The sequence below is a fragment of the Camelus bactrianus genome, chromosome 1, assembly GCF_048773025.1.
Source record: "Camelus bactrianus isolate YW-2024 breed Bactrian camel chromosome 1, ASM4877302v1, whole genome shotgun sequence".
NCBI lineage: Eukaryota > Metazoa > Chordata > Mammalia > Artiodactyla > Camelidae > Camelus > Camelus bactrianus.
In genome coordinates, this window is record NC_133539.1 from 100593423 (window position 1) to 100665511 (window position 72089).

At 36.8% G+C, this 72089-nt stretch overlaps 1 long non-coding RNA gene across 1 annotated transcript; it reads left to right on the forward strand.

The window, feature by feature from the left end:
- Nucleotides 1-527: 527 nt before the first annotated feature.
- On the forward strand, nt 528-31020 carry LOC123616086 (uncharacterized). The gene is made up of 3 exons (XR_012509149.1): nt 528-5557; nt 9204-9324; nt 29943-31020. It is a non-coding gene; the product is annotated as an uncharacterized LOC123616086 (long non-coding RNA).
- The last annotated feature ends 41069 nt before the right edge of the window (nt 31021-72089 follow it).

Genomic DNA, 72089 nt, shown 5'->3' on the forward strand with positions numbered 1-72089 from the left:
TTTCCTTTCCCTCGGTAATTTGTCAGATCTTTCTGATTCTTTTACATGTTGAATAATTTGGAGTAGGATGCTGGACATTGTGAATATGGTTATGAGGTTTGCGGTCTTGATTAGACCCTATGGAGAATGCTTTGTTGTTGTTTTGTTTTGTTTTAGTAAGCAATTGACTCAGTTAGGTGCTGGCTGCAATTTCTGACATGCCTTATGTGGACTGTGGTTCAATTGTCAGTATACTTTTCAAAGTCTTTGCAATGTTATTCAGCTCTCTCATGCATGTGTGCCACTTGGGGGCCAGTCTGTGGCCTGACTGTAGTCTACCTCATATTTCAGTTTTCAGAGTTACTGGTATACTGTTCAGGGGCACATCTACTGCTCAGCTCACGGCTGAGTCAAAGGGTTCATATAAAATATTTTGAGGTCCTTTTCTTGAGCTCTTCTCTATACTGTCTCCCCTAGACTGTCTGGCTGCCACGGTCCCTCCTTCCTGTTCCTCTGCTAGTCTTTTTACCCTGTCTGCATGTCCTGAGTTTGCCTCTGCTTAGATACAAGTGGCAGAAGGATAGAAAGAAAAAAATGGAGATTTTCTTTCATGGCCTTTGGATCATATGGTCTCTCTGGTTGGAGAGCAGGGTTCTCCTGCCTTCAGGTACCCACCTAGATGCCACTGCCGCCACTACCACAGGGTTGTAGCTTCTTGAGTGGGGCTTGCTGGAAGCAAAGCTGAGAGAGAAAGAAGAGGTTAGAGAACTTCCCTCCACTCTCTCTCTGTCTTCTAGAGGCCACACTTCCAATCCTAAGAACAAAAAAAGAGCAATTTCTCTTGGAGCTCTTTTTGTCCATGCCTAGTACACTATTCTGGGATTTGTGCTAACTCAAAGCTAAGGAGCTTTGTATGGAAAAAGAATAAAACAAGGAAACTTCCCACTGATTGCTCGTACTTTGAGCACTGGTTTTCTTCTCAAGCCACCTGCTACCATTTTACTTAGAGTTCTTTATGGCCACTCCATGCCTTCTGCCAATGGCTTTTGGTTCCAGAGTGGAGTTGCTTTACTTCATCTTCACTGGAACATGAGCCCTCACTTAAGTTTTGTAAACTTCAGTTACTTCATCTTCAAAGTGAGTGTGACTAATACCTACCCTTTCTAATTCCTAAGATATTTATAGGAATAAAATGAAATGGCATCTAAAGAAGTGTTTTGTAAATGTAAACTATGTTACGACTGTGAACATGGTGATATATTGCTCTTTGAATACTTATATATAACTGGAAGACAACTGTTTCCACTTCAACTTTATTATTTTTGGCAATTCCCCAAATATACACTGTCACATTAATAAAAAGTTGGGCCCCCATGTTAAACAAAGCCAAACAGATTTCCACACTGTAGGACTTCTTGAAAGCTCTGATAGGTTAATGTACATTTTGAACTTCCAAGAGATAAATGAATAGATTTAGGTACTTGTCCATGAGCTATTTTCTTTGCTATGGGTCTTTTAAACATAAATAAATGCAGAACTATATATTATAAGCACATTCTAGAAAACTCTTCCCTATGGCATCTTTAACATGAATAAGAGTGTTATAAGCTTTGGCAAAACCTTTGTTCCCCCTTTTAATCATCTGTCAAGCTGAGAGCCTTGCTCGCAGACATATGGCTGTAGAAGGAAAAATATCTTGGGGGAATATGAGGCTTTAAAGAAACACACAGATGCAAAACAAAATAATGTACATTTGGATATCTTTTCGAAGTTTCACTCCAGTAAAAGTGTTTTGTGGCCTCATTTTCAAACCACAGTCTATCAGTGTGAGAGTAGTTGGAAGATACTCTTTGAATCTGGTATTACCATGAAAATCTGGGCTGTGTATTTGTACTATTTCTTATACTAGTCTTCAGAAAAGTGTTATTGAATCCTGACGTATTTATACCTCCTGGTTCTTTCAGTTAAAATTTTTAGAATTTAGGAACATAACATAATAATAAGTCTTATGTATGTAACCTCATTGTCCTTGTGGACTCCTATTTTCTTCCTATCTGTAATGCTCGAAGTCGGACATAATTCAAAATTATTTTTACATCTTTGTGTAAATAAGTTTATATAAACAAAAAGTGCCAGCAGAATCTATATTCATTAAAAGAGAAAATGAAGACAATATAACTTTCAACAATGAGGAGTTTGACATCTTGAAGGTAATGTATGGATGTTAACTTATAAATCAGTTTAGAACTCAAATTCACTACTAAGAAAAATAATTCTAGGAAAGGGTCACTGAATTCTCAATCTATTTTTCTGTATGTATACTTTAAAAGGTCAAAAGTAGAGTGATTTACATTCACAAATGTCCTGAACTTTGATCAAGAATCAACTTCTTAAAAGATAATCATAATCTGCCTTTTATCACCTTATAATCCAATTCTAATTATGGCCCTAGTTCACCACTACTTCTCCCTGGGGAAATTTATGAGCCCCATATGCTTGTCTTCTGTGCCACGCGGACAGTCTTGGGGTCTTGCATCCATGCAGTTTGAGAGCACAGACTACTATTACTTACAAGCTTACAAGCCTAGGTTAAATAAAGTATAGAGAGCAGTAATTCGAGCTTACCCACAGAAACAGCAAAGTCACATTTGGGGTCAAGTCTGGATATATCTAACATCCGACCAACATCTGGCTTATGTTATTGAGAGATCAACTGTACTCACTAAAAAATAACATTTTATGGACACTATCTTACAGCAGTCTCCAAACACTCCTCTGGTTTATTTTTATTTAAACAATTTACATAGTTCATCTGGTTTTTTTTAGCAGGGGCTAAAACTTGTGTGAAAAGCTGCAGTACAAAAGGCCAATATACTCCATGTCCATGCAGAAGAATTTCATTTCTAGATAGTAAGTTTGGATGTCTTATTTGTTTCACCATCAGGTCATCTGGAATGTCAGTTCATGGGCAGATGTGAACTTTGGCTGCCTACAAGCCATTCAAACTTCTCATCTCCTTCCACTGTCTTGGTTGGAAAGTGGAAATATTCAATTTTTCAACCTTCCCTGGGTGGAACACCATATCATCCCTAGACTATGGGCCCCTGGATTAAAAAATAAAATCTATGTTTTGGAAAAATGGAATTTTAAAAGTTTGTGGAGGTGCCTTGGATTCCTGGTAAATTGTACCTCCATGCATTGTGGAACAAAATACATGGAGTTTTAGACTCTCAGGATTAAAGTCAGCAAGAAAAGTTTGTATCTTCTTTGGATAGTCAATATAGCATTTTTTTTTTTTTACAGAATCTCTGTATATCTGTTCTTAACAATATCATTTAGTTTTAATTTGGAACTGTTTTTCAAAAGCTAACCATGTATGATAAAAGACACAAGCGGTTTTAGAAAGCACCTGCATCGGAGAGCGAGCTGAATCTGCTGGCATCCTGATCTTGGACTTCCAGTCTCCAGAACTGTGAGAAATACATTTTCATTGTTTATAAGCCACCTGGTGAACAGTATTTTGTTATAGCAGCCCTTTGTGAGTTTTTTTTTTGTTTTTTTGTTTTTTTGTTTTTTTTTTTGCATAGAGTATCTCTGAGTGATTCTATCTTCTGTCAACTTCTGAAGGAAGGAAGGGAAGGGTAGGGGATGAGGAACAGACATACAAAGGGAAGTGGAACTTTGGATGTTTAGCACTAGCATGTGTATCACTTGCTCCTAGAGGCCTCTGTTGCTGAAGAAGGAACTGTGCTGGGTTCTTCTGAAGCCATGTGTAGCTGCAGTCAGAGTACAGCAAAGATGTATATATACAGCATAAGCTCATTAAAACAACAAAATAGTTTAATCAAAATTCACTAAGGTTTATTAGTTGAAATAAATTGGTAACTGAGGCAGTGATAATAAATGAAAAAAGCAACTAAATTGTTTTCTTTAAAATTTGCTAACTAGGTGTTCATGTTTAATTCGGTGCTTGGTAGTGATGACTTCAGTTAGTTAATTTAATAGCATTTTTGGCAACAAAGAAGAAAAACATTTAGTGAGGTATAATTAATATACAGTGAAATGCGTAGCTTTTAAATGTAAAATTTGTAGAGTCTGGATATTTGCATACACCTATATAATCTGCACCCGATCAAGATATAAAGTGTTTTCATCACCCTAAAAACTCTTCCTAGTTGACTGCTGAATACTGCAAGTAACTGAATCCTATTGCAGTGTATATACACCACAACTTGTTTATCTAGTCACGGCTGATGGACATTTAATTCTGTTCAGTTTCTGGCTACTATGAATAAAGCTGCTATAAATATTCTTGAAAATACACTGTTTTGTGGACATATATATTTCATTTTTCTTGGGTAAATATCTGGGGATGTAATTTCTGGATCATAAAACAGGTATATGTTCAATTTATGAGAAACTGACCAATTTTCAAGTTAATTTTACCAATTTATACTCCAGCAGTGTATGAGAGTGCCAGGTGTTCCACATCCTTGTCAGCATTTGGTGATGTCAGTCTTTTTGATTTTAGCCATTTTAGTGGGTGTGTAATATAACTCGTTGTGACTTTAATCTGCATTTCCCCAGTGACTAAAGTTGTTGAACCATTTCATGTGTTCACTGGCCATCTGTATTTCTTCCTTTTGTAGTGCCTGCACAATTCTTTTGCCTATTTTATAATTACGTTATTTTTCTTTATTGAACCGCTAGAGTTGATTGTATATATAATAAATATGTTCTCAGTCCATGACTTTCCTATTCAATTTCTCAGTAGTTTCTTTTAATGAGCAGAAATTTAAAATGTTAATGAAGTCCACTATATCAATTTTACTACTTTAATAGTTGACAGATAAAAGTGGTTCATTTCTAATAGCTTAGAATAGTTTATTCTAGATCCTGCTAGGGAATCTTTACCTAGCCCAAGTTTCTGAAGATATTCTCTTATGCTTTCTTCTAGAAACTCTATAACCATAGTTTTTATGTTTAGGTCTATTATTCATCTCAAGCTGATTTTCTGTATGATATGAGGTATGAATTGAGGCTCTTTTTTCTTCCCCCTGGACAATACTGATTCTCTTTTTAACAACCAATTTTTTTAAAAAGAGAATTTCTGGGTTGTCTATGACCTTTGCCTACTGTAATGCTAATGGGATTACTCACTGAAGGTGGGTCACGGGGGAGTGCACAGCCATCCTGGAGGCTCCGCGGCCACTCAGCACCAGCCAGTTAATGCACTGCCCAAAGGCTGGCCCAGTATTGTTCAATATTATCATCTCTTTTGTTATTTTTAAAGAAGCAGAAATCCAAATATAAGTACAATTTTTTTATTATTAATTTGTTGGCAATTAATTTTCTCACTCTATAGGCCAACATTGAATGAACTTAGATGTAGATTGTGAAGGCAGTTGCCATACTCCTGCCTAGACCTTGCAATGACTGTTGACTGGAGGAGATTGTCTCGACTTCACGATGGTTGCAAAGAAGAAATGACTCAGCAATCATAAGGTGGACTTTGCAAACAAAACTCATTTAGTATCTCTTGGATACAAGGCCACAGACACACAGGCCCTGACTAGAGGTAATCTGTCAAGTAAACAGTCCTCCAACTGATTTGTCTAGTGCAAGAGAATTGTTTGTCTTGTTGGTTTTGTTTCAGAGGGCACTTTGCCAGAGTGAATAGTTTCTCATTCCCTATTTACATTGTTTCTTCTTAAATAAATGAAATCATAGAATCATTGGTGGTGGCTCAGAAATCACCAAAAATACCTGAAGCCCTCTTTAAATCATGAAACTAGAAATTAATTTATATATTTAGTAATCAAATATCAATTACTAATTGAATACCTCATCTGTACCAGGTACGTGCTAAGCCTAGGAATTTAGCAGCTAAAAACCAAAACCAAACAATAAAACAGGACCCTATGTTCACAGAGTTTAAATTCAGGTGTCATTAAGCCAGGAGAACTATAGCTACTTTGATTAAGATAACCAAGTGGTACTCCACATCTCCACTTAGATCTCCTGTGGGCATCTCAAACCTATCACATCCAAAACTGAGTTCTTGATTTCCTGCTAAATCGGGCCCTGCTCTAGTCTTCCGCATCTCAATATAATGATAATTTTACTCTGCTGTTTCCTCAGACAAAATCTATTGTGTGATCCTTGACTTCTCTCTCTCTCACATCCTGTTGTCCAACACATCTGCAAATACTTTTGACTTTACCTTCAAAATATGTTCCCAAAACATTCACTTACTACAATACAACATAGGTAGTCTAAGCTGCTGTCATCTCTTGCCGAGATTACTGACTGTAGTAGTCTTCCAAATGGTCTCTCATGTGACCATCGTTGTCTCTTACAGTCTTTTCACCAAATAGCAGTTAGAGTGCTCCTTCTAAGTCAGGTCATATCACTCCTCTGTTCAAAAGTCTTCATGGCTTCCATTGCAGATACAATAAAACCGGAAGTCTGCAAGAGGCCATCAATGCCCTACATGACTATGACATTGCTCCTCACTCCCACTACTCTGCTCACATCCTACTGCTCTCCACCTTGCTTTGTGAGATCTGTCTGCTGGTCCTTTCCTTGTCCTGGGTTATGCCCAGCTCACTCTATTCTGACTGTCTTCCAGTGTACTGTTCTGCTGCCTGGAATTCGCTTCCTCAGAAATTTACATGGCTTGTTCCTTCATTTTCAAGTCCTTGCTACCCTGTTGGTTTGTCAGATAAGCCTTCCCTGATTACCATGAACTAGTAATCACTCTCTGACATGGATTTACTTGTTAATTTCCTAGCCTTCATTGAAATACAACCCATGAAAGTATGAACTTGTTTGTTTTGTTTACTGATAGACTTAGAGCATTTAGAATAGCCCTTGGCATATAATGGACACTCCATAAATTTCTATTGAATAAAAAAAATAGATGATCATATTACAGTACTTCAGATAGGGGAAGCTCGGTACACTGGTGAACACATAGGAAATGTCAAGAGAAGCTTTCAAGAGAAGTGGTGTCTAAGCTGAGCTCTGAAGAATGATGAATTAAACAATTAAGGTCAGCAGGAAGGGGGTAAATGAAGCGGAATGAAGAAAAATAGTTCAAGGGAAGCTTAAGGCTTGATAAGGGCAGTCACTTTGACCATATAAGCCATGTAGGTTTTGGCCTTTACCTTAAGAGAATGGGAAACGACTGAAGTATTTTAGTAAATGACAATGGTCAGCATTACAATTTTTAAAGATCAACAGGCCTACAGAAATGAATTAGTTGAAGGGGGTTTTAAAAAATGGAGAAGCACAGCCCAGTAAGAAGACATGACAGTGATCTAGGAAACATATCATGGTATCCTTCATTGTGAGTATGAAAAGAAATTCAGCAGATTACAGACACATGAGCAAGCTGAATAAAACATAAATGCATAATTGATTGGACACAGGGAGAAGAATGAGAGAGGAGCCAACACCTGCAACCAGATTTCTGTCCTGGGCAATTCAGTGAATAGTAGTTCTAGCTACTACTGTCAAGAGATAAAAGCAAGTTTGTGTTCAGAGGAAGATGATGAGCTCATTTGGATATGTTGAACTTGTAGTTTTAGGGCAGTTAGATGTATAAACCTAAGTTCAGGAGAGGGGCTTTGCCTAGAAAGTGGTGAGTGTGGGAATCTTCAGTATAAAGATGGTATTTACCACCACTGGGGTTAGGTGAGACCTCCCCTGCCACCCTGCTTCCCACCCCCAGGAAGACTGTTAGAGCATAAGATAAAGCAGTCATCATGGGTTCAGAGCTAATAACAGACGCCAAGGAATTGTGGGATGGGGGTCAAGTTTGTCAATGACGGACCAGCTCAGGGGAGGGCCCCATGTTTGTAGTTATTTTAGGAGGTTCTGCCCTTCCCATGCAGGTTGGCCTTGGAACCTCAGCTGGAAAGTAAGAGAGAAGGAAGAGTTTGCTAGAGGTGTGATAAAAGGTATCCTGAATTTTGAAATATATTTGTGTATTAGTTCTTTTATAGTAATGACATTTTTGGAAATTAATTTGATTATTGGAAAGTTGTGTTTTTACTTAAACTGAAAGAGGAAAATGATTCAAACTCAAAATGCTTTTATTTTCCTCTTCCTCAATTTTAATAGTAAATGCTACACATATGTCTTCCTCCATCCATGATGTTTATCTTGTTGACTAAAGCTGTCAATAACAGCAGACAGCTCTGAAGATTGGTTAAAAAAAACACAGAACACATGAACCATGTTTAATTAAATTCTGTTGGTTGAAAGGACATGAATTTTTCATTTATGCATAGCTCTGAATTGCTTTTATCAAAATCACCAGTTTTTTAAAATCAAAATCACTGCCGATGACAATAACCACATCCACTCCCAAGAGGAAAACAGTGCTCTGGGCTTCCAGGGATCACCGTGTCTTTTCTACTGTTATAAAACAGAGCCCTTCCAAGCTCTCTCATGCTTTTAAATAGTAAACATCTTTGGTATAAAAGCAGACATAATATAAATATTTATAATTCACAATAGTCATGATTCTTAAAAATAATCATGATTGTGTGAGAATCTAGAAACTTACTAAACTGCATGCTGTGTAGGAGCCAACTTTAGAGTAAAAAACAGACACACGGTGCTGGGTGATTATGACACTGAAGGGGCCACAAATTGTGGACATTTTCCCACTTGTTTTACAAGATTACTTTTCAAATACTGCCTTAAAACTTCTTTCTCCTGTCTATGACTGAAGTATATTAAGTGATCTCTTCCCTAAAAATACCTTTTGAGCCATGTTTATAGCTTAATACAATAATATCACGCCTTAATTGTGTTAAATTCCTATTTATTCTGGGCATATGACTTTTCCGTCTCATCTTGTATCACCTTTCTGTCCCCTTGACCTTCTATAATCTTCATTTTATGCAGCATCTTTATGCTTCTGACTGCTTAGAACTTTGCTTCTTTCAAGGGAAGCTTTGACTCCAAGTTTCCAGCACAAGTTAAGTCAGAGTACTTTTAAAAAAACCTAAGATCTTTGTTAAATGTTATTCCTGGAGCAGCTTTTACATTCAGTTCAGCACCAGCACTTTGGAAATAGTGCTGAAAGAAAAGACAGAGATTCCAAAATATTAGGCCCGGCACGGAGGGAGGATATCAGTTGTATTGACTCCGACTCTTAGAACCTCCATAAAACATCAGAGTTTAACCTTCTCTTCCAACTCCCCTCCCAGATTGAGAGAAGATCTACTTGATGGACCAGAGTAACATTTGCTGTGGAGCTGGAGTTTGTTTGGAGACTTTTCAACCAAGCTGCTAAGGAGAGGAAAGCATACAAGCAAGGCCACTGCCACGGTAAGAATTTCAGGGTGACTTTGTGAAAATATCTGACTGCACAAACCAGAGCACTGAGGTGGGATAAAGGAAACCTGTATCCTAACATGATCTCTGCTCAACCAATAACTAACTGCATGATCTCTGCCAAGCCCTTCCCTTCTCCTGGCCAAGCTTCTTATCTCTGACATGCTGAATGGAATTAGAACTCTGGTAGCCTACAGATGTTGTTTATTTGATTCGCATGGCCCCACCCTCCTTCTTTCCTTCTTTCTTTTTCCTCTTCCTCCTTCCCTCCCTCTCTCCCCACTCTCTTCCTTCCTTTTTTCTTTTCTTTCTTGTCTTAATTAAATTAAGGCAGAGGTTTAAGCAATCTAAACATTTTTGGTCTTTTAACCAAAGAGTATTGAGCATTTAAAAACTCCGTAAAACAACAACGAGATACTGCTACACACCTAGGCCAAAATCTGGAATACTGACAACACCAAATACTGGCAAAGAAATAGAGCAACAGGAACTCTCATTCACTTCTGATAGGAATGCAAAATGGTACAGCCACTTCAGAAGACAGTTTGGCTGTTTCTTACAAAGCTAAACACACAATTAATATATGATCCAGCAATTGTGCTGTTTGATTGTTACACAAATGAACTGAAAACTTACATCTATACAAAAAACTGCACGTGGATGTTTATAGTAGCTTTATTCATAACTGCCAAAGCCTGGAAGCAACCAAGATGTCCTTCAGTGGGTGAATTGATAAATAAACTGTGGTACATCCAGACAAAGGAATGTTATTCAGTGTTAAATAAGAAATGAGCTATCAAGCCATGAAAAGACACAGAGGAAGCTTAAATGCTTGTTACTAGTGAAAGAAGTCAATCTGAAGACGGGCTGTGTGATTCTAACCATATGACATTCTGGAAAAGGTAAAACTATGAGAGGTGAGACAGTAAAAAGACTGATGGCTGTCAGGGGTTGTGGGGAGGGAGGGCTGAACAGGTGAAGCACAGAGGACTTTTAGGGCAGTTATAATACTGTGTCTATAATGATATGTCATACACTAGTCCAAACCCATAGACTGCACACCACCAAGGGTGGACCTTAATATAAACCATGGACCCTAGGGGATAATGACGGATTAATGTAGGTTTATCAGTTATAACCGTACCACCCTGGTGGGCACCATGTTGATGGGAGGAGGCTATGCAGGTGTGGGGACAGGAAGTTTACAGAGAATCTCTGTACTTTCTACTCAGTTTCTGCTCAGTTTTGCTGTGAATCTAAAATTACTCTAAAAAAATTGAGTTGATTAATTTTTTAAAAAATTGTTGATGAATATTTGGAATGGAGAAGCCATCTGACACATTGTACATAACAGGGCCTTTGGAATCAGACATTTGCCTCTTTACATGTGTAGGGGCAGGAGGTTTATGGGAACTCTCAGGACCTTTTGTTCAGTTTTTCTGTGAACCTAAAACTGCTCTAAAAATTGTCTATTAAAAATAAATAAAAATAAATAAAACCAAAATAAACTAGATTATTTTATATATAAATCTCTGTCTCTAGCTTCTCATGAGAAGTTAGAAAAGCTGGTAATATAGAGCCTGGGTCCTCACATGGCAAACCAGCTGGAACTTGGTGGTGCTGCCCTTTTCCATGGGGTGCACACGCCCCTGGTGGCCACAGTCCCCACTGGGTCCCTTTATGCACTCATGCCCCTGACCTCAGCAAGTACTTTGGTTTGTGACCTAAGGAATTTTAGGTTTGTGATCTCTGTGACGCTTTCCTTTCATCTCTAGAAGTCTGTAATTCTCACTGGGAACACCAGTAATTACACCTCACTTATATTGCCATTTCAGCAGCCTGGCAAATAAGCTGGAAAACCTTAGTACAAGACCAGACTTAATTAACATAACCAGACATTTTTTCTTCTCCAGGTTTTCCTTGTGGGTGGCAGATCTTCTGTACCATGTATGTTTCACATCTTCCTTTGAAGACACTGACTTTCCCTTTAACTATCAGATCCTCATAACCAGAGGAAAAAAAAAATTGGCCTCCTAGCCTCTTTTAGAATGGATTCTTATTCTGAACTTTTATAGTCTGCAACTTTAAAACTCACAATACCATAGCTTGAAAATTTAACCAACTCCAGCTCTGATAACTTTTAAAATGATCTCCGAATCATTTAGGGAAATAGTAAAGATCAATAGGCTTTTTCTCTATTCTTATTCCTATTTCCTATCTATTTTTGAAGGTGGGGAGTTTTTCTGTGAACATTTTTCAAATACATCTTAAGGACGAAGTCTGCATGGCCATGATGTCAAGTTGGTCTCTTGTGGTAGGATTAGCACTTAGGGCCATGAATCTTGTGTGAATTTCTAGTTCAGTAAATATGTCTGAGGTGCACACCCTCTAAATAGCCTATTTTGGCTTGTTTCTGAGAGGTAATACTTTGAAGCTCTGTAAAAATTGTCCATTTGCCCTTCTTTCAGTGTTTCTCTTTATAAATTGCGTACTTACTTTGTGCTATCTGCCTACAATCAATTCTCTCTCACCTTTACCATTCAGTCCTTTGATGATCTTTGAAATAGATGTGTCTTCTTCAAAGCTAACAGGACCTGAATTTTGCTATTATTTCTAATTTGTTGCCTTGTTTCCATCCCTGCCAATGTATACTCTTCCTGAATAAGATTCTTGATTACTGTTGCTAAATCCTCATTATTGTTCTGACATCAGTAATTGTCTTAGGTAACAAATTTACATTAAAGTTGATTAATTTTATGATAGAGTTTGGAGTTTATTCATAACAGCCATATCTTCCAAGACTTTGTCATTTTCTACTGCTTACTCATTTTGTGGGGAAAAGACTTGATTCTCATTTTATTCTCATTTATGTATGCTATAACTGACTTTAATTTTTTAGTTATGGGAAGTCAGTTCTAAAATGAACTACTCTGACCCCTGACATGCCCCACTCTGCTCAAGTTCTCTAGTATTTCATTAGAAAGACTGTTTAAGGGGCTGTTCCAGAACACCTTCCAGATCAGCTTGACAAGTTTTCCAGCAGCTCATCTAAATGGTTCCATATCCAAAGAAATGAATCAACTAAATTAATGACTTTTACATCAAGCACTTACTAATGGAAAAGAGGCCCACTTACTTGGATGTTATAAACAAAGAGGGAAGTGCCATTAACTATGATCTTCTCATTGTCATAAATTTATTACAGCATAGCTTAATTTTAGGGTGCAGGCATTCTTTCCCTTGGGACAAGTGTTGATTTCTTTAGCTGCTGGTAGTGGCTCCCCCTCAGTGTGGCTCAGGAACACAGGGTTACCTTTTCATGTCTCAAAGAGATAGCAGAGTAGGTTTGGGTCTCTGAGCAACATCTAATCAGGGACAATGTAATACCATCTATAGCAAAGCAGCCCTGGTCCATATTGCTCTCACAAGAAGTCTACCCATCAAAAGAAAATCAACTTTTCACCAGTCTCTCACCCCTAACAGAAAAATACATGTTTTTTCATTGCCTTATTTCTTGATAAGGTACAAATCTAATTATATTGGCTCATAGCTTTACCTTGTAGAGGGAGCCATGTTTAATAAATCTTAACCAAATCTCCTAACCAGTACAAAGATATCTTTGATTTGTGGTGTATTTTAAGAGAAAAATATGCTCAAATAATTTTAATAACTTTGAAAGGCAGTATCATGGAGTGGTAAGAGCTCAGACTCTGGAACTAGACACTTCTGATTTGAATATTGGCTTCATCTTTGGTTTTAAGATGAGTGCAATCACCACATGCGTAATCTTGAGTAAGGAACCTATCCTTTGTGTTCCTCAGCTTCCAAGCTTGTAAAACATGGATAAATAATACATTCATATTTCATAGTTTTGCTGCAATGATTAAATGTGTCAATTCATGTGAAACGATTTAGAAGAGTGCCTTAGAATTAATTTTAAAAAATGAATTCTCTATTTCAAATCACTTCATGGTTTGGCTTACATTCCTTTCTGTTTTCTTGGATTGTGCCCTTTTATATAGTTAATAACACCCAATAATATTTTGAATTTATCTATAGGTGATATTCTCTGTTGCCTCAGAAGACTTGCTTGGCTCCTTTCTTGGACTGGAACATAATTAAATAATTAGAATCTTTACTTTCCCATCTTTGCTTGCAGCTAGTTTTTGACTTACTAAAACCTGCTGGATGTTGAAGAGGACACATATAGCATACATGGTATCTTTAGGGCCAAGAGTGAGTGGAGCTTGTTAAGCCCAAGGAAGGCTATATAGAGTGACTGGCTGGAGCTACATTTCCTGCCACTTCAAGAACCCACAGGAAAAAGATACAATTTCCAGAATAGGCTCTCAAGGACAAACACTTAGACCTAGAAATGAAGGTCTTAGATTCATTTCTCTGCCTTTTCTTGCAAATGGCTCCCACCATGTTTTATTTTGGAAGGCAGATTTTTTTATGGTGAATAGAAGGGACTGAAGTGGGAGGCAGTTGAAATTATGTTCAGTTATGGATGTGGATTTTTATAATAAACCCTCAGTGAAATTTATGCTCCTGTAAGTTGGTCTTCAGAAGATGAATTTGTTGCTTTTTTAAAAATTGAAGTATACTCAGTTACAATGTGTCAATCTCTGGTGTACAGCATAATGTCCCAGTCATACATATACTTATATATATTTGTTTTCATTTTATTTTTCATTAAAGGTTATTACAAGATACTGAATATAGTTCCCTGGGCTATACAGAATAATTTTTAATCTATTTTTATATACAGTAGTTAATATTTGCAAATCTCAACCCCCTAAACTTATCCCTTCCCACCCCTTTTCCCCCTGGTAACCATAAGATTGTTTACTATGTCTGCCAGTCTGTTTCCATTTTGTAGATGAGTTTATTAGTGTCATCTTTTCTTTTTTTAGATTCCACATGAGTGATATCGTATGGTATTTTTCTTTCTCTTTCTGGCTTACTTCACTCAGAATGGTGATCTCTAGGTCCATCCACGTTGGTCATGGCAAATGGCATTATTTTATTCTTTTTTTATGGCTGAATAGTATAAATTCATTGTATAAATATACCACAGCTTCTTTATCTAGTTATCTGTCAATGGGCATTTAGGTTGTTTCCATGAACTGGCTATTGTATACAGTGATGCTATGAACATTGGGGTGCATGTGTCTTTTTGAATTACATTCTTCTCCAGATATATGCCCAGGAGTGGGATTGTTAGATCATATGGTAAGTCTATTTTTAGTTTTTTGAGGAATCTCCATACTGTTTTCCAAAATGGTTGCACCAAACTATATTTCCAACAGTATAGGAGAGTCCCCTTTTCTCCACATCCTCTCCAGCATTTATCATTTGTGGACTTTTCACTGATGGCCATTTTCACTGATGTAAAGTGATACCTCATTGTAATTTTGATTTTTATTTCTCTAATAATTAGTGATAATGAATTTCTTGAGTTTCTTAAAATTTCCCAAGCTAGTCTGGACTCCTTGTTTTCTACTCTGAAGACTCTAGGAAAGTCATACCACTGAGCAGTGATCCTAATAATGGGCTGTATTTTATAAAACTTAAAAATCCATGTGAAAGGGCGTGACAAATTCTAATATCTATGGTGATAATTATGGTTACTGTTTATGAATCAACCACCATTTCTAAAGCTTCCACTCTACCAAAATAGGTGCTAGGTAAGGAACTTTGCCTAGATTATTTCTCATCTATACTCTCAAACTTGCAAAACAGGAATGATAATACTATTTTACAGGTGAGGAAATTGAGGCTGATAGAGACGAAAACAACTTAACCCCAATTTACTTGTAATTATTTTAAAATGATTAAAGAATATTATTTGTATGCACATTGCATGAAGGTGATCACTGTTGGGCCACTTACTCATTCTGATCATCATCTGAACACACACAAAACATTGTCTTAATATTGTCATTTTAAAAAAGATAGTGAAATTCTTCAATGGCTTTTGTTTTTTAAAAAATCATCTTCCCAAGATCCTCCCATTTTCTTTTTACCTAATCCAGCTTGATCCCATCCTATGACTCAGCAGTTATTTCTATCCTGCCCAACTGTTTGACTTACACAAGCTCAGCCCAGAGGTCCACTTGAATTCCTAGCAGAACCAGGGTTATTTCTCTCTGGAAGCTTTGACTATAAAACTCACAAGCGCTTTTTATTCTTCTCTTAATTCATGGAAAGTTTCCGGTATTCTTTAGCTCATCATAATCTCCCAGAGACCTAATGGGTTTTGTAAATTTTTAAAAAAATTTTTACAAAATCATCTTGAAATGTCCCTGTAAGTATTGACCAGGCTCAGTGAAATAACTAACTGACTTGTCATGATGTTGCTCATGTTTCTATAATGGTTGCCTCCCCCACAAGACTGCAGTGTAGTCTAAAGTTGGGAACTCTTTTCAAGGCAGCACTGATTCATGGGAGGAGGCGTTCAAGTATGATGTGGTCATGTTAGGGAGGCTGGGGCAGTTGTGCGTGCTGCTTTTCAGAATTCTAAGAGCTCAGTGTGTATTTTAAAACCTGTGCCATAGGAGTATAATTTTCTGATTTCTTTTATAAACATCCAAGACACTATATTATGGCTTTTAGTCCATAGGAGGGCAATGTTGAGCTGCAGGAAAATCCTTGCAGTTTTTTGCAAAAGAATATATAGAACTGATTAATTTAAAAATTAATGAATTGAAACAAATTAACTAATTTAAACATACTACAAGATGACAGTTATTTAATAATATCCCCACGTTGAATACTGCCTGGTTTCATGTTTGTCATACTGGTATTTAATTTATAAACTGATGTAAATTATTCTTGTCACTCAAAGCCAAACTACTGCTGTCCCTTTGGAAAAGGCTGTCTTCTGCTTTGTGCAGGTTTTCTTTATTTTAGATGATGGAAATGATTACATTCTTTACAAATAGAATGATTTTTTTATTTTTATTTTTATGCATGGTCTGCTGCTGATGGCTCTGCTTAAAAAGATGTAAATTCTTATGGTTCAAATTGCTTTGATACATTTCCCTGGGTCAGAATTTGAGGTTACCTTTAAATGCCACCATACAGCTCTCACAGCAAAGAGTTAACCAAATGTAATGTATAAAGTGAGTTATAAGAAAAGGACAAGATAAAATTAAATTTCAGCCAAATTTTAAGCTATGAAATTTGGTCATATATCAGAGTTATTTTCATGAAAAGAGTCATGGACCAATACAGTACTCTGTCATTTCAACCTATATTGAAAGCAAGTCTATTTTGAATTTTTGAAGCAAGCACTGTAAACAGAATTTAAATATAATTATGTGTTTGTGGAAGAAAGTGACAAATTTTGTGTTGCTGTGAAGCCTTATCAGACTCTCCTAGATTGGAAAAGCAATTTCTGTCTCCTCTGAATGCCTCCGTGTCCCATATGTCAGAGCAGAGTGATACGGGTCTGGTTGTTGCTGACCTAAAGTACCATTTTGGTGCGGAAGGATGGTGCATCTTGTCTGTGGTTTAGCTCCTGAGTCCAAGGAAGCAATTAATAGAAGCAACAAACTACTGGGCAGTAACAATAAAAGCCAACATTTATTAATTGCTTACTATATGCCAAACACTTACCCAAATACTGTTATGAATTTATTTAACCCTCACTACAATGCTATAAGCTCTATTATTGACATCATTTACAGGATAAGGAAACTGAGCTGTAGAGTGACTACACAAAGTACTCAAGGTCACAAGCTTCCCAAGAGACAAGAGTCAAGCACCCTCCAGGGCCCTTGCCCCTTGTTACCACTTTGGGGTTAAAAGTAGAGTGGATCAGAGATTAGAAGAGATGTTTCAGAGTAAAGCGAAAGAGTATATAAGAACACTAGGAAATATTCTAGATATTTCCTCAATATCTTTCACTTAGTACCGTGCCTCTGGTAGATGTGAGTGGATGGGGATAGGCAAGGGTGCCAATGAGGAACATCATTGTGAGAATTACTCCTTCAATCTACCTGCATGTCTTAACATTCATGAAGGCAGACTTTTGTTCTTTTTATATTATAATAATATGATAAATGGATTATAATCTCCTAGAGGGTGGAAATTGCATCTTATTTTCTGTGTCTTTCATTACACCTAATTCAATAGCATGGATATGTGGAAATGATACGTTTGGAAAAATAAATAATTGATAACCAAAAAATAGTTATTTAGGGTTAAAAGGCAGATATCTGTAAAGTCAAATGCAAAAATCACTGCACACACCTTTGGTCCATATTTTAGGTATGAGTAGTATCTTTGGGGGTTGTATTTTGTTTATTTACAACCAGGAAGAATAGTTTGGGTCTGAACTACTGTTTGGACGATTCACTTCAACCTTCTCAGAGAAGGTGGATTTTAGATAATGGTCAGTAGGTGTGATTTTCTTTCTAGTTATTTACTTTATAAAAGATCTCTGATTTTCCATTCTGAACTTTACAATGATATAATTTGAACCCCATGCATTTTACTAAATAGACTTTGTTGGCATATATGTAGAGAGCCCTATTTGACTAAGTGTTTTTAATTTAACAGTTCTTAACTAGAAGTAAGAAGCAATGTATAATTCCTGTGAAATTCTAGTCAAACACTGAATGCTCAGCTTAGATAGGGCATATATCTACTCATCTTATGAGATTTAGACCTCTATATAAACCAGCATTTTTCAAGAAATTACACACAGAGAATAGTTTAGCATAGCAAAGAAACCGTTCAGGGAGGGGAACATTGGTGCACTCCTGGTGTGTGTGTGTGTGTGTTTGTGTGTGTGTGCACATGCACACGATAGTTGAAAGGAAAATAAATGTAGAATAAAATGCAAAGTAAGGAATATAGATTTTATAGAAAGAGGATAAGTGAAGAGAAAAATTCTGAGACTTATCAGTGAAGGCAAAGGGAAGGAGAACAGGATGGATTGAAGCAATTTGCACAGTAATCTCCCCATTTCCTTGCTCATCCTCGGCCCATTAATGCAGAGTTCTAATTGAAAAAGTGCAGCAATAGAGCCTATAGGTCATTTCAATGACTCTGCAGCTGTGTGAACATACAGTGGGGGTAATGCTGTCACAGGGCTGTAGGGTTGTGTTTCTACATCCCATCCCATCCCACCCATCACTGGGCACCCACACTTCCCTAGAAACCTCCCATCTCCAGTTTCCTGCTGGGACATGGAGAAATTTGGGGGAAAAGGACCAACATTCAAGAGAGGGAGAGAGAGAAAGAGAAAGAAGGCAGAGGGAAAAATAAAGGAAAGGTGGTGAGAACATCATTTTAAAGTTACTAGGTTGAAATTTGAATTTGGTTACATGAGAACAACTAGGGATTAAAAAGTATGAATAAAATCTTAACTTCACAATATTAAATAATTTCCACTTCTGGCCTCCACACTGCTTATATGTTTATGCAAATCAGTTAATAATAACTGGAGTCATAATAATAAATGGAGTCATTTCCATCATCTAACTTGTTCCGAGAGGCATGGACTGAAGCTCATTCCTGTAGGTGGAAATCAGTAAATTTCTTGTTCAAATTTTTGTCCTTTTTTTCTTTTTTCTTTTAGGAATCATTTTCAAAATTGAAGTATAGTTAGTTTCAGGTGTACAGCAAAGTGATTCAGTTATATATATATATATGTGTATATACATTTACATACACACATATATTTATTTTCAGATTATTTTCCATTATAGGTTACTACAAGATATTGAATATAGTTTCCTATGCTATATAGCATATTCTTGTTTATCTATTTTATATACAGTAGTGTATCTGTAAATCCCAAACTCCTAACTTATCCCTCTGTCCCCACCTCTCCTTTGGTAACCATAAGTTCGTTTTCTATGTCTGTCTATTTCTGTTTTGTAAATACATTCATTTTCAATCCAAGACCACTCAAAGCTGAAAGGATGGGCTCAACTGAAGGCGTGAGAGTAATAGACATAATTTTATCTATTGTAGTTTTACTAATTTTAGTCTAACTTCTGATAGCTCAGGATTTCAGAGTTTTCAAGGCTATCTGAAACAACTACCAGTGTCATTGTGAACACCAAAAAATATCACCAGAGTGAAGGCTCATACCCTGTCTTCCCGAGGGAAGCCTTCCTTGGTTGACACAGTGGCCCTCTAAGGTAGCAGGTCAGGAAAAATTCCTAGAAGCTAATTCAGGGAGTGAAAGACCAAATCTAGGCTCAGCTATCTCACAATTAAAAGATAGGAATATTTTAAAAGTGGCTATAATCTTTCTTTCCATCTAAATAAAATATTTATTTTAGAATGGTTTTTAAGTTAATGAAAAGTTTCTACATCCCATCCCATCCCATCCCACCCAGCACTGGGCACCCATGCTTCCCTAGAAACCTCTCATCCTCCAGTTCTCACATACACGGTACCCAGTTTTCCCTACTGTTAGTGTATTATTATTGCAGATGAACCAATATGGATATATTATTATAAACTGAACTCCATGGCTTTATTTGGATTTTATTAATTTTCCTCTAATGTTCTTTTTCTGTCCCCAGATCTCATCCAGAAGAGCAGATGACATTTAGTCTTTGTGTCTTGTTAGCTTCCCTGGGGCTGTGGAAGTTTCTCAGACTTTCCTGGCTTTTTTATGACTTACTTTGACAGTTTTGAGGGATACTGGTCAGGCATTCTGTAGAACATTTGGGTTTGTCTGGTGTTTTTCTCAGGTTAGGTGGGTTATGTTTTGGGAGGAAGACAACAGACGTGAAGTACCATTCTCAACATTGTGTATTAGGGTACATTCTATCAGAACGACCTATCCTCCATGATGTTGATCTTGACCACCCAGAAGAGGTAGTATTTGCCAGGCTTCTCCACTGTGAAGTGACTTGTTCCCCCTGCTCTGCTTCCCATACTGCACTATCTGGAAACAAATCACTAGGCATAGCCAGTAATTAAAGGGTGAGATGTTAAGCTTTACTCCTTGAGGGGGGAATACCTACATAATTACGAATTTTTCTGTAGAAATTTGTCTTGTATCCCCCATTTATTTATGTACTCAATCATTTATCTCACTATGGACTCATGAAAATTTATTTTATACTTTGAGTGATGATGAAATATTATGGTTTTTTTTGGTGCTCCAATTGTCCCAACTTTGACCATTTAGAGCTCTTTCAATTGTGTCCTATGTCCTTTGGCCATATTGCCACCATTGTTTTGTCTTTTGTGCACGTTCTTTTTTTTTTTTTTTAAACACCTACTATGGTATAATTCATTTGGTTGTTTCTATGTCTTGGCTATTGTAAATAGTGCTGCTGTAAACACTGGGGTGCATGTGCCTTTTGAGTTATATTTTTCTCTCGATATATGCCCAGGAGTAGGATTGCTGGATTATATGGTAAGTTTATTTTTAGTTTTTTAAGGAACCTCCATACTGTCTTTCATAGTGGCTGCACCAATTTACATTCCCACCAACAGTGTAGGGAGGTTCCTTTTTCTCTACATCCTGTCCAGCATTTACTGTTTATCGACTTTTTAATGATGGCCGTTCTGACTGCTGTAAGGTGATATCTCACTGTAGTTTTGATTTGGATTTCTCTAACAATTAGTGATGTTGAGCATCTTTTCATGTATTTGTTGGCTATTTGGAGGTCTTCTTTGCAGAGATGTCTATTTAGGTCTTTGCCCATTTTTTGATTGGGTTGCTTTTGTTTTGATATTAAGCTGTATGAGCTGTTTATATATTTTGGAAATTAGTCCCTTGTTGGTTGCATCATTTGCAAATATTTTCACTCATTCTGCAGGGTGTCTTTTCATTTTGTTGATGGTATCCTTAGCTGTGCAAACCTTTAAAGTTTAATTAGGTCCCATTTGTTTATCTTTAGTTTTATTCTAGGAGCTGGTTCAAAAAATATTGCTGTGATTTATGTCAAAGAGTGTTCTGCCTATGTTTTCCTCTAAGAGTTTTATACTATCTGGTCTTAACATTTAGGTCTTTAATCCATTTTCAGTTTATTTTTGTATATGGTGTTAGAGAATGTTCTAATTTTAGTCTTTTACAGGAAGCTGTCCAGTTTTCTCAGCTCAATTTATTGAAGAGACTGTTTCTTCTCCATTGTATAGTCTTGCCCCCTTTGTTGTAGATTAATTGGCCATAAGTGTGTGGGTTTATCTCTGGACTTTTTATCCTGTTCCATTGATCTATGTGTCTGTTTTTGTGGCAGTACTGTATTGTTTTGATTACCGTAGCTTTGTAGTATAGTCTGAAGTCAAGAAGCATGATTCCCCCAGCTCCGTTCTCCTTATTCAGGACTGTTTTGGCTATTTGGGTTTTTTTGTGTTTCTGTACACATTTTTACTTTTTTTTGTTCCAGCTCTGTGAAAAATGTCATTGGTAATTTGATAGGGAGTGCACTGAATCTGTATATTGCCTTGGGTGATATGGCCATTTTAACAATATTGATTCTTCCAATCCAAGAGCATGGTATATCTTCCTATGTGTTTATGTCATCTTCAGTTTCTTTCATCAGTGTCTTATAATTTTTGGAGTACAGGTCCCTTGCCTCCTTGGGTAGGTTTATTCCTAGGTATTTTATTCTTTCCTGTGCAATGGTAAATGAGATTTTTCCTTAATTTCTTTTTCTGCTATTTTGTTTTTAGTGTATAGAAATTCAACTGATTTCTGTATATTAATTTTGTATCCTGCACCTTTACCAAATTCATTGATGAGTTCTAGTAGTTGTCTGGTCGCTTCTTTAGGGTTTTCTCTATGTCATGTATCATGTCATCTGCAAACAGTGACATTTCACTTCTTCTTTTCCAATTCAGATTCCTTTTATTTCTTTTTCTTTTCTGGTTGCTGTGTCTAAGACTTCTAAAACTGTTGAATAAAAGTGGTGAGAGTGGGCATCCTTTTCTTGTTCCTGATCTTAGAGAAAATGCCTTTTCACCATTGAGTATGATGTTAGCTGTGGGTTTGTCACATATGGCCTTTATTATGTTGAGGTATGTTCCATCTATGCCCACTTTCTGGAGAGTTTTTATCATTAATGGATGTTGAATTTTATCAGAAGTTTTTTCTGCGTCTATTGAGATGATCATATGGTTTTTATTCTTCAGTTTGTTAATGTGGTGTATCACACTGATTGATTTGTGGATACTGAAAAATCCTTGCATCCCTGTGATAAATCCCACTTGTACGATCCTTTAATGCATTGTTGGAGTCAATCTGCTAGTATTTTGTTGAGGAGTTTCAGTTTCACTATATTCAAAAGTGATATTGGCCTGTAGTTTTCTTTTTTGTGTGTGATATCTTTGGTTTAGGTATCAGGGTGATGGTGGCCTCATAGAATGAGTTCAGAAGTGTTCCTTCCTCTGCAATTTTTTGGAATAGTTTCAGAAGGACAGGTGTTAACTCTTCTCTAAATGGTAGAATTCACCTGTGAAGCCATCTGGTCCTGGACTTTTGTTTGTTGGGAGTTTTTTAATTACTGATTCAATTTCAGTCCTGGTAATTGGTCTGTTCAGATTTTCTATTTCTTCCTGGTTCAGTCTAACAAATTGTACCTTTCTAAGAAATTGTCCATTTCTTCTAGGTTGTCCTTTTTGTTGGTGTATAGTGCTAATAGTAGCCTCTTATGATCCCTTTATTTCTGTGGTGTCAGTTGTAACTTCTCCTTGTTCACTTATGATTTTTATTAATTTGGGCCCTCTTCCTTTCTTTCTTGATGAGTATGACTAAAGGTTTATCAGTTTTTTTTTGTCTTTTCAAAGAACAGCTTTTAGTTTCATTGACATTTTATCTTTTCTTTTCTTTTCTTTTTTTTTTTAGTCTCTATTTCATTTACTTCTGCTCTAACCTGTATGATTTCTTTTCTTCTACTAACTTTGGGTTTTGTTTGTTTTTCTTTCTCTAGTTGCTTTAGCTGTAGGTTAGGTTATTTATTTGAGATTTTTCTTGTTTCCTGAGATAAGCTTGTATCTATAAACTTCCCTCTTGGAACTGCTTTTGCTGCATCCCATAGGTTTTGGATCATTGTGTTTTCATTTGTTTTAAAGTATTTTTTTAATTTCCTCTTTGCTTTCTTCAATGAGCCACTGGTTGTTTAGTAGCATATCGCTTAGCCTCCACATGTTGCGACCCTGGAACATGCCCTGCCAAGTGTGGGTCCTTGGCTTTGCTCAGGAAAGAATTCAAGAGTGAGCTACAGTTGAGTAAAGGTAGATTTATTTAGAGAGCCACATAGTGCATAGAGTGTAGGCTGTTTCAGAAGGCAAGAGAAAGGGCACGAGGTGTGGGGGATGGGTGCTCAGGTTAGAGTAAAAGTAGATACACACTTCACAGACAGGGTGTGGGCCATCTCCAAAGATGAGGGAGCAAAAAGCTTGGCCAGGAGGTGCAATGCTGCCAGTTTTTAATGGGCTCCATAGCTTCATATGCTAACAAGTGGGAGGACCATTTTAACTACCATGGGGAAGGGGCTGGGATTCTCAGGAATTTGGTCATTGCCCACTCTTTGACCTTTTATAGTTAGTTTTGGAATTGTCATGGCACCTGTGGGAGTGTCATTTATCATGCTAATATATTACAATGAGCATATAATGAAGCTCAAGGTCTACTAGAAGTCAAATCTCCCACTATCTTGAGCCTCAAGGCCCACTGGGATTAAATCTTCCACCATTTTGATGTTAATTGCTGTGACATTCCTTGAATGGCTGTGCCCTGCCCTCTTCCCTCCTGTCTCATTACCATCCCGCTGTAGTTCCCTCTTTATGTTTCCAGTTGAAGAAGATCTTTTTTTTTTTTTTTCCCCAATGGTTGTTTAGCAGTCAGTTGTGGTTCTATTGTAGTCATGAGGAGAGGTGAGCTTGTGGTCCTACTACTCCACCATCTTGACTGGAAATCTCCATGTTCTTATTTCTGGCACTTCAAGATGCTGCAGACTTACTTTGCCCTAGTCCTACAATCAGCCATTTCCTCATGAAGAAATTGGAAGACTATTAGAAATAAGATTTGAGCACAGGGTGTGCAATCATTTTTTCAAAAGTCACTTTTTATTTGTACATGGTGGATTATTTTCCATTGGAAATTGGTGGAGAAAATGGCTCCTTATTCTGCCCCTAAATGAAGGACTGTGAGACACCTGCATATTGAATGATTATATATTTTCACATTAGTCAGTTATAAACAGTGGGTATTCTCAAAGATCTTTGTTCCCATTTTCCATCTTGAAGACAGCTAGAAAGTATGCCATTATCCCTTGTGGACATTAAGAATAACTCCTATGGATTTCAGGTTAATTTTTATTAAAAATTACTCTGGCACAAGTTAATTGGTTTTATTATTTAATAAATAAATAAATTCTAGAGTTCGTCAGAGACCATCTAATCAGAATTCTTTTTATAAGCCAAGTTATAAATTGTGTGACATGTTTTATTAGAATACAATTTAACCTCTGTGTTTTCTAATGGGTAGGCAAAGGAAAGCGATAAGTAGAAAATGTCATTGTATTGATTTAGACAGTACCTGAGATAGAAGAGAGTAAGCAAAAGTAAATTGTAATAAAGTAAAACCTGTTTAATCCATGATCTTAATTATTTCTCATGACATAGATGTACGGATACTCATCTCATCAGTTATATTTGGGTAAGCAATAATGTTGGAATCATTATCAACAATTATGTAGGAGTTCTTTAAACTATGACTCAACCCCACGTTTCAAAGCACTCTTTTCTTTCTTCCTTCCCTCCCCTCCCCTCCCCTCCCCTTCCTTTCCCTTCCTTTCCTTTCCTTTCCTTTCCTTTTTTCCTATTCATAGCACCTACCATTCAGGATTGGCTAGGCCAGTGGTTTTCAAAATGTGGACACCAGACTGGTAGCATCAGCATCATCTGGGAACTCACTGGACATGTGGTCTGTGTTTTAACAAAACCTCCAGGTGATTCTGATGTATAGTGAAGACTGGGAAATATGGGACTCCAAGTTACGCTGCAACTCTGAACTTCCATGGCTTAAAACATTAAAAGTTTTTATCTGACTCAAAGTACATGCCTACAACAGGGCAGCCAGGAAGAAGGAAGACTTTTTACAGCATCTGTTTCTGTGGTTGCTACAGCTGGGAAGTGAAATACACACCGACTCTTAAAACCTCTTCTGGGAAGTGACACTTTCTTCTCCTCATAATTCTTCAGTTAAAGGAAGTCTCTTGGCCACTCTTAACTTGAGGTAGTACCATCCTACCAGACACCAAAATGGATGGAAAGAATGATTTATTTAGGAAACATCATGAATATCTACTACAGCAGTAGGTATCACATTTTTTCTAATAAAAATATAATGGGATTTACATATGTAATTTAAAGTTATCTAGTATCCACATTAAAAAGTATGAAGTTAAATTAATATTATTAAAACATTTTATTTAATTCAGTATATCCAAAATATAATCACTTTGACATAGAAAAAGTATAAACTTATTAATGAAATATTTTGCTTCCATTTTTTCCATCCTAAGTCTCAGAGATCTGGTATGTATTTTGCACTCAGAGAATATCTTTGGTTTGAAGTAACCCCATTTTAAGTGCTTAACAAATATATGTGATTAGAAATGCCCATTTGAACAACATTTTGAACACATAAGGATAATATCTACCATGTACTAGGCATTCCACAAATATATGTAAAATGTTGACTGATTATAAATCATAATTATTTTTTAAAATAGTTTTGCTTCTTTATCATATTAATGTGCTTGGGTCTTGGGTTTTCTTCTCAAATTCTTTCCTGTGAATTTCTCTCACTTTTTTAGGCATATCTTAAATTTTAGGGATATCTGGGAAAATTAGATTTCAAAGCTTTCATCGGAAAATCATTACAAGTGTTTAACATTTTCATATCTTTATCTGTTTGCCGTAGGCATATAGTTTTATATCTATATCTACGATTTCTTGCTATCTTTCCTATATAATATTTTTGTGTGTTTAGGGACCACAGGGCTTTTCAGAACTATGCCAAATTTAAGCTGAGCTTATGAAGTTTAAACATATGGCCTCCATGCAAACTGATGTTAAAATGTGAGGATTAAATGCAGAGGTAATTTTCAGGAGAGAAGGAAATGCTAAGTTCTAGCTCTAAGGCCCAGATTTATGCCTATAACTGCTCAATAAAACGGTATAATATAAAATTGTTCTTTATTGACATGATACCCTCTTTTTTATCTTACATTTTCCAAAATGTAAACAGTCTGCCTACTCTTTGTTTATTTGAGAAAGTTTGACACAACATTAAAAAAAAAAAACCACAAACATACTAAATAAAAAATCCAAGTTCTAAAATGCTATGGTCCACATTTAAGAATTATACTTCCCCAAAAAAGTGTTCATTTACTATGTTCAGCATTGTCTCATAATACCAGTCCAGTGCCAGTGATATGATAACTAAAAACTACTCATGCAGTAACAACTCTTCTTCAGAAAGTCCCTAAAAGACATACTCGCAAAAATCTTCTTTATATTAAAAAAGGTTTAACTTATGAGGTGTGAGACAGGAGGGAAGGGGGCAGGGCACAACTATTAAAAGAATGACACAGCAACTAGCACCAAGATGGTGGAAATTCATCTCCCATTAGACTTTAAGCTTCAATATATGCTCATTAAAATACAATAGCTGCTAAATGGTACTCCCATAAGTGCCATGACAGTTCCAAGGCTGACCATAAAAGGTCAAAGAGAGGGTGATGGCCCAATTCTGGGGAATCCTAGCCCCTTCCCCAAAGTAGTTGAAATAATCCTCCCACTTGTTAGCATATGAATTTACCGAGACCATAAAAATTAACAACCCCCACACTAGTCTTCTTTTTCCTAGTCAACCCTATGCTCTGAGGCTGCCACTCTTCCTTCTGAGTAAGATGGCCCACATTCTGCCTATGGGGTGTGCATTTCCTAGGCCATTCTCTTACCTTTTGAGACAGTGCACACTCTGGAAAATATATCTACTCTTGCTTTAACCACCTCCCCCATCCCCACATCTCATGGGCTCTTTGGCCTTCTGAGATGGCTTATTTGGAGTCTGTCTGTGGAGTGTGTGTCTCTCTGAGTAAATCTAATTTTACTCAATTATGGCTGAGTCTTTAATTCTTTCCTATGCAAAGCCAAGGACCCTCACTGGGTGGGGTGCATACCAGGGACTCATCTGAGACCTGGGACATGGCCATCCTCTTGCACTCCATCTTTTTTCCTGTATCAGTGCTGCCTTTATTTCTGAATTAGTGAAGGAAAAATAAAGGCCCAATGATTTGGTAAACAATGTCTTTTCATTGGTATAGATAAGAGTTTGTTTTTGTTGTTGCTCTGATTTGTGTTTTAAATAAAGGGAAAAATGATCTAAGTGTTCTCCACGAAAATGCAGGTCATGCTTCTCAAACTGCAGTGTGATTGCAGAGCTTCTGGGCTCTGAAATCCATCCCTTCCTTTGTGCTCATCCCACACTTCCCACAGGTTCTTTGCACCCACTGACGGAGCATAGCAGGGATGGACACTGAAGTAAAAAGATTTCTGTGAGTCACAGGACTGCTTCATAGTCTGCTTTGGGTGGAGGACCCTTGATGGATTTGCCAAACTCTCCTTAGGCACTTTCACTCAAGCCTTCTCATCTTTTTCTCTCCCCTTGGTGTCAGGCTTGTTTGTACTTTCAAGGTTCTCCCATGCTTGTCTGGCTACCTTCCTATTTTCTCTCATCCAGAAATTTCCTTGAATAAAATCCTTATATATTAATCCAATCTTGGCATCTGCTTCTTGGAGGACTTGGACTAATATAAGTGCTTTGGAATCCCTTAGATTTGGCTTTTGAATAAGGGCATCCTCCTACCAGAGTGGGGTGGCAGAGTATGAGTAGTGAGAGGAGGGTGCCTTGCGGGTGCTGGCAGCCTTGGCCTGGTGAAGGCTGTTAGGAGTCACAGCAGGATGAGAAAAGCATCGGCAGAGGAGGGAAGCAGTGCTTGCAGGGACTCTGCGTGAGGTGTCAGAATCTAAGGGAGGGAGGAGAGACATTGGGACAAAGGGCAGTGGTAACATTGGGACATCTGTTATATACAGGGGGAACTGAAGCAGAAATAAATTAAGGATAATGAGAGCCATGTCAGAGATGGGAGTTGCAAATACAGAAAATGAGAACATTATATAAAACCTGTGGTTTGGGGTTCAAATGGCGTTCAAACTGATGGTTCTAAAGGTATAAGTGAATATGGTTATAAATGTATGTACATAAACAATCCATGTTCCCCAGCTCTATCTGAGTGTAACAACACACCAATAATAATAAGCATATCTATCACTCCCATGCTGGTTTCTACAAAGACTATTCATTAAAGAAACTGGAACTCCTTGAGAAAATAAATGGCTGTTTCTGGGATTGGAGAAGGAAAAGCACAAGGTGAGCCTGGAAGATTATTTTGTTCCAGGAAGTAAGGAAGTCTCAAAGAATGATGGTGTTATGTCAGAAGGACGTAGGAGTCAGCTTCCAGAGGTTCCTGTTGACAAAATTTAGGACAGCTTTCAAACAAGATTGATAATAATGTGTTATAATCAATGGAACAAAATTAAGAATCCATGACTCCATACTAACAATAAATATATAAGTAAGTAAGTAAGAAAGGAAAGGTTTTCTTTCATATAATGTCAAGTAATAAGTGCAGAAGATATAATAGAAATCCCAATTAAAAATAATAGAAAAATCACAATTAAACAGCAATCCTAATAATTATTAATTCAGCTAAGAAATACCAATGGATGCTAAAACTATGGGTGAGTTTGATGAAGCAAAGAATAGTTACATCTCAAGGTATTTCCTCACAAGAACTAATTAATGATAAAAGAGCCACCATACAGCGAACAACACAGAAACAAAAACAACTGGCAGGATCCCCTTAACTAAGTGATCAAAGTTAACAATTCCAATACTAAGAAAATTCAAAACCATGTGATAAAAAGATAGCATCTCTTCTACCAAATTCCTCCCCAAAATGCCAAATCTGGCTCTCATCATGAGGCACATCAGAAAAAAAAAAACAAAACAAAAAACAGAACCCCAAATTGCGGTATGTATGAAAACATATAGAACTGATATAATTTTCTTCAGATCAAACAGCTTGAAAGAACACTGAGTAAAGAAGAAAGTTGTCATGGGCATATGCACAAGGACTTGATTTTCCCATTTGCTCTGGAGAAATGAGAACATGCATTTATTAGGTTAGATTTGATGGGCTGGGGCAACCAAGTTTTGCCGGTAGCAGTGCCTACAGATGCCCAGAGATTCTTTACCTGTTCTTTCCCCAATCAAGTTAATATCCAGAATTCCCACGTATTTACAGAAGACTCAAACTCTATCTGACCAAAAATCTTTTAGACTTAAATTTATAAGCTTAAAAATTATTTAGAATTGACTTATGCAATGAAGTAGATTTTTCTTGATTTTCACATTTGTTGTTATTTTTAATGCTAAAATAAAATACATTAGGTAACAGATCTGAAAACAACTAGAAAAGACAGTTTTAAAAAATCTCATACATAAGGCTTTCTCTCATTTTCTCCCAACTTGTCATGGGCATATATTACAAAAGGTTTGGGAAAAGAAGAAAGAGGAAGAAGCAAGGAAATGAGAAGAGAATGATGAAGGGGAAAAGGAAGAGCCAGAAGAAAGGGGACGAAGAGGAGGAGGAGGAGGAGGAGGAGGAGGAGGAGGGGAACACATCTATGAAGATGCTTTGTGTACAAGAATAAAACTGACATTTATTAAGTTTCTATCATGTGCCAGGCACTATTTTAGATGCTTTTTATGTTGTTTAGCAAGTGAGGAAAAAAACTGAGTAATTAGGTATCTTACTCAACAGCTAGTAGATGGTATGTCTGTCTTCCTCCAAAGCTCAAACTTTATCCTAAGTGATGCTAGTAAATAGTTAAATAGCAGTACAACTGATGAAATAAAGGATGGAAATGCTCCACCAGATGTCAGCACCTAGGTGATTTAATGCTTTGATTTCAATATGGTTTCCTCATTTAAAAAATCTGAACAGACATCCAGAGTAGTCTAAAATGTGTTGAATTTTACTGTCTTGGAATATTTTCAGAGTAATGTTGATGTTTTCACTAATTTTCAGTTTGTTTAAGTGCAATTGTGTCCCAAAGCTTCTTAGTAAAACATTACTTTAAAAATCTGAGTCAAATCAAATGTCTCAAAATGACTAATGAATAGTATTAGATTTGTCAAATAAAGTCTCATTAAAAGTTGTGTGACTGAAACGTCCTCTGAATACTTTTGAATTTTCAAAAAGTCAAGGTATTATAAACAGAGTAGAATGCTCAAATATTAAGTGAATGGTTCAGTTTGCTTTGACAAATATATATACATTCACTCAAGGCATGGAACATTTCCATTAACCAAAAAAAGTTTCTTTGTGCTCTTTCCTGTTTGTTTCTACCGAACTTGAAGCCAGAGGTATGTACTGATTGGATTGGTATCCTAATAAGTTAGTTTTGCCTATTGCAGGACTGTATACACATGGAATCTACAGAGTGTTCTTTGTTTCTGGCTTCTTCCACTCAGCACAATATTTTGATATTCATCCATGATGCTGGATGTATCAGTGGTTTGTTCCTTTTTATTGTGAATAGTATTCATTTTTTGAATCTACAACAGTTTGTTTATCCATTCTTCTGTCGATGGACTTTTAGGCTGATGTTAATTATTATGAATAAATCTGACTGAACATTCTTGTTCAAGGATTTTTGTGGACATATGCTTTCAACTCTCTCAGATTGGAATTGCAGGGTCAAATGGAAGATGTGTATCTAACTTTCAAATCAATTGCCAAACAATTTTCCAAAGTGGCTGTGCCATTTACATACTCATACTCCCATCAGCACAAAGTAGGAGAATTCTGGTTGTTTCAAACCCTTTCCAACATTTGTTGTTGTTGGTCTTTTCCATTTAGGCATACTTGTGGTTGTGTATGGTATGCTTCTGGGTACTTTTGTAGGGAATGAAAACATTTTCCTTTACCCTTTTGGGTTCTTTGGCTGGTCTAATAATTAAATTGACATAAACCAGATTAATAGAAAAAACAAATTTATTATGTCTGTTTGAGAGCCCCAAAGACATGAGACCCAAAGACAAGCTGAGTAATTGAGACTCATATGCCATCTTGACCTAAGGAATGGGATAGAGGCCTGGAGCTTTAAAGGGGAGAAGGGTCATTTCCAGGACAATAAAAAGGTGTTTGGTAATTAGATGTTTGCCCTGCCATACAGTTAGGTCATTCAGATTAAAGTTGTCTCTAGTAATTGCTCTCTCTCTCTCCGAGCCACATTCCCTGTCTAAATTCTTTTAGGTAGTAAAAGTGGAGGTAAAAAGTTCTTCCTGAGTCTTCTGGGCCTTAATTGTTTTCAGCTCAAAATAACCTACATGCCAGATTGGCATATTTTGGGAGGCCCGTTCTGAGCCCCTTCACTTTCAACAAAGCTGAGATACAGGTGGTGAGGGATCTGTACTAGTCAGTAGGGCTGCTACAAATATTTCAGATCTCCTTTCCTTCTAAACACATGATGAGATTATATTTATATCAATATTAGATGTACACAGTAAACAAAAGGCCCTCTGCAGATCTATGTTGAACTTGCAGTAAAAGAAATAATCTTTATTATTTCTAAGCTTTGAGATTTCGGTGTCTTTTGTTACTATAGCATAACCTACCCTAACCTGAAAGGCAGAACGTGGTTCTAAATAGTGCTTATCCTACTGGGGTACATTTTAGCTATCAATGAACACAAGATAATGTGAAAGAGAGGTCAGAATGTATTGGAAGGAAGTAATTACTGTTTTGTGAGCACTGTTCATGTGAAAAACAACCTATTAAGTACTTAAGTTGTTCCTTTGAAGACTCTATCGACTTGAAATACAGTTTTATTCAAATGAAACTGAGAATTAGTGTTGATTAACTTGTTCAGGGTTGTAAGAACGAGTGAGTGTGGGTGGCCTTTCTCTTTTACCTGTACTCTTTTCATTGCTCTGTGCTATCTGAAGTCGTGATATATTGTCAGTGACAGTACTGGATGGTATTGTTATGGCTTGAACCATTGCTTGTGTAGATGTAAAAACAAAAATGTGAAAGTAATGAATGCATTTCTTCTTATTCTAAAAGTAGAACAGTTGCTGACAAAATTGGTAAGACAGAACTTCAAAGAGCCTGAGGACACATTTTGTGAGCCAATGTGTATCAGGAAATATAGCTATAAATAAAACTGAATTTTGAAGTGCAAATTAGGAGTCTGTGTACCAATGTGCTATCAATGTTTCACTCTGGGAAGCTCAGAGACAGTTTGCAGCAGTGATAGATCATATAGGAAGAATTGTCATTCAGTTTCCAAAGGTCAAGTGTGTTTGTTACATTGCTGAATGAGAATAACCTTCATTCATCGTTTCAATAATTCTAATTTGCTCAATTAGAACAAATAGGAACAAAATAGCTTTTAGGGCTTGTTATAGAATGGTACTATACATAGCCATATATACAGAGTGCATGTGCAGTTTTCTGCATGGTTATATTTCTAAGCAATATTTTTTATTTAAATATATACGAAAGAGATGAAGAACAAAAATCAGAAAATTTCTCTTTAAATCAGACTCTTGAAATAATAAGATTTGACCATTAATTTCTAGATATTTTTGAAACTTCTTTATATTTTACATTTATTTTAAGGCTGAACAAATTTACAGGGATTGAATAATATGGAATATATTCTCTGGTAAGATGAAAATAAGCTAGAATTCAAAAACAGAAAAATAAACAGACAATTTGTAAACATTTGGGTTAAGCAACCAACTTCCAGATAACCAATGGGTCAAAAACAAAATTAGAATAAAATTTAGAAAATATTTTTGACTAAATAATGAAAATACAGCATGTGAATGTTGAAGGGATATGGCTAAAGCTGATTTTCTTCAGAGGGGAATTTGAGCTTTAGTGCATATATTAGAATATCAGAAAGGTTGAAAATAAAAGATCTAAATTTCCATTTTAAGAAGCTATAAAACACAGTAAGTTGAACCCAAAGAAATAAGAGAATGCAGGAAATAATGAACGAGAATGCACATATATAACAGAGAAAATTGACAAAGCTAAATATGTGTGCTTTGAAAATATTAAAACAAAAAACTAGTAACACTCTAGCAAGACCAATAATAGACAAGAAAAGGGAAAACATAAATTCCCCATCTGAGAAATAATACATGCAACCTCACTACATTATTAAAAATACAATAAGAACACATTACGATGCTTAGCATTACTAGTCAGTAAAGAAATGCAAATCAAAGTCATAATGAGATACCACTTTACAAACACTAAAATGGCTTAAAAAAAAAAAAAAGGAAAATAACAAGTGCTGGAGAGAATGCGGAGAAATTGGAAACTTTATATATTCAAAGCTGGTGCAGCTGCCTTGGAAAGTAGTTTGATAGTTCCCCAAAATATTGACCTTAGAATGTTACCATTACCTAGTAATTCTAGTCTTTGTTATGTAGAGAGTTGAGAACACATATGTACACAAAAATTTCTATACAAGTATTCACAGCAACGGCATTCATAACCCAAAAGTGGAAACAACTTAAGTGTCCATCAACTGATGAATGAATAAACAAAATGTGGAGTATCAGTACAATGGAATACTAATAAGCCAGAACAAGAAATAAAATACTGATACATGCTATAACATAAACCGACCTTGAAAACATTACACTAAATGAAAGAAGCCAGAACCAAAACGTCACAAAGTATATGATTCCATATATGTGAAATGTCCATAATAGGCAAATCTATAGAAACTGGTTGCCCTGGGCTAGGAGTAGGGAGAATAGAAAGTACTGGTAACAGGTACAGGGTTTCTTTTAGAGCTAGGAAATGTTCTATAATTGACAGTGGTCATGGTTGCACAAACTTGTAAGTGTACCAAAAACCACTGAATTGTACACTTGACAATGGTGAATTTATGGGATGTGAATTGTATCTCGATAACAAAACAGTACATGAATACGTTTATGGTAATATGTTTGAACATTTAAATGAAAGACAAATTCTTGAAAAATACAACCTGCGTAAGGATAAACAGAAAATTTAAATAGTGTATGTTTGTTAAAGAAATTGAACCCACAATAAAGCTTTCCACGTATACAAAAACTTCCCAGACACAGACACAAAGCTTCAAGCCTACACAGTTTCACCAGTGAATTCTTACAAATATTCAGGGATGAAATAATCTGCATAATATTTATCTTTCATAAACAATTACAGAAAATAGAGAAAGAAGGGAAAAATTTTCAAGTTGTGTTATGAGACCAAGATAACCCTGATTTCAAAATCTCAACAACTTTGCAAGAAAAGAAAACCAAGGCCAAATTCTTTCATGAACACAGCTGCCAAAATCCTAAACAAGATAATACAAATGAGGTTTATTCCAGGAATGCAAGATTGGTTAAATGTTGGGACATCAATCAATATACGTCACCACCCTTATCAAATAAAGTAGAAAAATCTTATGATTAACTCCATAAATGCAGGAAAATCCAACATCCATTTATTTAAAAAAGCACTCAGGTAATTAGGAATAGATGGTATCTTCCTTCATCTAATAAAGGATATATAACAGTGTCAACCTACAGCTATCACCCAACATAATGGTAAAACACTGGAGAGTTTCCTCCCGCAATTGGAAAGAATATGAGGATGTCCACTACTAGCTCTTCTATTCAATGTTATATTAAAGCTTTTAGGTAGTGCAATAAGTAAGAAAAAAATTAAAAATATAGTCTTTACAGTAAGGAGAAAGCTCTCATTATTTGTGATATAGTAATCATTTGTGCAAAAATCAAAAAAACTGCTAGAAAAAAATAATGGAATTTAATAAGGTCACTGGTAAATGTATAAAATACATCATATATGTATAAACTAATAACAATTGGGGAATTAAAACATCACTTTTCAATTTACAATAAAACACCATACTCACTGAATGGAAGACTCATTCTTCTTAAGATGTCTTTTCTGCCCACAATCCATGCAATCTTATTCAAAAGTCCAGAATATTTTTTTTGTGGAAATTGGCAAACTGATTCCAAAACATAAAGAAATGCATAAGACCTGAAATATCCAAAGAAATATTTTTAAAATACCAGACCGATCTTTTTAAGCTACAATAATTAAGACAATGCTGTATTGGTGCATGGTATACAAATAGAAGAAAACAGATTGAGAAAAAAATGTACACATGTACAGTAACCTGATTAAAGCAAAATTACAATGGCAGTGTAATAATGAAAGAATCGTCTTTTCTTTATATGCTGCTGAATCAATTGGATATCCACATAGAAAAGCACATCTTAGCCACTATATACACAAAAATTATTTCGAGATTGATTCTAGACCTGAATGTGACAATAAAACAATACGGTTTCTAGAATAAAATATAGGAGAATACGTTTAGGCGTAGACAAATATTTCTTATCAGTGTTGCTAACAAGCACTAACTAGAGAAGATTGATAAGCTGATTAACTGGGCTTAATATTTACTAGAGCTAAACGTATTTACACCTATGCCCCAGCATTGCTACTGCTAAGTAGATACCAAGCAAATGAATGCTTATTTCTACCAAAACATGTTTATAGTAGTGTCATTCAAAACAGTAAAAAGTTGGAAACAGCATAAATGTCTATATACAGTAGAATATCTACATAAATTGGGCATATTCATACAGTGGAATTCTATAATGATGAAAAACTACTGGTATTTGTAATAATGCAAATAATGCAAATAATGCAACAAATGAAAAAACATTGAAAGAATAATAAATAACACATGATTCAATTTATCTGAGGTTCAAAGACAAACTCACTATAATGTTCAAGGACAGAATAAGGGTAAGCTTGGTGGGGATTATCACCAGGGTGGGGCAATATCATATCCATGCACAATTATTTACCCTTGTTACCTCAAATTTGCATTATTAAATGATGCAGAAACCATTTTTATAGTTAATTTGGCTTGGTTTAATTTCCCCCAAGAGCTGAGTTAAATAGCATGAATCTATAAGAAGGAAAAATGCTGACAGTCTAATAACTTTTTATGCAGAATGTTTATGTTTTTAAAAGTGAAACTCAGACTTTTGGTTAAGTCTTAATTGATGTTATTGACATGTTTTGATGTCTGTATCTGGTACCATAAGAACTCAGAAACACTAGCTGGCTATCTCTGCCTCCTTGCATTAATTTATTAAAAGTATATCATTCAAAAATTTTATAAAATAGTGTAAAATAACAAGTTCCAAGTCATTCTGCCCCTCTCTGGTTCCTGCTTAGTTTTTACTGTGATTGTGAGCTGATTTTTCAGGCTACCACAGAGCTAGAGAGTAGAACAGAAAGAGGGCAAGTTAAAATGCCACAGAGCTTTACTGATGTTCAGCCACATATCTTGAATAAATTCCCTTCAGATTGCTACAGACCTTTGGTTAATTTCCAGAGTTCTGACAATGTTTGCCAGTCCCGCATTGCTTTAATGGAGGAGAGAATTTGCAGCATTCTCACACCATCATTCTCACTGATTTCATATCTCTAAAATAAATTTTATGAGAGTATAAATTCTCAGTTTCTAACACTGGAGTCAATATGAAGAAGCTAAAAGAGGATGCTGGGACTTTGCATGCTTAAAGCCATCTGGATACTAGTCCTAGGAAAGAGTATCTTAATGGTGTTTTAAAAAAAAATCTTAGATCTTCTTCCATTCTCCAGTATCAACCCAGAATGTGTTTTGAAGTCTCTTCTTCATTCTCTCTTAGACCAGGATGCTTGCAGCTTGTGTCATTCCTGGACTCAGGTGTGTGTACATGGACCAGGCACCTGCAGTGACCATAAGGGCCCAACAGGGAGACTGGCCTACAAGTGAGTCATGATTTTTAAAAGAAACTTCAGGTGGACTCCTTTCCAAATTTTGGCACCAACAAGCAGGAATTTCTAGGGTAGGAAATGCACTATATTTTACCTTGTGGGTTAAAATGGAGCCCTCTTTTATCTTCCCCTACTCCTGTGTTGTATATCAGCATGTTCAGGTCTGGTAACTTCTTTGAAATATCAAGGTTTTTTTTCCTAAAATTATGAAATCCAAAAACTTCACATGCATATAAAGCTGAAAATTCACTTCATTTCTAGCACTCTAAGATAGGTGTTTATTTTGACAGTGGGAGGCAAAAACTGTATTTACAATTTTATGATTTATCTAAACATGTCATGTACCTGATATGCAAAAATGTTAATAGGGAGTGTTCTTTTTGTATAGTAAGTTCAGGTGTGGCAAAGGTTTAGAATAAATAAAATAATATTCTGAATGATTTGGTTTGAAAAACTGTGTCACAATATTTAATAAATAACATTGCTAATTATATTTTAAGGGCAAAATTTGAACTTCCAAAGACATTCCTTGTTTTTAGCAATAATTTTGATATTTTTCATACAGCCTTAATGAACTGAAGTCATCCAATTTAATCTTGATTAATTGCAACATTCCAAATGCTAAGAATTTGCAACTCTTCTAGAGTCCTTGAAAATGAACTCTGGTATTTCTCATTTGTAATACACTTTAGTTTTGACTACTGCATGGTTAAAGCACCTGTGAACTTCTCTAAGACTAAGGTTGAATTTTTCTAGCAGGTTTTTGTATGTCTGGATTCATTTTCCAGTATTACATCTGGTACATTATTGGAAAGACTGAACACAGGGTAACTTTTACAAATGCTACTAGAATATTTCCCCATTCTGAACCTTATGTATAAGTTCCCCTCCCAAGACTTCTTTAGTCACCTTGAGGCCAACTCAGGATAGGAATCAAGAAAAACAGGCTGCAAGATATTCTTGGCGTAGAAAGTGAAAACCTGAGGATAAACATGAAGTTTCTATCATCACATGCAAGGAAAATACACAGTGCTCACTGAGGCTGCTTTTCCAGACTTTCTCATCTGAACCACAAACTTTTTGGCCTTCTGGTTTATAGTTTAGTACTTTCAGCCAAAGAACAGTACATTTATTTTGAAAGGAGAAAATGTACTTCATTGTGTAGAAAAAAAGAGAGAACTAAAATGGACTCGGTTTTACAACTGTTATAGGTGCTTTTGTGTTTCTTACTCTAAATTGGTCTTGTCTTAGTCCGTTCAGGCTGCTATAAAACATGTAATAGGCTGAGTGGCTTATAAAAAACAGAAATTTATTTGTCACATATCTGGAGGCTGGAAGTCCAAGATGAGGGTACTAGAAGGGTCAGGTTAAGGGCCCTCTTTCTGGTTCACAGTCAGGGCCTTCTCACTGTGCCCTCACATGGTGGAAGGGGCTGGGGATTCTGTGGGGTCTCTTTTATAAGAACACTAATCCTGTTCATGAAGGCTCCAACGTACTGGCCTAAGCACTTCCCAAAGGCCCCACCTTCTAATACTGTTAGAGCAGGCAAATAGCTAGATATGAGCAGAGAAAGGGGGATGCAGGCCAAATGGTAGGAATTGGGCAGAAAGGAGGAGCACAGGCCAAATACAGGAAACCATGTATCATGTAAGCAACAGGGGTGTCTGGACAGAGAAAGAAAAGCAGGAGCCTCTGGGCTGATAAGCAGTCACACATTTTGGGGTGACAAATGGCCTGGAGGCTGACAAAAAAAAAGTGGGAAAAGGCAGGAATCTCCAGTGTCCTAATGTATCCTTTTGCTCATTATGCCCTCATTTCAAAAAAAAAAAAAAAAAAAATCAGCTTTGCAGATTAGAAGTACCCATCATGCTTCGATGCTGTGACACTTCTGATCCAGACTAAATAGGGACAAAAATCCTTCCTCCTTTTGGGAAGGCGGAATTGGGATAAAAATCAGGGAATATGACTCCAAACCCTTCCCTCCCCAATGAATATTCTGCCCATTCATTTTTACACTCTGTGTAACCAACTTGCCAAAGAAACTCAGGGCAGTCACTCACCCAAGCCTGCCTGCTCTCCCCTTGAGAGTGTACTAACTATCCCTTAATAAAACCTCACTTTACTTTCTTAACCCCCACGTCTTGTTTCTGAATTCTTCCTGGGATGGGAAAAGAACCTAGACACCGGCTACATCACCAGAAACAATACCATTATCTTTGGAGGTTAGGATTTCAACATATGAATTTTAGGGGACACAAACCTTCAGACCCTTATAGTTACTTACCTACTGACTAGTAAATTCACCTATTGTATAAAACACTTGGCATCCATGGAAACTATGTTATATTGAGCAAATAAGAATAAACTTTGGTCTCTGGATATCAGCTTAAATAGATGTAATGAATATTTTTCTCACAAATGGGAGCAAATCTTTCAGAGTATAAGCTTCTCTACAATTTTAACATAATTGCAAAGCACTCTTACACAATTTTTATTGACATTTATGCCATTTTGACTGCAAACTTCTATTCTTCAAGTGTGCTAGTAAACTAGCTCTCTGGGAGAAAAAAACAACCAGGAAATCTGATTTGTAGCACTTGTCAGTTTTCAGATTCTAAATGCTCCTACCACTGTTGATTTCAAATACCGATGCAGTTGGGAAGTACACAGATGGCTATCTAGAACCAGTATAAGTGGGCTACAGAACACTATTCTATCAATTCTTACTATCTTTTTCCTGAGCCCAATATTATTACAAACTCTCTCTTCTGTGACTCTCTCAGAAAACTTGGAACTGACCTGAATCTACCACCTTGAAGCTAGACTGGAATGTCTTTTAACCCATACTTCTGTGGAGACCTGGGAACCAGCTAGATCCACTCTGATTTGCAGGATGTAGCTCCTGGCCACACTAACTGGTTTGCAAGAGGAAAGGGGACTATGTGTGTCTATATTCACATCTTGTGGATAAATGTATTTTTATTTCTTTTCATCTAATAAACCCTCCATAATACAAACCGGTGAAATTTTAATCAATGAAGATAAGGTGTACATTTATTCACATAAGAGGTCAACCATCCCTGGATTAGGTGAACTAGAGTTATCAGATAATGGTGGTAAACCCCCAACTGTAGACTACACACTTGGGGGTTTATTCATTAGTAGTTTCTTAAATGTTGTTAGTGTTCTTATCTACATTTTTTGAACCTGTTTCTAAATTGCTCACAGATTGCAAAAGCACTAACTGGTAATGCTCCTTTTTTGGTTCATTGCCTCCTATGTTCTCTGGCAATTGTTGGTATTGGTTAAAACGTGAACGTACTAAAAGTGTGGTTTTTAACAAATGTAAATTAAGTGTGTTTCCTTAATTTGGGAGCCTATTATAAACTGTTACAACATCAGTGACTCCTGGTATTAAACTAGCCTAGATTAAATTTTACAGCAATTACTGAATTTAAATTTTAGCATAGCAAGCAAATGACTAGATGGCCAGGTGAAAACAATGCCTGTTGAATTGTAACTAAAGAAAACATGTTTCAGAATTGACCACTTCCTCTCTGTTATAAATATGCATAGATATGAATAATTGGGTATATACCTAGAATATGAAATATACCTAGGAGTCAAGTGCACTGGATATAGAATCAGAAGTTATATTTCACTTTTGAATGTTTACAAGGATATAAATCAGTTATCTGCATTAAATGGGTGTAGCTCTTTGTGTGCGTATGTGTGTGTGTTCTTGAGCTGGATTAAGAGGAGCAGCGGTAGAATCAAAGTGAATTAAAAATGTCAGAATAGACCTAACGACCTTCATTTTGTAATTCTTCTTTAGTACCTTTAGATGCTTCTACATTATATGTTAGTGATTCGTGTGAGAGTTGTCTCTTCTGAGTTCAAGTTAGATATGTGAAGCCTGGAGAACCTGGGGAGTTCCTGAAACTGGAGAATTATCAATATACTAGGAAATAGGACTGAGAAGACAGTAATATAAATCCTGAAAGGAGAAAGATAAGGGGATTTGAGTAATTTTCCAAAAGCAATCCTTATGGAAAATTAAAAGATCTTCATTTTAAAAGGAAGAAGCACACAAATATTGGAAATTCTATCCAAAAGTTACAGTGCAGAACACTTTAAGGAATGTTTTAAGGGATCATTTATCCTTTTGAGTCTCTGAATTTTTCTTCAAATAATACCATCTGACTAGCTTTTTAACATTTTTTTTTTTTTGGTATGGATACAATGGAAAAGAAATGTATAATTTTATGTAGTTGGCCATTTCTTGTTCTACCCCAAGTACTTTTGTCGCCGACAGATGCAACCGGTGTTCCAGGTTCTTGTCCCATCCCAGAAAGAATTCAGAGACAAGACTTAGAGGATAGATAGTAAACTCTCAGGGGAGAGCAGGCAGGCTCAGGCGAGCAGCTGCCCTGAAGTACCCAGTTTGGGTACTGTTAGTTACATAAGGTGTAACTTTGGCAAGTTAGTTACATAAGGTGTAAAAATGAATGGGCAGAATATTCACTGGGGAGGGAAGGGTTTGGGGTCGTATTCCCTGATTATCATCCCAACTCCACCTTCCCAAAGGGAGGAGGGATTTTTGTCCTTATTTAGTCTGGATCAGAAGTGTCATGGCGTCGGTGCATGATGGGTACTTCTGATCTGCAAGGCTAATTTTATTGAAATGAGGGCATAATGAGTAAAAGGTTACATTCGGACACTGGAAATTCCTGCCTTTTCTGACCTTTCTTTGTTGGTCTCCAGGCCAAAAGGTGTGGCCCTTATCAGCCCAAAGATTCCAGCTTTTCTTTCTCTGCCCAGGGATCCCTGCTGCTCACATGATGTGTGGTTTCCTGCATTTGGCCTGTGCCCCTCCTTTCTGCCCAATTCCTGCCATTTGGTCTGTGTCCCCCTTTCTCTGCTCATATCTAGCTATCTGCCTGCTCTAACACTTTGACTTGAGAAGGTCATGCATACCTGCTCGTAATCCTTCTCCAGTTACAATGAGTGCCAGGCTGATTACTTCATGCATGTGTCCTGTTTCCCTTCTCTCTTGTCTCTTTAGGTTCCATTGATTTTTCATGCCTTATTGTGCTTTGGTTTGAAAAATGCATAAGTAAGTTTATTTGTGGAGCTATTACCCTTTCTTTTCCTTCTTTTCTTTGATATCTTTTTTGTTCTTTCTTTTTTTAAAGCTAGAAATCTACCTATTTAGTTTTGCAACAACTTTACGAATATCAATGTAATAAAATCAAGTTAATAGCCTTATGGAGAGTACTGGATCATAAAATGGGGAAGCACTTAGAGCCATTAATTAGCCTGCTTTTGGCTTAAAAAGCATCTCCTGTAACCATTTTGAGTGATGCAGTACAATCAGCAAAGGGCAAGGCAGAATCTTCTGACTGGAAGATTCTAGCTGGCTTCAATGATGATTCTTAACAGGTAGTGGTCCTCAATCTTGGATGCACAACCTGGAATGCTTTTAAAATTCCAATTGCCAGACTTGTGGTTTCTGCTTTGGAAAGCAGAGAGCTGGGAAGAGTGTCCCACATATCCTCACAACAAAAAGAGATGAAAAAACCGTAAGTTTATAGCTTTTCTTGAACTCAACGTATAAAAAGAGACAAGTGTTTGCAGGGATAGACAGAAGCTGAGCATTGCTTAGTTGGGGCAGATGCAGTAAGAAGGAAGAATAAGTAAGGAGAACTCAGCTACAAGAGATGACAGATTGGTGGAAGGTAAGTGAGGGTTGGCAAGACACTGTGGAGCCAGATAAAGGGGACAATCTCATTGCCTTGCACATTGTTCTCCACAGATCCCAGCAGGTCCAGAAAGATTGGTGAGAATTCTGATAACACATTTCTGATGGCACAAGTCTGAAAGGAGGGAAAGGGCCACTAGCTACTGTATGATGGTACAAAATTGTCCCTAGTTTCTTCTCCACTATATGTCTTATAGAAAAAGAGACTTAATCTTTTTTAAGTTACTAATGAAAACACACTGCAGATAGGGGAGGAGAACAGAAAAAAAAAAAAAGCTATCACTGGGAGAAGAGGTGAGGATAGCTGGGAGGGAAGCAGAAGGATTGGGAAGTCCACACCCCAAAAGCCCAGTGACACAGTGGCTTCCTGAGACTGAATCTAAAGGTCTAAAGTAGAACAAAATAGAACACCACCAGCCCCCATGCCCTCCACCACCAGATCAACAAGGTCAAGGAACAAGTAAGACTGGAATACTGCTAGAAGTGTTGCAAGAACATAAAGACAGACCCAATCTAAGGCATAATATAAAAAGAAGACATAAAGCTGATTGTGGGTAAGATACTGAAAACCCTTCCGGCTGACTAGCTCCTACCCTCAAGCTACTACTAGAGAAATTTAAAGCAATATGGGTCACTAAGGGTAACCATAGCTACAATAAACATTAAACCCAGACTAACCTCTGACTTGATTAAAGTAAACCTAGTGTATGGAAAGAAGTGCTCACGTCCAGGCATAAACCTATACTCAGCCTATACTATCTTTCACAGCCGGCCATTTTTAACAAAACATAATGATGCATAAAAAAGGCAAGAAGAAAAAACACACTGCCAAAAAACAAATAATCAGTGTACTTATTAATTATAACATGGATATCAAAACTATCTGACAGAGAATCTAAAATAAGAATGTGTGCCATTTTAAAAGTTTTAATGAAAAAGTTGAACAGCATGCAAGGTGCTATGTAAACTTTCAGCTGTGAGATGATAAAGAAACAGCAGTGCTAGATATGACACTCAGAGGTGGACAATGTCTTTGGCTCATTAGTAGACTCAACACAGATGAAGACGGAATCAATTAACTTGAAGTTAAGCCAACAGAAATTACGCTAACTGAAACACACAACCAACCAGTGGTGTCAGGGGCTGAAGGTTGGGGGGAGGGATGGCCAGAAAAGAAGAGTAGAAGGAAGAATTGTGGACGATTAAACTGGTCTGGATCAGTGACTCTAGCAGTGGAAATGTGATTCCATGCATATGTGAAGACCCACAGAGGAGTATACCACAAGTAGTGAGGTTTTCTCTTTGTAAATTAAAAGTGAAAAATTAAAAGGAAAAAAATCATTCTGATTTCCAGACAATTAAATGAGTATCTCTGCCAATGGGATCTTGGCATTAATCTGATGATTTCAAGATGGATCTAAAATAGAAAACCTCTGCCTGAGTTGCCATTTATCTTGGTGAACTTATTACTTTATATGCATTAGTTCTGAAACTGTACTATCCATTGGAGTCACTGGGGATCTTTATAAAATATTGCTGTCAACTTCTCATCCCAAGGCAGTCTGATTTAATTTGCAAGATATGGTATGGCTATGAGGAATTTCTACAATTCTCCACACGATCCTAATGTGTAGCAAAGTTTGTGAACCACTGGTCTAGAGCAGTGATTACCAAACTTTCGCCTGCATCAGAATCATCTGAAAGGCTTGTTAAAACACAGATTACTGGGCCCCAGTCCCAGAGATTTTGATTCAGTAGATCTGGGCTAAAGTGTGAGAGTGTGCATTACTAATAAGTTCTCAGATAGCACCACTATTTACAATAGCCACGACATGGAAACAACGTAAACGTCCGTCAACAGATGACTGGATAAAGATGTGGTAGATATAGATATAGATATAGATACATAGATATATATATAGATATAGATTTCTCAGAAGGTAGACTTGCTTACCTAGCTGCATGAGAATTTATTAGTTCACAATTAAAAATACAAGAGTACAAAGGCAGATCAGTATATCAAGGCCAGCAAATTTCTCTGTAGTATGGAAAGTCACAGGAGGCCAACCTATCAGAAGATGGCTTAATGAATGAGAAACATGATGAAAGAGTTCAAGTGATTTTACTAAGTGTCTCTCAGATTCTGATTGGGTGTCTTGTTTCTACTTAGTGCAATGCATCCCTCTTGGGCATAGCTTGTCATGAGTCTGCAGTCAGCCGGCCCTCCCTCATCCAAACAACTGTTATCAAAAAGGTGAGGTCACTTATTACAGAGATTATTGGTGGTTTCCTCCAAAGGCTGGTGTGATTGTGAGCAGCCAAGCATCAAAGGCTCCTCTTCAGTATAAAAAAACCCCAGATGAAAATAAATAATGTTGTTAAAGAGCTTGTGATAAGGTCAAGCATCTAGCAGAATAAAGCCAAGAGTAAATGAAAGAGTGCTTACCCTCAGCGTTTAAAAAATTTAATTTTTAATTCATCATGACATAGGTAAAGAAAAGAAAAAAATGACCTGCATATCTCTCTGTATTTGCATATTCTAATGCATCTTTACTTTCTAAATGAAAAGGACGGAGAGAGGACTCTGTTTGATATATAAGTGAACGTTCTTCAACCAGGTTAGTGCTTCTATAATTAAGTATTTACAAAGTAAACGGAGGTTTTCCTTCTTTTGACGGGAAAATCAGTATGAGCATTTCTATGTTTGGGGTCAGAGTGACATGGCCTGAGGGAAATGTCTAAGCCAAAGGCCCAAATTATTTAGAAGAATTGTGGTACTTTAAGAGCATTAGCAGATATTAAGTTTGCGGCCATAAACAATAACCTTGATGACTGATCTGCAGAATTTATTTATGCACACATATTTAATGTGTTTTAGAATCAAATTACATTTTAATTTTATCGTATTTTTCTATCAAAATCAACACAGCCATGAACTGATGCTTGATTACCATAAAATAAACATGTAAACTTCAAAGTATTACTCTTTAAACAGCCAAACAGGGCTTTTGGAGGGACAAAATAAAAGTGTATTACAGTCTCATTAAATCATACTGTGCAAAGAAACTGATAGCCTTCCCTGGTTACATATTGGCCACAAATACTGGCAAAGATTTTTAGCCTGGCTACACAGTATAACTACCAATCCTCCCCCCTCCTCTGCCCCTCCATTCTCTAATTGATTTGGATAATACCTGAGCATTACTGTTTTTTATCATGAAAATGTTCTTTAATGAGAGGGAAAAAAACCTCAGTTAATATTTAAAAGACAGTTAATTACTTTATTTGCAAATGCAAATTGTATTGTAATATGCAAAGGACACCCCTGACTTCCCAGCCACTGTGATTCAGAAACCATTTAGAACTTGTGTGTCCTCCTGGTTCCAACTGGCATATTTATGAATTGGCAAAGACATATATTTATGAATTTTCAAATGCCCAAGGGCTACTATGGTGCACCACACACAGAGTAACAATGAGGCTTCAACATCTGGACCTGGAAAAGACAGCCTGAGGCAACACAGGAAGGATTAGATAAGGTCAGCTGTGCCCATCTATCACCGTCATCCCATTGTAAGTCTCAAGGTTTCTTTTGTTGCAAAGAATTAGTAATATTTGATAATTATTGAAATATGACTATTAATATAAGGGAAAACTTAAGTCCTTAAAATATTTCTTGATTAGTTCTTTAGATTAAGCTCCGACCCATGGGACTGATTGGTTTGCACACAGTTCTTGGTACATTGAGGATAATGAATTGTCCAGCTTGTGGCTATTTGGAGAAACCATGAAAAGCATTCAGTTCCACAGTCAGGAACTGCTCTGTAAGGACAAGGTGAAGTTTTAGGGCTCAATTCTGTATCATAACATCGCCAATAGGCTAGCATTAAAAAAATGCAGAATTGGAATTGTCACTCAAGGAAGTTCCTTCTCTTCTTTTCCCTATGTTATGACAAAATTCTGTGTTTTTTATTTAGCTGTAAGAACTCTCTGCGAGGCCTATAGAACGAGCACATAACCAGCTGAACAGGAGTCAGCAGTTAACCACAAACAATCTTCCAATACCTTTCACAGTAATGGAATTGCCAATGTTTCCCTGGAGCACATTTTGCAGATGCAAGATTGTTTCAACGGTGTGATCTACAGCATCTGAGTAATAATAACCTGAAGAGAATAATACTTCACAATGCAATGGCAGCCTCCATCTGGTACTCAGTTCCCCAAAGCCTGGCAGAAGCAAGGGAAAAACAGGTGTAGCTCCAATTTAATACGTAACAGCTTGTGGACTAAGAATTCTCTTATTTTCTATTGCAAATACACAGAATGCTTTGTGGCAGGTATCTTTAATCTTACAGCTCAAAGACTGTGGTGTCAGTGTCAGAAGCAGTCACAGAAATATCTTGGGTAGTTGAATGTTTTTTTACAGAGTACAAAGAATTCACAGGAAGGTGATGGATGGGGAGGTACAGCTCAGCGGTAGACCGTGCGCTTAGCATGCAGGAGGTCCTGGATTCAATCCCCAGTGCCTCCATTAAATAAAACAAACAAACAAAGGTGATAGAAAACACAGTGAGTTCTGTGTGTATGTATGTGTATGCCTGTACGTGCAGTGTATAATATAATTCTTGGTTTGAGTGTCAGTACTGCTTTGTGAAAATCCTAGCAGGGAGAGGAACATACCTGAGGATTCCACAGTCACTTTCACCATGGCCACACGGTAGTCAAACAACTGTCATGGGCTCCTGGTGGCAGGGTGGATAAAAGAACTGCAACACATTTGACCTATAGCACATATCCAACTGATACACCAAACCTATGGGTTGCAGAAACACAATACACAAAACAAAAAGCTTGTGACTGTATCAGGGAAGATGGGGCTCGGTCTGAGGCCTTGAGACAGAAATTTCCTGCAAATAACAGCCATAGCTTCAAATGAAAGCATGGAAGTCTTCCCAGATGCCCAGTGTAGAATGGACCACTGTCATGAGATAGTTTTTCTATCCCATTTGCATACAGATATTCTAGCAAAGTCAATACTATCCAAGGATAAATTCAGATATGGGGCCATAGGAAGCTTTTGTAATTTGGGGTCTCTTCCTTAAAAAAAATACACAACTTTTGAAAACTAAAATAGTTCCTTAGTGAACACATTCTCAGACCCTCTCACAGCCTTGGAGGAGCCTGTAAAAACTGAGGGGCTCTGAAATGTAAGCCTCACTGGCTTCATGCTAATTCTAATTCTGGTACCACCACCTTGGAAAATGACTTCCTTCCTGGCTTACAGAATCTTCAGCCAAGTGAAGTACCGAGGTAAAAACTATGCTTTATTTTAATAAACCATGAATATGGTAATATATATTTTTAAATTATTTAAAAATTTTAAAAGTGATTAGTTCCCAGTAGCCTATGGTACTTGGGAGAAAGACAGGAAGCACAAGATACACAGTGGTGAAGCAATAACAAACTAACTTTAGCAATGTTCTTATAGCTATGTGTTTGCAGTCATAAACAGTAAAACTTATATATTGCTACCACATGCACAATGCTGTTGTAAGGTTTTTGTATGTATATATTAATTCATTTTAGCTTTGAATGAACTACTGGCTTCTTCACACTTCTAATATCCCCTATTTTATGTATAACGAAATAAGGGCACAGAGTACTTAGTTGCCCATGGTCAGATGGCTGTTAAGGGGCAGAACATGGGTTTGAACCTAAGTAGTCAGCTTCAGGCTCTATGCATTTAACTACTGTCCTCCATTCTGCCTTTCTCTCTGTGTGCTATATTGGGTCAGTGCAGTGGAAGGGCAGCATTTACCTGTCTGCTATGATAGTTGGGCCATTTCCTTGTATATAATGGTCTTTGCTTTCTCTGTGTGCAATAACATGTTCTGTGTTCTATTGCCAAACACTGAATGCTAGAGGTTGGTGCAGAAGCTTATGAACTAGCCTAGATGAAGAACATAACCTATTACTGAACTAAGGTCTGGTTGCTGGCCACTCCCAAGCCAATATTCGAGAGGCAAATGTTAGTAGAAGGGAAAGTTGCATAAGTTGCTTTAATCAGAAAGCTGGCAATCTGAGAAGACGGACTCATGTCCCGAGACCAACTGTGAAGATTCTGCTCAGTTATGACAATTTTTTAAAGGGAAAAGGGGGAAACAATCTCAGTTAATCATTAAGGTAGGAGGTCAGATTCTCTGACCTTTTTCCATTGAGTGCAGACCTGCTGACTTCTGATCTTCCTTTCAATGCTCTCTTACCCACAAGGTCTGCCTGCATTTTTGAGGTCTACCTGCAGATTTACTAAGGGGAAGCTAGGGTAGAGAGTCAGTCATTCATTAATTCCCCATCCTGACTCCTTTTGATCCAGGAAAGGAATCAGCAGGTCAGGCAAGTTATTGTGTATATTCAGTAGAGCAGAAGTCAGGAGTTAGGTTTAATGTTACACAGTGATTGCATTTTTATAATTAAGATTTAAAGGGAACAGAAATATGAAAGTGGGAAAGGGACAAAACTGCTGCTTACAAATCTCCACTTGTCAGATATCATTCCATTTCTATGGGATTAGGGGCAAAGATCCATCTTCTGTAATTTCTTAATGCTGACATAGGACACTGAATTCTTAGACTGGAAAATGATGACATGGGTTTATAGCATCTCTTTACTGACAATTTTAGTTGCCTGCTTAAATATATGGGCAGAGCAAGCTACAATTATTTTTGATGCCCACAAAAATATAGATTATTATGAGCAATAGTGTCAGTCCTGTTCTCTTGAGGCCAGTTCTTAGTATTGAGCTAACCATAGATAGATCCAGTACCACTCAAGATGGAGAAGCTTCTAGCCTGACTACAGTCTGGTCATCATGCTGTTAGCATTTTCCCTCTGATGGCAGTTAAAGTATCCATAAAACAACTCAGAAATGTGCATCTGACACTGAGTCTGTGACTCTATTGTCTTAATCACTGACTGCTTGAGCCTCCTTTTTTGTGACCCAAGGAGGGCTGGGAGACTTCAGCTTTTCTAAAAACAAGAGGCAGGGGACTTAGAAGGGCCCTGCAGGGTTCTGCTTGGTTCCAAAACCACCCAGTGTATATGGGTCTTTATTTCCTCATTTGTCAAATGAGGGTTTTGGAAGTACTATTTTTAAGGTTCTTTCCAGGTTCACACACACACACACACACACTTTTTGCTTGTGGCTGCTAAAGCTCAGTTTGGCATAAATGACCATATTCTAAAAGTACTTTAGGCACTAATAGAGTGACCTGTGCTACCTGAATGAATGTGTACCTACTGACATTTCTTAAGTGCATACTATTTCTGTATAATATTCTAAACTCCTAATTCATTTAATTTTACAATGACCTTATGAGGTAAGTACTATTCTCAACCCTATTTGATGGATAAGGAAACTGAGGCACAGAAAAACTAAATACCTTTCCCTGTACCAGCTGTAAATGAAGGAGCCAGGATTCAAACCCAAGCTGTCTGGCTGTAGAAGCTGCTTTCCTAACATGTACACTACAGTGCCAAAGTGTTTATTCAAATGAGTGGTGTGTTGACAGTGAAAAGGAAGTTGAAAACAGGAACTGATTTTAGAAAGGGACATGTTCTGAATACTGCTGAAAGCTAAGCATGTTTAGTGAAAAGGAAAGCCACACAGGCAAGTGTGTTGGAGATGCTGCAGGAAAACAATGCTTGAAACGTTCAGTGGACAATTCCAGAAGAGGTAGCTGGAAAAGACTAGAAAAGGAATGATAATAATAAGTAGCATGGATAATAATACCTAATCACTATTTAGAACCCATTACCAAGTAGGGTAATACATGCTTTACAGATACTGACTCAACTTCATCCTCCTATATACACTATAAGGTAGACATTATTATATACCCTGATTTTGTCAGTGAGGAAACGGCTGCAAAGGGAGATTAAGTAATTTGTCCTATCTGCCCAAAGACAGATGAAATAATTTGCCCACTTAGGTAGAAGTTTTTAGTATTAAAAACACATATTGACCATATATCAGTCAGTGCAGTAGATGCCATAGATAAAGATACTAAAGCAAAGACATAAAATTCTAGTCAGAAAAGACAGGCAAATGTATAACTGGATGGCACCTAATACAATCCTGCTTTTTGGATGAGTGAGCCAGATGAGATGACAGCAAGGGGGCAGGGGCAAGACAGACCATATCTTTTAGGGAATCAGCAAGTTAGGTGGAGTGGGCTGCCTAAAGGTGAAGCTAAAAATCCAAGTGGGCTCTAGCTTATGGAAAGGTTGTGAACCAACCGTAGTAACATAAATGATTTTTAAAGACTTCAAAGAGCTATTTAAAGGTTTTGATCAGGTAAAAGCAATATTCAAGGTGAAAAATGATGATGCTTAAATAAAGGAGGGATCATATGGAAAAAAACAGGAGGAGAGGGGATCAAAAGACACTGAGAAGGTAGTACTGAATGGACTTCAGGATAAATTGAATGTGGGAATAAAATAAAGGAAGGTATAAAAGATGAACTGAGTTCTGATTGGATGGTGATGTTGTTGGCAGATGGCAGGCAGATGGGCAAAGCAGATGAGATGTCTAACATGGATGGGTTTGGATCAGAGGTGTTTGGGGGACACCTAAATGGAAACATCTGGTAAATAGTTGGCCCTTGAGGTGTGGCTACCAGAATGATTAACTGAAGAGTCATCTGTCTAAGGGGAACAGGACTATCACAGAATCTGTACAGAGTGAAAAGAGAACAGATGATGGAAAAAAGACGGTCCCAGTAATTACAAGAGAGCTGGGAGAAAAAGCTGAAAGAAGAAAAGGAGTGAGCAACGATCTCAGGTACAGAGAGAGAAGAAAAATTTGAAAACATAGCCACTGATTCAATGACTAATTTTATATGAAGGCTGAAATGAGATTTATATGAATTGTAAGGTAGGTATATAAATTCTATACAGATATTTAGAGAGAAATGAAGTAAAAGTTATTGTAAGTAATGCACTAGATTACACTATATGATTTGGGGAGACAATCTAATACAACAATTGTTCATAATTCATAACCTCTATCTTCAAGGACATATTAAATAACTTTTGATAGACTGTAAAGAGATAAATACATAACAAACTACAAAATGGGTAAGATAAATTATTTTGGTTTTTATCAGGTTGACTACATTTAGTTACTAGATAAGCTAACCATCTTCAAATAGTAAGTGTATGTTTTTAATAAGAACAATGTTTATGAACAAACACACCAAAACAGTTCTTCAGTATAAAATATTATGGAATAATGCCTTTGTTTACTCTGCTTGGAGTGTGAATAGTTAAATATCTGTGGTTTGTGGAGATGGTTAAAACCAGATAATGCATCTTTTGGATGTTTTCTGATGTTTCTGTTTATATTGAAGATTTGCCGATTTCTTGGAGAAGTATAAGAAGCACGTTAGTCTGAATGTTTTGTCCTTCATAAAAGACATTTTGGTTATGTCTAAGCTCTAGTGTTTAATGGGAAACGGCAGCTTATTTCTTTCAGTATTTTTCCAATCATTACAAAAAAGCTGACCTATTTAAAAATTTTCTGGTAAGCCCTCCCCCACCCTTTTGCTAAATTGGATTGGATTTGTTTGTGGAAGCAATGATATTGTTAGAATTCAGCCCAATACTCATAAATGGTTTTTGTTAAGTTTGGATAGGAAATCTATTAAGCTTAAAACATGCTTGAAAATATTCCTGAACTATCTGAATGAACCTGCCCATTCTCCTTTACATCTTTAAATTCTTATCCTCCTCTGTAATGTTTAAATGCTTCTGGAATTAGGGAGTTAGTCCTGCTCTTAGGAGAAGTTTGACTGAAAAGGATTTATTTCAAATCCAGGTAAATGACACAGGATTATTATTCACTGTGCATTTAGTGTCTGAACAATATCATCAGGAAACAGCCTGGTTTACAGATTTAGCACAGGTGGGCTAGAGACATTAAAATAAATGTAATTATGTTACCCATAATGGAAGCTCTGGAGAGTTCAAGGCAAAATGATTTGAAAAGTAGCACTAATGATTGTATTAGAATGGTAATTCTTCTCCATGCTTCTATTTTGATAGCTATACAAGAAGAAATTCAAAATCAAAACAAATTGCCTGGTTTTGGCTGCTTCACATTCATCTGGTCTTTTTACCAGCACCCTCCCTTTCCCCTTGAGAGCTGACCTCATCATTATCCCCATTATTGGGACAAACCTAGGGCTTCACTTTCCCTTAACACAGCATGTGCAGGTGACATTGTCTAGGTCATTCTTGTGCTTCTTCTCCAAGAAACAAAGAGCCTGAAATAGCTGGAGATTCACTTCTTCCAAGAGATTTGATTTACTCTTCCTGCAGAAGATGCTCCCTGCTTCCTAGTTTCCAAAACTTCACTGTCCTTCACCTTGGTTCTTCAGATTCTCATTGATTATCTGAAAACTCAATAAACATCCAATACATTTCTCTTTGCCTAATGAACCAGAGTTGTCTTCTGTTACTTGTGTCCAAAGATCCCTAACTGATAAAGAAACTATTCTGAATACAGTTAGGACACATGTTCCTTCTACTTTAGGTAACCTATATATAAATCCTGGAACAGTATTCATTTTCTAAATCAAATTAATTACTTCCTGGTGAATCTAAACCATAAAATATCTTGATTCCTTTCTAATCACCTATTAGGTATAAGTTATTGTCTTCCACTAAATGGAGTAAGATATTTTTAATACTGTAAAATTTTTTGGTTCCCATTCAGTTCGGCCATGTCCTTGAGCTTAGGAAGGTGGAGATGACATCTATTCCTCTCATTCCTGGGGGCACAGTACTCTCTTCTATTGAGCCCTGGCATTGGCTGGAATTAGCCAATGGCATACTGTGGGAAATAGTTTCTCATCTAGATCAATTATTTTATTAGACTTCATGAAATACGGATTTTAAGGATTCTGTGTAGCTCTACAGAGCCAGCACAGCCTGACTGTAGGGAAGCCATACTGAGAGAGTAAATCCTGGAAAGTCCACCATCAACTTGAAAATGGACTAAATCCTTAGTCAAATTTTTGTGGACTACTCTACGATGCTGAAAGAGGTATAATAAACAAAACATCGTCCTCATCTTTTAGTAACTTTATCTAAATTTCAAACATGATGTTACAAAACTAGAGAAAATTTGAAAACAACACAAGATAGTTCATGAATAAGTATCTAAAGGAATATGGAGACCATTGTGGAGTGGATAAAGTCCCACTGTACATTTACACAGAAACATTTATTACCTGGTTAACATTGGGTGTGTCACAAAAAAAACTTTACAACCCTCATTTTAAACTTAAAGCAATAGTTTCATTTATGAATGACAAAAACTTGTGGGAACAAAATCCTTGAGGTCTTTTTTTTTCAGATTTCAGATTTATGGCATGCTGACAATAAAGGAGAAAACAGTTGTGGTTTGTAGTTAGGAGCAGCAGGCCTGCTGAGAAAGTGAGAATTAAAAATGATCTTATTGAAAATAATAGCTAACAGTTGTCAGGCATTAATGTTTATAATATTGCCCTTAAATACTACCTGAAAAAAAAATACACATTGAATGACTGTAACTTCTGAAGTTCAGTTTTATATTGGTTGATCCTGAGAACAATCTTATGAGGTTGGTTATAATTATACTCGTTGCATAGATAAGGACTTTAAGGCAGAGCAAATTTAACTATTCCAAAAGTGATTCAATTAGTAACTTAAAAAGTAGTAGTAGAAGTCATACCTAGCTAGGCTTTTATGATCTCAGAAACTGTACTCTTTATTATTGTGCTATGACATACTTTAAGTATGTGAGATTCAAACAGGAACTTGAAGGATGAGTGGAATTTAGGAAGATGAGAAAAGACTTCACAGAGATCTAAATCTACATGCGATATTTCAGTGGCTGGCCCCCTTAGGAAGTACTCTATAAATGCATACTGAATTAAATTAGTGCATAGTTTTACACCCAAAAATGGCACATAATGGGTTCTTAATAACGTGAGATGGAAAAGAAATCATAGATACTTCAGAAATGTGATTTTAAAATATTTTCCATCAAATGTCCTAGATAATGCTAGAGTTTATGAAGAGTTCCTGTTCTCCATTTCTTTTGGACACAAATTCCCTTGAAATTTGGTAAAGTCATGGGATTTGTTTTGACAAATTAAATGTTAGAAAACTCCTAGGAAGAAGTGTTCAAACTCTGGTATTCATATCTCCACACTGTTTTCCCCTTGTCTCCATGATCTTGGAAGCATAAGCTTATAAGAGGTGCCATGAGTTTGAAACAGCCTCTAATGGTGAGTATCCTTTAAGAGGACAGACACCCTGGAAAGTTCCTTGGACCTAAGCAGACTTCATAGGAGTGAGAAATAAACCATTGGTGGTGGTGGGGTGTCTGGGTAAGCCCATTCCCCTCTGGAGGAGGGGGCAGCAACTATAGGGTGGGTTGTTCTGTTGATTAGGTGGCCAGGTCCTGGCTGTGGGGTGGGCAAGCCTGGCTATGGCAACAAGAGCAAAAACTTCCCCATCCTCGGGGTTGAACGTGTCGGGATGGGTGCCAACCCTGTGGGGTCTCCCATCTGTCTGCAGAATTGAATGTGACCCTACAGTAAGAAGCATCACATCCAAAAGCCAATGGCATGAGAACAGTGGAGCAGAAGACTAGAAAAGGCTGAGTTCTTGGGGAAAGCATGAAGTCACTGAACTAAATGAAGAACTATATACCTTCAGGCTTTTGATATGTGTTATGATTTAGTGATTTTATTTCTTAAACTAGTTAGTTGAGTTCTCTGTTACTTGCAACCAAGTGTTCCCTATTTTACAGAACTAAACTCTGAGCTTCTAGTCTCAAAGTTGGGAGTTGGTAAGACATGGAACAGATTAACCAAACATATCTAATGGTTTTAGAAAAATTTCTCTAAAAATTGTCATGATTTGGAACTATGCATAGTTATTACCATTTGAACATGGCTCAGGTAACATGAATAGTTTCTTCCTAACATCTGAGTATGACAAGACCTAGAAATCATTCCTTTAGACAGTTAGTCAAATTTATCAATAACAATGTGTACGAAATGTTAATAATTAGGATGTTTTGGAAGAATGTTGAGTGGCACATAGGTTTGTTTCTCTTCCATTTTGACTTTAGACACAATTCCCAGAAATTTGATAAAATCTTTCCTTTTACCACCACAGTTTTCTGGAATGTGGTGAGGAAGAGATATTTTTAAGTATAATTTTATTATCTCTGTATGAGTCAAGGAAAAGTTATATTGAGAGCTTTTAAATGTTATGAAAAGATCAACTTTATGAAGCCAACCTCATAAAAATGGATAAAATGTGTAATATATAAAATGAAATGTACATAAATCTTCAGTTTTCTCTTCTTGATGTTTTCTGGCATATCAACCTGTGAGAAGTTAAAGCTTCGAATCCGTGAGCAACATTCTGCTCTCCAGAATTACACATCTTCTGAAATTTTTTTTTTAATTATGAAGTTCATTTATTTGAAAATACAAAGCAATCCATTTGGAAATAAGTTGCAAAGAGTGGTCTTTCTCAAGTGCATTAAGCAAGATGTCTTCAGGATGAGGTAGTTTGTATTTTACAATTAGCACAAACTTATTAGTTCATGGATATTGCAGCAATCAAGGATGAACGAAGAGAAAGTGACTGAAGTCCACTTAAGAAAAATATTCAAGGAATAATGGTACCCATTGTACCTACCAAGGTTAGCAGAAATGGGCAAAATGTTACAGAAATAATTGAAGCTTGGGGGAAAAAGAGATTGTGAAAAGTCAGTATGTCTTCTACCCCAAATAAAGAGGAACAAACTTTTTCTAGTGTATTAGTTTACAACGTAAATAGACAAGCCCTTCTATTAAGTAGACCACAAAAGAAAACTTGTCTATTATGTAGATCACAAAAGAAAACCCTTACTTGACTGATGGTTACATAACACAATTTAAAAAAAGAAAACTTACAAAAAGCTATCAACACGGAGCATGGGAGGAGGAGCACTAGTTACCACAACCATAAAGTTGCAGTTATTCACAAAAGTGAGAAATGTTTGTAAAAGCTGAAAACGTTTTCATAACCAAATTGAGAAAGATATTGTCAAACGGCTCATTGTTGAAGAAATGCTGTGCTGTGCTATTTTACCGGGGACATTCAAAGTTAATTTTTGTGAGGAAGGAGTGCCAAGATAGCAAAGCAGAAGGATGCTTAGCTCGCCCCCTCCCATGAATACACCAAGAGATACATCTACAGCCCTACTATTTGCTCAGAATACCTGCTGAACTTTGGCAGAACATCTCTTACTTCAAAACACAAGAAGATTCCTCATAAAATGTGGCTGGAGGAAAAAAAAAATGAAGAAAAAGGAAATCAGTGTGGGATCCATCCCACACGGAGGGAGCGGCAAAGGAGGAAAAGCACGTTTACGCTGGAATACCCCCTCTCCCATTGGAGAGGTCAGTGGGGACAGAGGAGGAACCTCTGAGGCTCAGAGGCATACACAGCAGCCATTTGGCCGACAGAACGAAGACAAACCAGCACAAAGGATCCCTGCAATTCCCAGCCCTAGATGTGAGCCAGCAGGGGTGGGCCAGGACTGGTTGCTGAAGCCTGGGGAGAGGGATGGGACAGGCTGCACAGAGGCAGCCCCAGGGGCTAGAGTGTGCTGCAGGCTGTGGCTGGAAGTGTGTGCAGAACAGAACAGCCTAGGAGCCCCATAAAAAAAGCAACGCTGCTAGTGCATGTGGAGGAGAGGGGTGCAACACAGCTGGGCCATTGCTGCTGTCTCCCCAGGCCTGCAGCACTATTGTTGGCATGCTCTTGCAAGCAGAGAGGCGGGGCTCAGCCATAGCCAACATAATCACTGGTGATTGGTTCCCAGTTGGAGACAGGGTTGAAATCTCAATCCATATCCATGGGCCCCACCACTAAATAGGTGTGGCTGAGATTTGTTCACAGCTCCAAGCAGAGAGGGAGTATTTGCTCTGCTGGTGCCTTTGTGGATCTGTGCCTCTAAGACAAACAAACAAGGAGTACAGTTCTGGCACATGGCGGGAGCAGGGGCAGCGTTTTCAGTGGAGCTGTGTGCCATAGGCAGATGCACCCAATCAGAACAGCAGATAGAAAAGAAAGTGAAAACAAATGAAAGCAATATAAGGGACCTATGAGATAATATAAAGCATGCCAATCTACACATAATTGAAGCTCCAGAAGGAGAAGAAAAAAAAGGGATTGTAAATGTATTTGAAGAAACCATGACTGAAAACTTCCCAAACCTAAAGAAGGAATAAGATATCAAGTATAGGAAGCATAGAGGGTCCCAAAGAAGAAGAACCCAAACAGACCTACACCAACACATAATTAAGATGACCATAGTTAAAGATTAAAAAAAAAAAAAAAAAGATTCTAAAGGCAGCAAAAGAAAAACATAGTTAGTTACAAGGGAACCCCCATCAGGCTTTCAGCTGATTTTTCAAAACAAACACTGCAGGCCAGAAGGGAGCAGCAAGATATATTCAAAGTCCTGAATGAAAAAAACCTTCAACCTAGAATACTCTATCCAGCAAAACTATCCTTTAGAATAGAAGGTTAGAAGATTTTCAAAGACAAGCAAAAACTAAAAGAATTCAGCAATATTAAAACCTATCCTAAAAGAAATATTGAAAGGTCTACTCTAAATAGAAAATCATCAGGAGGAAGCTGTAGAAACGAGAAAACCATAATTGGAAATGCAATACTTACAACGAGTTGCAAGAGAATAAACATGAAGATGTAAAAGAGGACATCAAAATCACAAAATGTAGGAGAGAGGAGCAAGAAAATACAGGGTTTTTTTTTTTCTTTTTTTCATTCTTTTTAGGATGTATTTGAGCTTATATGGGTACCAGTTTAAAGCAAACATATAGTAATGGGTACTTGAAAAACAAGGTAACTACAAATTAAAAGCATACAATAGAGCCACAAAAAACAAAAAGAAACCAAGGTAATACAAAAGAAAATGATCAAACCACTAAAAGAAAAAGAAAAAGAAAGGAACAAAGAAGAAATACTAAATCAACTGTAAAACTAAGTTCAAAATGATTCAATAATTACCATAAATGTCTATGGACTAAATGCTCCAATAGAAAACACATACAGTGGCAGCTTGGATAATAAAACAAGAGCCTACAATATGCTTCCTACAAAAGACCCACTTTAGGGTGAAGAACACACATAGACTGAAAGTGAGAGATGGAAAAAGATATTTCATGCAAATGGAAATGACAAGAATGCAGGAGTAGCAACACTCATATGAGACAAAATAGACTTTAAAACAAAAACCATAAAGAAAGATAAAGAAGTACACTATATAATGATCAAAGGAGCAATATAGGATGAGGATATTATACTCGTTGACCTATATGCACCCAATATTGGAGCACCTAAATATACAAAGCAAATATTAACAGACATAAAGGAAGAAATTGATGGGAACACAATAATAATAGGAGACTTTAATATCCCATTAGCATCACTGGACAGGTCTTCCAGACAAAAAATCAATACGGCAATGGAAATACTAAATGACACAACAGAACATTTGGACTTGGTTGATATTTTTAGGACATTATATCCCCCAAAACAGAATACACATTCAAATGCTCATGGAACATTCTCTAGGATAAACCACATATTCAGGCACAAAAGAAGCCTCAAGAAATTTAAGAGGACAGAAATTATTTCAAGCATCTTTTCTGACCACAATGGCATGAAACTAGAAATCAATCATCAAAGAGCTAGTTCTTTGAAAGAGTAAACAAAATCTAAAGTCAGCATAAGGAAAGAAATAATAAATATCAGGGAGGAAATAAATAAAATAGAGATTAAAAAATAGAAAAAAAAATCAATCAAATCAAGAGCTGGTTCTTTGAAAGAGTAAACAAAATTGACAAACCTCTGGCCAGCCTCACCAAGAAGAAAAGAGAAAGGACACAAATAAACAAAATAAGAAAAGAAAATGGAGAAATTACAAACAATACCACAGCAATACAAAAAACCATAAGAGAATACTATGAACACCTATATGGAAACAAACTGAACAACTTAGAAGAAATGAACAAATTTCTAGAAACATACAGTCCACCAAGACTGAATCAAGAAGAAACAGACCAATCACTAGAAGTGAAATAGAATCAGCAATAAAAAAAACCTCCCTAAAAACAAAGTCCAGGACCAGATGGCTTCACTGGGGAATTCCACCAAACATACAAAGAACTCATACTGATCCTTCTCAAACTTTTCCAAAAGATTGAAGAGGAGGGAATACTCTCAAAGTTATTCTATGAAGCCACCATCACCATGATACCAAAACCAGACAAAGACACTACCAAAAAAGAAAATTAACACTGATGAACATAGATGCAAAACTCCTCAACAAAATATTAGCAAATAGAATCCAACAACACATAAAAAAGATCATATACCATGATCAAGTTGGATTCATCCCAGGGACAAAAGAATGTTTCAACATACGCAAATCAATCAATGTGATACACCATATCAACAGAAAAAAGGGCAAAAATCACATGATCATCTCAATAGATGCAGAAAAAACATTTGATAAAATTCAACACCCATTTATGATAAAAACTCTTACCAAAGTGGGTATAGAGGGAACATATCCCAATATAATAAAAGCTACCGAATACAAACCCAGAGCCAGCATAATACTCAATGGTGACAAGCTGAAAGCCTTCCTGCTAAAATCTGGAACAAGACAAGAATGCCCACTCTCACCACTTCTATTCAATATAATATTGGAAGTCCTAGCCAGAGAAATCAAGTCAGAAAAAGAAATAAAAGTGATTCAAGTTGGAGGAGAACAGGTAAAACTGTGACTATATGCAGATGACATGATACTATACACAGAAAACTCTAAAAGCTCCACACAGAAACTACTAGAGCTGATAAAAGAATTCAGCAAGGTAGCAGGATACAAGATTAACATACAGAAATCAGTTGCATTTCTTTACAATAACAATGAGATACCAGAAAAAGAAGATAAAGAAACAATCCCTTTTAAAATCACATCCAAAATGTGATTATATTATATATATTGTGAATATATTACAATATATATATTAATATATATAAATGTGAATATATTATATATATTATCCAAAATAATAAAATACTTAGGAATAAGTCTGACCAAGGAGTTGAAAGACTTATACACAGAGAACTATGAAACGCTGATTAAGGAAATTAAAGATGACTTAAAGAAATGGAAAGATATCCAATGCTGTTGGATTGGAAGAATTAACATTGTTAAAATGGTCACACTGCCCAAGGCAATCTACAGATTTAATGTGATCCCTATTAAATTGCCCATGACAGTTTTCACAGAAGAAGAACAAATAATCCTAAAATTTATATGCAATCACAAAAGATCCAAAATTGCCAAAGCAATACTGAAGAAAAAGAACAAAGCTAGAGGAATAACCCTCCCAGGCTTCAAACAATACTGCAGAGCTACAGTAATCAAAACAGCATGGTACTGATACAAAAATAGACATATGGATCAATAGAACAGAATAAAGAGCCCAGAAGTAAACCCACAGACCTATGGTCAATTAATCTTCCATAAAGGAGGCAAGAATAGACAAGGGAGAAAAGAGAGTCTTTTCAGAAAGTGGTGCTGGGAAAACTGGACAGCAGCATGTAAGTCAATGAAGTTAGAACACTCCTTAACACTGTACACAAAAATAAACTCAAAATGGCTTAAAGACTTAAATATAAGACAAGACATTACAAACCTCTTAAGAGAAAACATAGGCAAAAGATTATCTGACATAAATCTTGGCAATGTTCTTCCAGGGCAGTCTACCCAGGCAATAAAAATAAAAGCAAAAATAAACAATTGGGACCTAATTAAACTTATAAGCTTTTGCACAGCAAAGGAAACCATAAGCCAAACAAAATGACAACCTAAGGAATGGTAGAAAATATTTGCAAAATGATGCAAATGACAAATGTTTAATTCCCAGAATATATAAACAGCTCATACAGCTTAATAAGAGAAAAACAAACCCAATCCAAAAACAGGCAGAAGACCTAAATAAGTGATTCTCCAGTGAAGACATACAAATGGCCAACAGGCACAAGAAAGAAAAAAAAAAGCTCAGTATTGCTAATTATCAGAGAAATGCAAATCAAAATAATCATGAGGTATCACCTCACACTAGTCAGAATGACCATAATTAAAAAATCGTCAAACAATAAATGCTAGAGAGGGTGTGAAGAAAAGGGAACCCTCCTACATTGTCAGTGGGAATGTAGTTTGGTGCAGCCATTATGGAACATAGTATGGAGATTCCTCAAAAATCTAAAAATAGACTTACCATATACCTCTCCTGGGCATATATGCCTAACGAACTCTAATTCGAAAAGATACATGCACCCCAATGTTCACAGCAGCACTATTTACAATAGCCAAAACATGGAAACAACCTAAATATCCACTGACAGGTAACTGGATAAAGAAGTTGTGGTATATTTATACAGTGGAATACTACTCAGCCATAAAAAATAATAAAATAATGCCATTTGCCAAGGCCAACATGGATGGACCTGGGGATTGTCATTCTAAGTGAAGTGAGCCAGAAAGAGCAAGAAAAATAGTATATAATATCACTTATATGGAATCTAAAAAAATTTAAAAGATGACACTAATGATCTTATCAACAAAACAGACTGGCAGACATAGTAAACAATCTTACAGTTGGGGGGGCGGAGGGAAGGGAGTGGAAAGGGATAAATCTGGGAGCTTGAGATTTGCAAATGTTAACCACTATATATAAAAAGAGATAAAAAAAAAAACCCAAGTTTCTTATGTGTAGCACAAGGAACTATATTCAGTATCTTGTAATAAACTTTAATGAAAAAGAATATGAAAATGAATAATACATGTATGTATAGGTATGACTGGAGTGGGCATCATACAGTACAGCTGAGGTTAACACACTGTAACTGACTATACTTCAATTTAAAAAAATTAATTCTTGTCAAATCTGTCGTGCTTAAAGGGAATATTCCATAAAGAAATGTATACTAGAAGTCTGCCCAACAGTATTTTTTTTCCTAAGACCTTTTTTATTGTTAGGTTTGCGGTATTTAAGGACTCTCTCCCAGTTCTTAACAAATCCTCCATAAAAGAAAAATTCAGGACACAAATAAATCAGGCGAATTGCCATGGGCTCCCTCGGCTGCGCAGTTCCCTGTGTCCGGCTCGCCCCATCCCTCTTTCCGGATCCCAGGCACTGGAGGCCAATACTGCCACTGTCCCCGAAGCCACCTTTCACTCCCAGCTCCCCTGCTGCTCTGACGTGCTCGCAGCACTTCCGGGTCAAGACTCAGTCTCCAGAGTCTTCTGTGAGGCGACCCCTCCCCACCCCAACCCCGCGATTCCCAGAGCACCTCACCGGGATTCGATGCCTGCGGAGGAACTGGGGTGGGGAAAGCGTGGCGATCCTCCTCACAGTTGCCGCACCAGCGCCCTCCCTCCTCAGCTCCACCTCAGTTCTCAGAGGGGCTGCAGGGCCTTGCGGAGCATGCGCGGAGGGCGGCGACCCGATGGGGCGTAGCGTCCTAGCCAAGTGTTCCGAGATCTCCCAGCTTCCCCTGCGGGCTGTCGGCTCTCGCGAGGCTGCTGTGCAGCGCCTGCCTCAGCAAAGCATGGTAACCTGTGGTTCGCCTGCCGCCCGCCGACGCTGCTTTCCAGGTGGGTGCGCCCACCCTCCAGAGAACGCGCGACCCTGCCCTTTCCACAGTTTGGGGGTAGAAAGCGGCTTCTGGGGAGAACGGAGACTGAACTCTTTTTAGAACTTATAACTCCAATACCTCAGAATAGTTTTCGGCCATTTGTGGGTTTTTTTTTTAATCTCAACAAGTTGGCTGTATTCTTAACACTCTACAATCAGTTGTTGCAGTGCATTAAAAATGTCCCAATTGAGGAAAATGATGATCGTTTCTCTGATAGCTTGAAATGGAAAATGGGAAAATGTCTTACATAATTCCTATGGCTTTTTCCCTTCATTCTGGTGTAACAACAGACCAAAAGGTATTTGGTTGACTTTTGGCTACAGGTTTACCAGGTTGAGCAATGGTAATGGGTTTCTGCAGGATTCTGCCTGGAATATGGGAATGATAATTGACAGGTGGTAGGCTTTCAAGCTCAAGCTCATGTTAGGGTTGGGTCTGGTTTTTTTTTGTTGTTGTTGTTTTTGTTTTTTAGCTTTCAATTTGCAGGAAAACTGAAAGAGGCATTGGATATATTTTGTTACCAAAGCAGTGTGATTGGGCAACAATCACCAAACATGACCTATCGCATTTTCCATCTGGAAATCATCCCTTTCTCTGTCTTACCTGGTTTGGCTGCTAATGCAGAGAAATGAAGACTTCTACAATAAGAGGAAAATGGAAAGAATGTGAAGGCCTTCATAGAAAATAAATGAGACCTTACTCAAAACTGAGAAGGAAGAAATACGAAAAATGCAAAACTGTTGGCCTGGGGTATCCTCAAAGTTAAAAGAAACTCTTTATACGTTGCCCTGCCTCAACAAGAACACAAGTAAAAATGAGTACATGTAATTAAAAAAATACAGTTTATGTATTCAGTCTTTGATTCCAGGCAACACCAATCTCCCCTGGGATGGTAGCACTCTCCAAGGGTTGTTAGTTTGCACAGACAGCAGCTTTAGGAGCTACGATGTGCCAAAGTTGATTACTAAGAGGAGTCGGAATGAGAGAAAATGGAGAGTATGTAATGGATCCCAGGTGCCTGGCAGGGAGAAAAGTCAATATCTGAGATGAGAGGAGGCTCAGAAAATGAAGGGGCTGATGTATTAGTATGTACTTTCCCTGCTAAGTACTAAGTTCTGTGTTGGCAGGAACCATCTTCTTTATTCACAGAATATTGCCTGAAGCATTTTAGGCATTCGATAAACATTTATCGAAAGAATAAATGGTTATAAGTTTCTTTTAGACAGATCCTGTCTAAAATGCTTTAACTGAGGTTAAATGATGGTGATGGGTTTCAGACATCAACCTATATCCTTATTAAGATTTCTCAATATTTTTTTGTGTTCATTTCACACATGTTACTCTCCAGGTGCTTAAGAAGAAATCTTTGCTCAGCCAAAGACACATGGCTTTCCCCATCTCTTCTGGTTTGAGAAAATGATTGAGAAGACAGATTTTTCTCTACGTAACATTGAGGAAAGAGGAGATAATGTCCACATTCTAGCCTGTATCCATTTTGTTGGGAGCTAGTACTGTTGAGGCTACCTCTGTGGAGAGCCACCAGAGTCAATTCAGGTGAGGAAAAGTTGGTGGAGGGTTGAAAGGAGGGTTTGGCCAATTGAGTCTTAGCTTCCTGGAATCTGTTAGCATCTCTCTGGGAATTTCACATTCTCTGACATCTCAATAACTTGTATTTTTATAAAATAGCACAATAAACTTGTGCTATGGTGATACCAAGTCATATTTTACTGTTTGTAGGAAGCAGGAAGGATTTCAAAATTTGGATGCTACAGAGAAAGTTGTATCACCAACTGTTTTTGTAAGCAAAGAAAGATAAAGCTCTTCATGAAAAACTAATGAAGAGATTTCCTTTTCAAATTGTGAGAAAATGAGCTGCATATATTCCTTCCCTAAGGAAAGAAAAAAAGATGACTTCATTTGTATCCTACCTTGTTCCAGAAAGGATTAAGACAGCTTTATAATGACTTTAAAAGGATCTTTTCTACCATGCCCTTAGTGTTAGCTGTTGGAAGCCATTTCTGTCAATATTACCAATGTTCCTTTATTGCAGCCAGATGCCAGGTTTGCAGTGATGGGTAAACTAAAGGAGCTTCCAAAAATGGAAACCTAAAATTCCAAGTTGCTGAGGTTAATGGAGGTAAAATTGAGTTGGGGTCTAAATCGTAGTGTTTTGAATATGAAATTCACATTTCCCATTTTACATTTTTGGATAATACTGCTCAGGCTCTTTTAAATTATCTGGTAACTTATAGCTGAATTAAAAGAAGGAAAAGAAATGCCAAACAGATTAAACAAGTTCTTTGAGTTATAGAGTTGAAGTGGGGACATATCAATGGAATGAAATATTCAAAGACATGTGTGGCTATGACCATAAAAAAAGTATTTTGTCTGGCATATCGGCCAAAACCTATTTATTCTGAGTCTCTCCTGTTTTTTCTTCTTTTGTGAGCAACTAAAGAAACTGTATGTGGGATGTGTGGTCATAGGTTGTTCAATAAAGAAAACACTAGATATTTGTTTTAGTTAAAAAGGTAAATTATATGTGTACACTCTGGAAATGATTGAAAGAAAAATTTTCAAGATAACGGGTTCAAATTGTGACATTTAGCTTGGAAACTTTATACTATTCTCCACTATTTTAATACACTAGATTAAAAGATCATCTATTTATTTTTCACCTCTTTCAAAAATACAGTACATTTATAAAACACAAGTGATGGCACCGTAGGATTATATAAATAATTATGTATTATTATAATATTATATTGTTTAATTATAATAAATTATTCAAAATCTTGCCATATAATAAGAGATGGTTACACAAACATTTATAAAATATAAAAATGTTTATAATGAGAAAGCTATGGCCAAAAAGAGCTGGAAAGTGAGATTAAGTGCCTTGCAGAAGCTTGGTACTTTATATTATAAACTGAAGGATGGGTGAATGTGTAAAATGTGGACAGTGAATGAGTGGCATATGAAGAGAATAAGGAAGGAGAAAACACTGGAAAAGGACATGCATCTTTTAGAGGTGACAAATGGACGTGTTTTAGAGGGAGACTTCAAATAAGGAAGTAAGGGGAGAATTTTGAAAACATTGTGCCAGGCTTTATAAATTAGTTATAATTCACATTTTTAGAAATATAGCATGTGGCAGCAAAAGTTAACTCAATTAATACAATGTTTAGAGAAGGTGCATCCAAGTGCAGTATTCAGGATAACTGGATGAAGTGAAGAAGAGAGGCGGGGGAGTAATGAGGATGTGGTGGCAGTGATGACGGTGAAAGAGAAGAAGTATGATAACCTGTGGGGAGGCAGTAAAATCGGACAGGGAGCAAAAAAAATGAAAGGGGCATTGTGAGTGGCATCAAAAAAACTGACAGCACTTCATGACAAAATTGATATATCTGAAGAAGTAGGTCCCTCAGAGACTTGACCTTGGGTGTCTTGCCACCTTGTCTGTTGTCTTCAAGGGCTTCTTATAAATGACGTAGAGCACTGAGCATCATCTCTTTGATATAGCAATGATTATTTAGAGCGACAAGGTCAAAGCAACCGTAACAAAATTGACATCAACACTAATAACCACCTTAACTAAAACTTCATTTAAACAAATTTCCTTTTGTTGAGAAAGTTTCATCATAGGGCTTATGTAGAACAGCTATGGAAGTAAATGGTTTTTTTTTTTCCCCCATGAAGATGGGTACTTCTGGAACTTTGCTTTTAGAAATGAAGAATATGTGCAGACATATATCTGTTATAGCCAGAGAATCATGTATCACACTTTAGAAAATTACAGACAACACTAAAAATCTTGAGTGTCTCATTTCCCAAGAAACGAAGCATCTGACAAAGGCTGTCTTTTGATTCTCAAAATGAATAATTTCAGAGAATGTTAATACTGAATTTTTAAAAGTTATATTTATTTAGAATAGGAGGGAGTAGAAAATGAATGATTTTGCAAGGGCCTTGATGAATTACAACCACATGCCTATAGGTTTCAGCTTTTTAAAAAACTGAAGATGTTGCTTCATTTTAAACATACTGGAAATAATTTGTATTAATATGTCTGTCTTTGCAGTTGAACTAATTCAGTCCTTTTTTGAACTGATAAGTTAATTGGAAACAATGTTAAGTAACTTTTATAACTCTGTGCTAACTGATATGTTAAATATATAAATATCTTTACACAAAAGTTGAGGGAAGAGAAGTGAAGTAATACTGAATTTATATAAAAAGGACCGTAATTATTTTATTAAAATATGTATTGGCTTAGAAATTAGCCATTTTATCTCTCTTTGTCCTATAATTGTTAGCTTCCCATTCCTTCTGTCACTTCTAGCTTGCTTTCCAACCCATAGACTCCTGGGAAGGGTAATAGTTTTATTTCAAGGAGGCCACAAATTTGTAGGCACATCAAGCATTGTCTGTATACTAGAGAAATAATATGCCTAATACTTGTTTGCAAGATGGTGTCACAAATGTAGGCAAGGTACAGCTTTCTCCGTAATGGTTGAATTTAAGTGCTTAAAGCTTTACTTTAGGCCCCTCTCTCACCTTCTCTGGGCCCTGCTTTTCCCTCTTCATTGTCCTCGTTCTTTCTTGGTGCAGAAGGAAGATGGCTGCAAGGCACTCCAGCTCACATTGTCTATACAGCCTCTAATTCCAGAAGAGAGCACCTTCAGCAATTGTTCCCGCAAAAGGGGGGGAAAAAGGATTCAGAGAGGCTTCTGACTGGCTTCCCTGCTTTTTCATGGGATAATTACTTATAGGTAGCTGTGCAATCTAGTGCATTGATTTCTTTAAGCCACTTCTTTTTTTTTAACCTAAAAAATGGGGTACAGATAATAGGACCTGCTTCAGTTATGTGCAGAATAATGATCATTACATCTAATTGTTTCACCATGTTATTCTAATCTTCTGCATCTGTATGGATTTTTATGTCTGTTGGCTTTATGAGGGAATGAGAGAAGTGTGCCAAAATCTGCTCTTTTAGCTTTGTAAATTCCTACTTCATAAGGGATTATCTGATTAGGTTCATACAGTTAATAACGTTATATGTTTTCTTTCTTGTCTGTCTTAAAATTTTTTTGTCATTTTGCTTTCATTAGTTTTACTTTACAAACTGTATCTACATTGCATTTATTATGCCTGTAGTTTGCAGTGGTTATTAAATCTTTGGCTTGATAATGGGTTTGTCTGTCCTTAACCTTAAATTATCTCAGTAATTTTTGTTTGTAATATTTGAAAATCAAGAAAAACGACAAAAATTATAAACAAATAGAATATCCAGATAATGGAGTTATCAGGCAAAGATATTAAAATAACATTACTAATATGTGTCTAAAATATGTATGACAAAAATAGGCAAGTTTGAGAGAGGACTGAAAATTATTTTGAAATACTGGAATTTCAAGACCAGAAAAATATAAAAACTGAAATTAAGGATGGATTAACAACAGATTAGAAACATATATAAGATGAAATATTGAGAGATCAAAGAATGGCAAGTACAGAAGAAAACCAAAGAAACGTAGGAATGGGGTGAACAGGGCTAGCATATGTAAAATGCAGGTCCCAGAAGCAGTGAACAAAGCTCGCTCATTTGAATCTCTCCTTCTGCAGAAGGCAACCAGAGCCTCCCCCATCTCATTAATGAAGTCATTCAAAGCTGTCTTCAGTCCTTCCCAGGATCAGCGTATTTCTTTCTTTTACTCTTTATTCCTAAAGGTAGGCCTTCGGTGTCCAACAAAACCTGTGAGTTTTACTTGGCTTTCTCCTAGTCGAGCCTGCCCTCACATCCAGTTCTTGACATTTTGTTTTGTTTGTTTGTTTATTTGTTTATTTTTTTCAGCCATGTGACCTACTGAAAAGTCTGCTCAGCTTCTCAGCCATCTCTGCTAGAATTTCCCGAATTATTATGGGTGAATTAGCCCCATATCTGGATTTATTGCTCTAGTTTACCTTTTCTCTTGATCATAGTTCTGTCATTCTTTATGTTGCTAACTCTTTGGTACACTTGGACATGTTTTTAAATACTTAGTTCATATTTCCTAGTTATTTTCAGACGTGTTACTCAAAATTTCTTGCCCATTTACTGAAAGTAGAACGATTTCTGATTTTTTTTTCAATTTAGTGGGAACAAATTCTCCAAAACAATTTTTAGAGGGTAGATGGGTACTATGTAAGTTTCTGGCACATAAAGAGTCTATTAAAAACTGTACCCTTTTCCCTTAGGCTGGCCTGGCTTCCAAAGGATATTTTTACTCTTCCTCTTTAACTGATTTCTCTTTCCTTAGAAATGTTGGTTGCCTTTTCTTCTTTATAGTTTTACTGAAAATACAAATAATATGTTAACTATATATTTACTACATAAGAGCTGTCAATGCTTTTAACCCAAATTACTTCAAATTTTAATAGAAATACCATATTTGTTAAAGATAAGGTGTCCTGTATATCTGACATTTGGACTAAAATTATAAAAGGGGATGTGGAGACTAGTGCTCTGACAGTTAAGAAACATAAGGATATCCTATAGTCCTTTTCCCCAGGGACCCAATCCAGCTTGTTGTACAGGTCAGTTTTACAGTCCATCTAAAATAGTTTTGAAGCTTAAAGGGCCCTGGCTACTTACTTACTCATGTCTTTATCTGCACTACTGGCCGGACTTGACAACAAAAGAAAAGTCTTGGACTGACTGTTGCCTTTGCGAGGAGAAAGTCAAATATGTGGGCTTACATTTCTATTTTAACCCTAGAATTTTATTTCCTGATTTAATACAAGTTTCCCAAGAAATGATTCACATTTAGTGTCAATTGTTTCACAAGCCCAATATTCTTGGAAGCTCAACTTAAACCATGAAGGTTGAAATATGAAAAGGAGATTCACTTTGAGGGTGAGCATATTGAAAGACTCGAGAAAGATTCTAAAAAACTCAAGACGTGTCTGAGTTGGCATTTTATTTTTGCCTGCATTTATATTTATGTCTGTGGTATAACTATCTACAGAAGAAATATTGTCTGATGGTTGAGAGAGTGTCAGCACTTTTGAATCACACCAAAATTTTTCTAGACGCAATATTGTCAGGACAGTAAAATTTCTATCTACCAAAGACCAAATTTAAGCAAACTTGGATTGTGTTTCCCAGTTACTGACAATAGATAAATATCCTGTTTATGTATATTAATGCAGAACGTATTACCAAAAGGATGCTTGTTTCCCGGTACATTCTAGTGGTTTGTCAGTTGTTCAAATCTTTGTGTGAAATGTCTGATTCCATCATTAATTTTCTCTTCCTATGAAAGTTATGACTACATATTTGATTGCAATTGGTTAATGGAAGGCTAATAAAAATTAATTAGAATTTGCCTGGGACTCACTGACTTTGGACAATCTTAGTTAATACCCACATTTTGCTGCTAGGCTGTCCCCATCTACATTCTTGTAGGGTCCCCACTTAAAGCCTAGTCCATTATTTCTGGGAGTTTCTAGGTTGCCTGGAGTGTGATTAGATCAGGTCCTCTTCATGCTTCCATGCTGGCCTCCTTTTCTGCTGTCTAGAAACCGTTTGGGGTGGGAAGTGGGACCCATCCCTGTTATTGGAACTTCTTGTCCCTTAAGAATGCTCCTTTTCTATGTAGGTTTCAAGTTTTTGAAACTTCTGCAGCACAAAAACTTTGAGGTTGCATATAGAGGTACATTCTTTTATAGCATCACTCTGTTGAAGTCATGTTATGTTTTTTGAAAAACTAGATAGAACACCTAATTCTGCCATTGACTTGGTCCAAAGTAGCTCCACTTGCTCCTCAGTTTGTCTCATAAAGTCTCAAATGGACACAATTTTGTCCACTTTTAAAAGACTGGTGTCTATCCTAGAGCTCAAAACTGAATCCATGAGATTGGGCTGGGGAAGGCTCCTTTCATTGTCTTGTTCCTCTCATCCCTGACTCATTGCCTCATTTGGCAGGTGTAAAACAACTAAAGTGAATGTTAAAAACAAACAAAACCCCTACAATAACATTACCCCTGGCAAGCTCCTTTATTCCTATGCGTATAAACTCATAGGAAGAGACACCTGGAGTTGGGAAAGCAGGGCTACAACCCACCAGTTCATCAGACAGATACAGGCAAACTGCAAATTCAGATTCAAACATTTACAGAATCTT